Genomic DNA, 72,089 nt, shown 5'->3' on the forward strand with positions numbered 1-72,089 from the left:
AACTATCCCCTGAATATTCAAGAGAGCTGCCTTCACATAGCCTACAGTACAGTGTTATACCCACATACATTATGCTGACTCAGACTCGAGTAAGCATTTCTAACAAGAAACTTCAGCTTAACTTTTAGTTATCAGAACTTACTGTAAATTATTTATTTGCTTCCTATTTACGTGACTATTTACCCTCATTTGTTGACTAGGGTTCATGCCATTTACTCTAATCTTGAACTTTGTAAGTCACTATGTCTGTCTGCTATAATATTTAAAGTGCAGCGAGAAATTCAAAACATTGAACATAACATTTTAATTAAGTTTCAAGAAGTGCTCAGGGAGATTGTTCTAGAGCTGAAGGACCCTGACAGTAAACACACCCTATGTCACCTTTTGTCTTCAGTCTCGAACTCAGGAAATAAATCCATAATCAATATAATGACTAAATTGTAAATTGGATTCAACTCTATACAAACATGAAGCTGTAGGCAACAGCTTTTCTATACAATATTTTTTCCACTGAATAGGTACATTCTTAGCCCTGGGGCTATGCTGAGAGGTCTGTGGTCACTGACTCGTGGAATAATAATTTGTGACAAAGCACCATAAGTGAAGTTATAACCTACTGTATTTCTGGACCAATCAATAAATAGAATCAATCTATTCTACTGATCAATCTAACACATTCTGCAACTTATTATTGCCGTCAGAAACTACAATTACTAACATGGGATGGCAGTGTGGCTTAGTGGTTTGAGGAACATTGTTGATATGGTTTGGTGAAACAATAATTCAGTAAATATGAGGTACAGCTGAGGTCTGTCAGCAGTACAGTGGTGTCTAATCACAGAAATGTCCTCGAGGATATCATTTATTCATTAAGATGTATTTCCTGAAAACTGATACTGATGCCTTTACTGCCAGGGTCCTTGGGCTTTGGAACAGCCTCATGGCTTCATAACTTTTTACATAATTTATGTTTATGTAATGTTTTTATTTCACACTGCACTGTTTTATGTAAAACGCTTTAACTTTGTGCTTTGTGAATAAAGTGTATTATTATTATTGCTTGTATACAACAAACATTACGAATGCATGTTACATTACTTAAAGTAGTTTACATACTATGTACAGTATACCAAAGAACTGGTATATACTGCAAGAGTGGCTTCATTAGTAAAGGCGAAGACATCAATAAAACACAGTTACCCATACTGTAGATTATGGAAAGCATCAGAATGATCGGAACGTGTATTTGATCAATCAGAAAGCCTCACTGAAACTGGCCATTGCATAATATAGAAATGATTCATCTATTTCTGCTACTCTATAATCAGCACTGACACAAAGGAACGGGGTTCCTGATTACTTGCGCTACTGTAGAAATAGCCAATTCATTAGCTTATTTTACATGCAATTTATTTGAATCGAGTTCTTTTGCATGGAGGTTAACAATGGTTTCATGTGAGTTAGTGTGATCGGCCCTGCAGGGTTTGACCCAACAGTTGGTGACAATATTCTGAACCAATAAAGACAGCTATAGGGTGAGTACTGTACAGAGGGCATGCTGTTAAAGGCAAACAGGGATCAATTATATTGAACTTGAATTGTACAATTGACTCCGGTAGTGAAGTAACCCTTTTATTGACTGTTTGCACATTACAATGGGCTTTACTTGTGAAATGTTTGAAAGTGGGAGACATTGCTTCATGAGAAAACAGCATTTGATTGCATTTAGAGATCTAATCAAGATTCAGAAACCCACAATCCATGTGGGATTCTATTTACTGTATGATCAATCCCTGATGAAGACCTAGCATCTATCACACACACACACACACACACACACACACACACACACACACACACACACACTTGACGTCCTATAATGATAATAATATAGGCGCCATGCCTTGGGGATTTATTTGTCACAGTGTATTTGCATTTTATCCATCCTATAACAATTAGCAGCAGTGAGCAGCCATTGTGCGGCGCTCAGGGAGCAATTAGGGGTCAAGAGTCTTGCTCAGGGACACACATCGACACATTGCTGGCCTGTAATCGTACCTGGGACAACCAGGGCCTCTGGCTCCCCAGGCGGGCTCACTAACCACTCAGCTATGGCCTACTGCCAGTGTGTACAAGAAATGTGGCGCACATCTGTGTAGTGGTTTGCTACAGTAGATTAGCCGCAGACGTACGGACTACGGGAAGACATACGGACACAATTAAGGGGGAAATACATACAGTACTACATACGGATGAACACCCTAGACGGCTGGCTTGCCCCTTAGACACCATGCCGTCAAAAGACCTGCAATTCAACTGCTGCAAGCAAAAAGCCAATTAAAAAAGCCATTGACCATATTCAAATTATGGCCATTTTGCTCTTACTTTATGGTACATTTATACTCTTAGCTAAGAGCAAAATGGCCACCATGAGAATATGAAGAGGACGTTCAAACCTTATCTGCCTTCTCTACTAGTCATGCCATGGAAAACATATGTGTTCGCTGGTGAATAACTTGACTACTGAGAGTTGAGTTACGTTTAACCCTTTAAAGGTCACCCCAAGAAAAAAGCATTGGAAAAATTATTTCTTTGCATTTTTTATTTATTTGGGGCAATAGTAACAACTATCAATTATAATTTCTTTAACAGACCCAACAGTTTTCCAAATATAGGCCTCTACCAAACGGTTGAGATGTCACTTTATGGTAATGGTAAAAGTTTCATGCATATACATTGATTTATATGCATTCACTGAGAAATATGTCTCCCATTATGTTCCCCAGTCTCTTCTGCTTGTGAGAGTTGATCAGCATCATCTGTTTGATCATCAAAAGATCATCAAAATAGTCCATTTTTTATTTCAGCACCACTACCTTTACCATTAAATGACAATTCAACCATTTGGTTGAGCATGTTTTTTTAGATAGGAATAAAATCATACTAATACATAAATATAATGAAATAACATTATATGTATTATATTAACAACACTGAATTAGCAAAAGCCCTATTTATCCATAGCAAATAGTACATTTTAATTACTTTAGTTTAGCTTCACTACTTACCATAAAGTGACAAACAACCCGTTTGGTAGAGCATGTTTTCAGAAAATTATTAGACCATTATTAGATTTTGTTTTATTGTATCAAGCTACATAATCAGGTTCAGTAACACCTCTGAGATGATAATATGACAAAAATAAAATCTTACCTCTGAAATTTCAACCAAAAAAATCCCACCTTTCAGGAGTGGATTAATTGATTTTCACTTCCTAAAAAGTGGCTACCTGAGAATCCATGTGACTGGGAAACAGTGACATCTGGTGGACCTTTTTTTGCCATAACATACCTCAACCAAATGGTAGAAAGGGCTCAATCAGGTTGAGTTAAGTTCAGCAATGTTGTCAATGAGAAATAGTGACTTAAAATGTGCTCTACCAATTGGTTGAGCAGACTGTTAAAGGGTTGGTTGGACAGGCCATCAAGGGTAAATAAAGTGGTAATACGAAAGACGGAGGGGCTTGCTGTCTTTGTTAACTCCAGATGGTGTAACCCTGGTCATGTGACTATAAAGGGCTGTATCTGAGCTGTTGGATGTAGTTCTGAAGCCATAATATTTGCACTATAATTACTCTTATTGTGTACATTCTACCGAGGGCTGACATCAAACTGCAGGGCAGCCTGTGTGCTGCTAAGCAACACTGGTGCTCCCCAAGGAATCAACATTCCTGTTCATATTATACACCATATACACCTCTGACTTCCACTCCAATTCAGGTACCTACAGAACTCCTCCTTTGTCATCATGGATGACAATGAGGAGGAGTACAGAGTTCTGGTGGAGAGCTTTGCAGGGTTGCGTGACAACACCCCATCACCAACATTGGAAAGGCCAAGGAGCTGGTGTGGTGGACCACTGGCACAAAGAGGCCCCTAGTATCCATCACATGTGAATATGGTCATTGGAATCCCAGCATCGGACTTACTTGTGCGGTTGATGTCGGGGACATTGTGGTCTTGGGGGGACATGAGTCCTTCCTCCAGGTCCACATCTCTGTAGCTCTCATGCTCATGCTCGTGCCCATGGTGTCTGTGGTGAGCGTAGCGTCTGTCGCTCTCCATGTCTGACGTCTCGCGGCTGGGGCGTCTTCGTCTGCGCTTCCGTCTGTATCCACCCGGCACCGGGACACCGATGTAGACGGCCTGACGGTCTGTGGACAGAATAAACAGTAAGTGCAATTAGAACCAGGTCTGTCTGTTTGTCTGTCTGTCTGCCTGTCTCTTCTGTTTCCTTGTAGGTTGAACAGCATATTCAACTTACAAGGAGGTTCATTGGAAACCTTGAATGTGTGCCAGACCTTTTAGCTAACAAGGGAATAACATTATTTTAAGAAAACCACTGAAGTGGAAATAGTAGCACTCAAAAAGTAAATAATCCGCTAGACTAGTTTGGCTCTGTAGTGCAAATTTCTTTATTCCTCAAGCTAATGCCTTTTGGCCTCAGCCTTCATCAGAGATGAGGTTTAAAATGTGAGCAGTGGTACATGACTCTCTTTTGTATTATACACAATCAGCCCCATTCCCCACCTGTGTGTGAGGGGGGGGGGGATAATATAATTTGTCAATCTGTGTGATAGTGCAGTGTATGTGGCCTGTTCTTTTGATAGCTCTCAATACAGTAACTTTGTATCATAGCATTTTGTGCCCTTTATGTGGAATTTACTTGTGAACCTCGCAAATCATTTATCACCTGGCAAACTTTTTCATGTCAAGGACCCCCAAAATTATATGTATTTGGCCGCGGACCCCCCATCTGAATATATTTTGTTCCAGGGACCCCCCCAGAAGCAAAGATTTGAGTCAAAAATGTTCCCTTACATGATCTCTGAGATCAAGGGTCCACCATTTGAAAACAGAAGTTGAATGGGTATTTGTTGTGTTAGTAATGATAATGATTACGTAATAATGTAGTGCAATTTCCCTTTGAGAAGCATGCATGGCCTTTAAATTAATTAACCTAGTCAAGTGGAAGAAAGATTTAACCTTTTATTTAAGCCGAAATCAAATGATGTATGATATTTTGTGAAAATAACAAATATTTGAAGGCAATATTTATGAACCAAACGCTTGACTGGGATCCAATAATGAACGCAAATTGTCAGATGATATCTTTCATTAATCCCCCATACATAGGGGAGCATTTTCATGAATGTTAAATTACTTTAACAAACTATGAATTAATTATGATTTAATGTTCTCGCCCCGTTTATTAATGACAACAACATTCATCGAGCACAAGTTAACATTCATGAAGGAATGCAAACTCAATTACTGTACGTTTGAAATCAATCATTCTTTTGTCATGCGTACGTAATTGTCCTCTCTTTTACTGTATCGTTGCTGTCGGGCAGAAACCTTTTATCTCCATATTTCAACGTTTTTCCGTAAACTAATGCCCTACTTTGTCATGCTACAGTGTCCCACAAAAGTAGCAAGAATAGCAGATCTACAAGATCACAACATGTTGCCTTATTGTGAGCTTGTAGATCAGCTATTCTTGCTATTTCTAAATTTGAATCCTAATTCTAACAGTATTTTATATACCGTAGAGTAGAAATACGGTATATAAAACATTTAACGCTATTTTTATGTTTATTTCAAGCCATGGTGCCTGTAGGTGATTTGACGAAAATATCTTTGTTGGTTTTCTATTTTGCCTTATATGGTACTTTTGGGGCAGCACATTTATGTTAATTAATGTCAAACTGTGTTGATTAAAGGGCCATGGCTGCCTTCTGAACAAAATACATGGATGTGGTATTAGTTACCACTCCATTTAACACACACACACACACACACACACACACACACACACACACACACACACACACACACACACACACACACACACACACACACACACACACACACACTGACCTTCCTCCTCCTCATAGCGAAGATGAGAGATGCCATGTCCTCGGTCTCCATGGTCCATCCTGGTAAAAGGGAGATGAAGATCAAACAGTGTTATTTTAACCCATTAAGACCTGAGGCCGATTCTACAAATGCCTTCTAAATCAGTAGTTCTCAAACTGCTTCGTGCCAAGGACCCCCAAATTGATATATATTCGGACCCCCATCTGAAAATGTTTTGTTTGTACATTTCAAAATTATTCAACATTTTGCAAACACTTTCAAAAATATTCAAAAATAGCAGATGTACAAGCTTGCAGAGAGCTTGTATATCTGCTATTTTTGAATAGCCAACAGTAGTGTTTGATATCCAGAATCTTAACATTCAAACACACGGAAACAGGACTGCCTTTTAATATCTTTACTTGTGTCCTTTCCATAATCATCCAACAGCTGTGTGCATTTAGTCACATACAATTGTCTTCATCACATACACCTGTGTCTTACATCCTGGTACTCGCTCTCCAAATACAATGAGTGGCACTGGACACTACACCAACGCAATGGGTTAAAGATCCTTTATGATTACAAATACGGCTGTGTGTGGGCATCTGCAAGAGAAACACTTACTTTACACACTGTACACAAGTAAAATCCTATCCACAAGTTTCCTAGGGCATTGTGGGCATCACTTCCTGTCGATTTGATCAGGTATCAGGGATCAAATCGACAGGAAGTGATGCCCACAATGCCCTAGGAAACTTGTGGATAAGATGATCTACTGTACAAGCGCACAACGTGTTGCATCGCCACGCGTTGTTGAGCTTGTAGATTGCCATACGACACGTGTCGTACGTCAAACTATAAATCAGGCTTCGGTCAGTCGGTATCGTTGTTCTATATTTGTGCTTTGAGAGGGCAGAACCAGTTCCATCATCATCATCACCCCACGGCTCCTGTTCGCTGACCTCCTTGTTAGGTTACAGAGCAGCATGGTACCAGATCAATGGGGAAATAATTAAAAGGACGCCCACGTCAATGGAAATGCGCATAATTAAAGCGTACACGCTGGTAACTTACAGCACGTGTACCAATTTACCAATGTCCTGTTCCTATGATAGCTAACGGGGTATGCGGAGTAGCCTACAGTGGCGTTACATGTAATCAGATTACAATAACCTGGAGCAATACGATATATTTTAAATGTATTTTTGTGTTTTTTTGTGCATCACGTTGAGTTTCCATGTGTATGAAATGGGGAGTACGAATGAGTTTATCACATGAAGTGGGTTGTATTTGAAAAATGGCATCATTACTTGCTATGGTGGAAAATAAGGCAGAGTTGTCACATTTGACTTTTGAAATATGAGAACATGCCCTCCAGGATTTGGAAAATAATGTGTGTGATGGAAAATTGGACCGTGTGATTGCCAAAAAACTAATTTCAAACATAAGAAAAACTCAGCAACTTTAAATAGATATTTTGAAATAAATTCACTAGGGCATTTGGAGGAGATTTAATTAGAAACTAACTGAGTGCAATCGATTAATCTGTAATAAGATCAAGGAGACCAAACAGAAGAAAACAAAAGGAAAAAGGTCACCTGCTCACATCAGAAGCAAAGTGTCCAATGGCCTGACAAGTCCTAGAAAAAACATACATCCTTGCTCAGTAACTTGATATGTTTGATAAGCCTGATATATCCTTCATCGTACGGCAATGCTTTCTGTTGAAAATAGATCTACATGTAGATCTGCTATTTACAGCATGCACCAAATTGAGCATTATAGTGGTTATACTGCAACATCAACAATTTACGTAGGCTAGGGTATTGTATTGTATTCTGTATGGCTAGGCCTACTTGGCATTGATGAAGACAGATTATATTTCAACCTACTGTGTTTTAGTGCTGTTATATAGTACTGTTTTTGAGTATACCATTCCAAAAACTTTTCAGAGCAAAGACATTTCTCATGAGTGATATCCAACTTTTGAGCAAGGAGCCACTTAGTGTTGTCCGAGCCTTTTACAGTATGAGATCAGACCAAATTGAGCACACTGTAAAACCACTTGCAAAAGGACTTCATCCCAAACACACACGCACGCACGCACGCACGCACGCACGCACACACACACGAAAAAAGACACACAATCAAAATCTTGCTACATAAAGCACAACTTCAACAACGATCCAGATTGAGTTTCATGCCTCAGGGATCACTTTCACTGTCAGTGAAACTGTATATTTGTTGCTGTCGGGTGGAAACTTGGTATGTCCAAAAGAAAACCGTTCCTTTTTTCATATTATTCTAAAAACATTTTAAAATAGTGAAAATAGCGGATCTACAAGCTCACAGCGCATCACATCCCTTGCAGATATTCTATTTTCGCTACTTTTGTGCGTCACTCTTGTGTGATAAAGTAGGGCATTCATTATAACAAAAAGCTACAAGGTTTCTGTCTGACAGCACTGATTTGGTGCATGAGTGATATAGTATAAATGAAATACAGTATATGGGTGGTAAGGCAATTGGTACAGTCCTGTTGAGCTGCCTGCGATCTCTAAAAGACACATTTTAATTGCGTTAAAAAAAGGACTGAGCTGCCGGTTATGACAGCTGGCAGCATTTGCTTCCTGTCTGTGTAATTAATGCTGTCACATCAGTGCCCTTCACACCCACTGGGCAGCATGCAGCAGATCAATAGGCTTGACACACTTGGCCATACTGACGCATATCGTCAGTATGTGGAAACCTGATGGGCCCTATTTTCGGCCGAAGTTCCTATAGCCACTATTTGGGGATTTAGCATGGCGCAAGGGGCGTTCCCGTGCAAAAGTTGCTATCTTCGGACACCAGCCTTATCCCTAAAACACCTGCGCTATACCGTTACATTATGCATAGGTGTGGTTTGGGCGTTACAATAATAAAACAAATCAACGTGCCAGATGCCATTGCCTTTAAAAGATGACTGCGCAAGCCATTATCCCCAATGCAATCTTACGCTCTCTCCCTCTCTGCCCATGGAATAGCGAACTTTAAATTACAGCAATCTGCTTGTGTTCTGGATCAAATAAACGAAATGGTCTGGTGTGCTTATAGTAAACGCAGATCAAACGACATTGTATTAGTCTTTGATAAGCTTAACTGGCAACTGCTGATAAAAACACAACTTATTGGCACAAGGAATTAACAGTCACACTTATGTGGATCACAGCAAAATTGTAATGACAATCACTTTCACAATCACTTAAGTGAACTCTGCGGCTGCACTTAGGCGTCGATAACGTTGGACACCATACACCCTTGTGCGTAATTCACGGGTATAGCGGGTAGTGCAAACGGGTAAGGCACTGGCAAAGATAGGGCCCCATATGTCCAAAATCTGCTACTTTGATGCTTTTGTGTGACGCTGTAGTATGTTCAAGTAGGGCGTTAATTGACGAAAAAACAAAAAGTTAAAATATGGAGATAAGAGGTTTCTGCCCGCCTGCATCGATATGCATTATGCACTAACACACACACACACACACACACACACACACACACACCCCCCACAACACAACCTACAAATGCTACACACAGTGCTCATGTTCACTCCCACACACCTACACACAAATGCATTTTGCATGCAACACCTGCATTTGCACAGTAACACCGGTCAGGCACACAGTTCATGCCAGTGCATGCACACATTATCATAATAAGCCTGCGGTGCACATTCTCTTCACATCATACATGAATTTACACTTTACAAACACACACGCACGCACGCGCGCGCACGCACGCACGCACACACACACACACACACACACAGACACAGACACAGACACAGACACACAGACACACACACACACACACACACACACACACACACACACACACACACACACACACACACACAGTTTCATACATCATGCATTGAAACCCTTCTACATCAGTGGTCCAATCTCACACAATGATCTGTCACTCTCTGTGTGCATGATGGATACACATATTCGCAGAGACAAAATGAAAGACTTCAACAATAATGCATCCATCTTCAGGCAGCACCTCTTTCTTGCACTCCAAAACAGCATTTGAACCTTTCCCATACTAAACGAGGCCTCAAACCTTAAAGTGGCACTCATGTATCTCTGTGTGTGTGTGCGTGTGTGTGTGTGTGTGTGTGTGTGTGTGTGTGTGTGTGTGTGTGTGTGTGTGTGTGTGTGTGTGTGTGCGCGCGCGCGCGCGTGCGTGCGTGTGTGTGTGTGTGCGTGTGCGCGTGTGTGTGGGCATGGTCTTACAGCTATTACAATAAATTGTGCTCTTTTGTGTTTCATTAACTTTAAATAAATCTGAGAATTCACTTTCTCTGAGAAGTGCCACAGAATCACTGAAAATGTGTTTATCATGAAGGAAAAGTTATGTAACATAACATCTATTGAACAAGCGGCATCAGGTGAAGTCAGATGTTAATAGATTTTAATAATAGTTATTTAGGGTTAGGGTTAGTTAATTTCATTCATTAGTTTTTATTCTAATAGTTCGTGTTCATTAATCAGTTGTGTTTTAGTGAAATAATTCTGTTCTTACATGCCGACTAAATTCCACACAATATATTGAACTAGTATTCTTATTCCTACCACAGAAAGAAAACTTATGTTTAGCTTTTGCTGACAAACAAAACCTTCATGCATGCTCAAACAATTTAACTTGGATTTGCTTCAAAGCTAAGAACTTGCTCGTAGGGAAAAACTTTTTAAGCTGAGGCCCAGGAGTTCCAAAAATACTCATGTACTTTGACACATCTACCTGTGACACAAATCGCTGATAACACTTCTGTCATTTCTAAATCTTGAATGACTTCACCTGAGACCACCATGACAAATTTTAGAAGCATCTCAAGCACAGCAAAGCATAACAGAGTAGAAACAAAGAGCAAACAAAAACAAACAACATCATTGAAAACAAAATGTAGAGCAATAGGAACCTACCTGAATGAGTTTTCTGTTGAAATAAGTAAAAGGAGAAAGGTCCTGTGCTACTCAGTGGGCAGCATCAATGAAAACATGCCAGTGTAGTTGTAATGAACTATCGACTGAACCCACTTCAGCATATAGTAATATCTCTCTCTCTCTCTCTCTCACCCTTACTTTCTCTGCGTCTCTCTCTCTGTGTAACTGGTTCAATAATGAGCGAACTAGGACTCCAGGCAGGAAGTGGTTTGAGAATAGGTTGAGTACAGCCAATAGAGAAGCTCTCTATATGCCCACAGGTCGATATAGTTATGGAAAAAGTAATAAAGCATATAGGAAGTTTAAACATACTAGCCTAGGACGATTGCCCTGGAATACACTTGTGGATGAAAAATTGATTTTTAAATGAAACGATGAAGGGTTATGGATCTCTGAATCAACTCAGCCACAAATGCTGTTTATATTCTGTTTGTATTACAATACATGCCATAAAACACCAGGTTATCTAGCTGAATATGATAGGAGAATAACTTTTTGTTGGATATCCATAGTCCTGTAATGGAAAAACTAAATACAATCTATAAATGGTTTAGATATGAATGTAGAGCCATTTTGTAGTGAACTTACCCATTCATGCATGTAGAAGTGTGGGATTCATTTGTACACCGCAACAGTAGCACTATTGATCTTTTGTGCTGGGCAGAGTAGTTTTATTCTGTTGTAAGCTGAAGCATTCAAGTCTGTTTTTATTTCAAAAGGAGAGGTCCACAACTAAAACAGCACAATGTCAGAATCAGACCTGGAATCTGAAATGTACAGTTTACTGGTTCTAGGAATACAGTATCCTATGTCCCATTTTGGTAACACTTTAGAATACCGGTATCTATTATTACTGTTACTTACCAGTTTGAGTGATCTATTAGCTATCCTATCTATATAAGGCATAGTTATAAATCCATAATCAATTAACGAACATTTAACAAGTCATTAACTAACAGTTTGTGAATGGTCTAGTTATGGTCTAGTTATGACAGATAGTTATTCTAAAGGGTCATCATTAGGGTATGCAAAAGTAATACCTGCTAATGAAAGTGATGGAAGGATGAATGATTTAATTTCCTGTGTGTGTGTGTGTGTGTGTGTGTGTGTGTGTGTGTGTGTGTGTGTGTGTGTGTGTGTGTGTGTGTGTGTGTGTGTGTGTGTGCGTGCGTGCGTGCGTGCGTGCGTGCGTGCGTGCGTGCGTGCGTGCGTGCGTGCGTGCGTGCGTGCGTGCGTGCGTGCGTGCGTGCGCGTGTGTGTGTGTGTGTGTGTGTGTGTGCGTGTGTGCGTGTGTGTTTTCAACAGAAGGTATACTGTGTGAGATGAATAACAAAACAGTGAGCCTGGTGCGAAAATGGTTTGGACTCAATTCACACTGTACCTGTGACCTTATCTTTCATCCACAGTGGGAGGGAGGGAGGGTCGGGGCTGCCAAACGTGGAATGGATTTACAACGGCATGCAGATTTCCCACCTTCTGAAAATGCTTAATAACGATGACAAGGATGTTAGAGAGCTGGCTCGATCCTCCCTGTTCCTGGACCTGGATCTACTACACCAACATCAACAACAACAACAACAACACTGGACTGGATTAAAACTCCAGGGGAAACTCGCATGTCTTCCCTTCACTGATCACTCTGTCTCACACTCACACTTGAAGCTTTTATGACCAAGGTCATTAAATACCAATCACTTCTACCTACCATCTCAGAGCTGGACTATAGGTGCAGACTATTTGTTTTTATATTTGGCAGCCTATAGGACATACCCACAGACAGATTGTTACAGGTTTCAACAACTTGGGATGCACAAAAAGGAGGCAAAAAGGCACACGCGCAAGTGTCCATGTAAGCTTGTGTGTGTGTGTGAACAAGGGGAATTACTCACATGCTCTGAAATTGGTGCCAAGGTGTTTTTTGTGATATTTCTTACAGTTAAAAACAATATTATAAACTTACTCTCGCCCTTACTCTCGCCCACAATTATGCTGATTTCTTTTTTAAAGAATAGTAGGTGATTCATTCCTTGGTTGAAAAAGGAAAAGTGTTGAACACAAACTGGATAACAGAAATGGGAGAACTGAATAACACATTTCAGCCAAAGAAAAAAGTGGACAGTGTTTCAGTAATAACCAACTGTATGCAGCGTTTTATATACCTAATTATAGCGACAAGAAAAGTACATACAATGTTAGGAGAGGCTGACACGGGCCCTTCAAGATAACATATGGTTCATGGATATCACTGTTTTAATGAGTGTCCACTGTATTTTGCTACAGGGCCAGGATTAAAGCCAGAGCCACTGTTACCATCATTAAAAGCAACCGGCGCACACAGCAAGTACCTTTTAGTCTGGTTCCTTATGCTTAGATTTACAATGTTGTCGGATTTTTTTGAAGATTTGCAAAACTATACATTTTTGGAAAGGTTATTGTCTAAGCCTAAGGAATCAGAAAATCAATGTTTGCATTTGCCCAGATGTGTATATGGCGGCCATATTGGCAATTACAAAATGGCCACCCCAAAATGTACGTTTTTTAATATCTCGGCCTCTAAATAAGCTGGAACATTGATTTTAACTCCTAAACCTACATTTTCAGTGTTGAGGAATCCAATGGTGGTAATTATAAAGCTACAAAACTTTACAATATTAACCCTTAGATGCATGACTGAGTCCAAAATGACCAGATGTGGTTGTTTTCTTGCAATATCTTTGTAATTAAAAAACATTTATCAATTCATATTGAAGATTTGCAAAACTATACATTTTTGGAAAGGTTATTGTCTAAGAAATCATAAAATCAATGTTTGCATTTGCCCAGATGTCTGTGGCCATATTGGAATTGACAAAATGGCCGCTGTAAAATGTATGTCTTGTAATATCTTGGCTTCTAAATAAGATGGAACATTGTTTTTAATGGCTAAACCTACATTTTCAGGGTCAAGGAATCCAATGGTGCAAGTTATCATTTCATTTTTTGTATCATCCCATTGACATAATCCATCATATGGGTAAAAACAGCACAGCCCAGGCAGTCAGTCAGATACTAACTCAGTGTTCTTTTTATTTCTTTTAACTGTGAACTTTGGATGTTTGTGTAACCATCTTAAACATCATGACATGTGTAATCTTAGACAGTCTATGCATCATCATAATCATCATCATCATCATCATCATCATCATCACTTTCGTGCGTCACAGCTTGGGAATCGTCATCGTTCTGACACTGGCTGCTGCAATGACACATTTCAGTATAGGCTAAGTCCTTAGCTTTGCAGGAACATCTGCCAGAAGAACAGTCAGATTTACACTTGCATTGAACCATCTCAAGGATGGCCTTTTGGGCTGGGAGGACCTCTGTGGTCGTTGGTTTCAGCATGCCATCCAAGTGTTTGAAGTACCCATTTTGCAGGGGATGCAACTGTGGATCCTGCATATTAATGGCTGCTTGTGCCCATGCCCTTGTTTGGACATGGATTCTCAAGATGTGCTGCTTCAGAGCTCCAGGTGTTGGAGGGAGCTTGTCACTTTCTGCCCTGTGTTTGCAGAACAGATGCCATCGCAGTTCAGGGATTGTCTTGATGTTGATACCCTTGGGTGAGTAAGCTGTAAGGACTCCAGTGTTGACAGCATTCCTTCCATCACTTCTGCTTCATCCAAAAGCATCTGTAGAGCATTGATAACATCTTCATCCGTTTTGAGGTAGACCTGCAGCCAGGTTGCCTTGCCTACCATCAAACACATCCCGATGAGCAGGTTCCTCTCCCATGACAAGACGAAGGCTGATCTGACTGACTATCTTGATACCAAAACACTAGAGTACAACAGGGGATCCTCCAAGCTGATCATCACGTCTGCTTCTAGATACACCAGGAGCAACAAAGACCTGGTCTTTGAAGAAAATAACCACGAAGAAGCAGACACACTGCTGATCCACCAGGCTGTGCTGGCTTCACAGCGAAACCCACCTGATGCACCGTTGGTATTTTTCTCCCCAGATACGGACGTTTTAGTGCTAGTCACAGCAAACTATGACCTCCTGCTGATGAACACGTCCATTTCTATGGCCTCTGGTGTTGTGCAGATTGAAGATTGTGGCGAGCTCTAGGTAAAGAAAGAGCAAAGGCTTTGCCAGCCTTCCATGCATTCACTGGGGCCGACAACACAGGGAGGTTCTCCCGTATAAGCAAGGCAACCTGGCTGCAGGTCTACCTCAAAACGGATGGCGATATTATCAAAGCTCTGCAGATGCTTTTGGATGAAGCAGAAGTGACAGAAGGAATGCTGTCAACACTGGAGTCCTTTGTATGTGCAGCTTACTCACCCAAGGGTATCAGCATCAAGACAATCCCTGAACTGCGATGGCATCTGTTCTGCAAGCACAGGGCAGAAAGTGACAAGCTCCCTCCAACACCTGGAGCTCTGAAACAGCACATTTTGAGAGTCCATGTCCAAACAAGGGCATGGGCACAAGCAGCCATTGCTCTGCAGGATCCACAGCTGGATCCCCTGCAAAATGGGTACTTCAAACACTCGGGTGGCATGCTGAAACCAACGACCACAGAGGTCCTCCCAGCTCCAAAGGCCATCCTTGAGATGGTTCAATGCAAGTGCAAATCAGACTGTTCTTCTGGCAGATGTTCCTGCAAAGCTAAGGACTTAGCCTGTACTGAAATGTGTCAGTGCAGCAGCCAGTGCCAGAACGATGATGATTCCCAAGCTGTGATGCACGAAAGTGATGATGATGATGATGATGATGATGATGATGATGATGATGATGATGGATAGAGACTGTCTAAGATTACCCATGTCATGATGTTTAAGATGGTTACACAAACATCCAAAGTTCACAGTTAAAATAAATAAAAAGAACACTGAGTTAGTATCTGACTGACTGCCTGGGCTGTGCTATTTTTACCCATATGATGGATTATGTCAATGGGATGTTACAAAAAATGAAATGATAACTTGCACCATTGGATTCCTTGACCCTGAAAATGTAGGTTTAGCCATTAAAAACAATGTTCCATCTTATTTAGAAGCCAAGATATTACAAAACATACATTTTACGGCGGCCATTTTGTCAATTCCAATATGGCCACAGACATCTGGGCAAATGCAAACATTGATTTTATGATTCCTTAGACAATAACCTTTCCAAAAATGTATAGTTTTGCAAATCTTCAAAAAAATCCGACAAAATTACATAGTGAACCAGACTATTTCTTGCTTTTTGAAATGATAGCAGATCTGAGCATAGAGATTAATGTGTCACTCCTCGCCCCTCCACATGGTGTCCTTAATGACCACTGAATGACCGCTGTCATCCACTCCCTCCATTCCCTGTGCATAATGCATCTCATTAGAGGAGTCAGAACACAGGAACAGATTGCAGTAGACATGTAGGGAAATGATGATGACTTTACAGCTCATACTGTAATAGGACAGTGGTTCTCAATGTTTTCCGGATCAGGGTCCCACTTGATAATCTTGAAAGCCTTCTCAGCCCACCCGTCTCATCACTTATAATATATATATATTATATATATATTATATATAATATATTATATATAATTATAATATATTATATATAATATATTAAGTGGTCAGATGGGTGGGCCGCAGTGCATTTTAAGAGCATGTTTATTTTTAATGATCAATCAATCGATTGTGTTCCGGCTTGGATCAATGGAGCGAAAGTAGTATACTTTAAGTCCTATTTATCGGTATCACAATTAAAACTCATTTTTCAAGAAAATAAATTGTATTTTTTTTACATTATTACTTTTTTTATATTAATGTTAAATTGTCATAAAAATCTTAGTGCTTTGCCAATTATTTGGGGGCCCAGTTGCAATACCCTCGGCCCACAGGTTGAGAACCACTGTAATAGGACACTATTGTATTACTGTGTGTGCATTGACGTAAGTAACTATAACCATGCCTTTATGCATAGTATCTATCCTCCTTAAAGCCACACTCACGTCGCATTCCAGAACATACACTCTATTCATTTGCATTTTTATCGGGGAGGCCAAAACACAAAGTCAGATTAACTGTCATTCATAAAACGTGATTATGGAGGTATCATGGACAATTTAGTTATAATGCCAATTTACATTTAAAGTATTTTCCATCCCGTATAGTGTATATCCATCCATAGACATACTGAACCAACAGCCGTTCAGATATCATCCATCAGCTGTTGCTATTCAGTTTATGGCTTCTTCATTATAAAACTGTCCTGTAATCACAAAGGACAAGTGCCACAATGCAGTAAATCAGCTGGGGAGTTGTAACATAAAAATATTACATACATAACCTATATATATGCTGTACATACAAAGAATACTAAAATTAAATACAAATACATAAAGCAGTAAACAAAAAAGCAGTTAGCAGTAACTAAAGAGTAATAGTAGAGAGGTGCGCTCAGTGGAACGCATATCTCCGCCAGGCCAGGTGGAACTCCATCTCCATCCATCTATGACATATTATTGATGATGCATGAGTCCATATCTGGGTCTGATCCGTCTCACTTTGACTTCCATTATAAAATGAAAGTAAAATATACAAAATTATGTGAAAAATAAAATGTGTAAGGTACCTCCTTGGCCTACTGGCAAGCATGCACAAGAATTTGGCCGAAATCGGTCCAGCAGCGGTTTTCAAGATTAGCCCCGGACAGACAAACTTAGCATAGCACACGACAGACAAACAAACAGACTAAAAGACATTTCCCCCGGCCTGGCGGAGATAATAAACAATTAGATACTGTACATACCATGAAACAGAGTGTGTCAAAATTGTGCAAAAAGTGAATGAATAACAAACGTTCTCTGCTGTTACATTTAAAACAATTCAAGTTCCTGCTTCTTCTCACAATGCAGTCAAAATTCAAAGAGGAAGAACAAAGATAATGTAGTTGGACTATTCAAAATTAATCAGCTGAGACTGCAAATAGTAATTGTGAGGCAGAGGCGTCAAAACAATGTTTTAAATGTACTTCATCATAAAGTTACAGTAATGAGGGGCCCTTGTGCAACCACCCAGTTGTCTTGGTGCTTTGAGGCCCCTCAAGAACCCAAGAAATAGACATAGCAATGGGTAAAGAGGAGTATCTGAACTGTCCTCAACTCACCACAGCCCTGGAAGCAGTCACTGTGAAATTGACTCCAGATTGCTTGGCCAGAATTCCACCTGTAAGTCAAAACTAACTGAGATGGGTAATTTAATCAAGGGGATCCTATATAAAAATTGCCTAGAGGGTGGTTAGGCGGGTGGGTGGGTAGGCGGACGGGCGGGCGGGTGGGTGGACGGACGGACGTCACAAACATAACATGCAGACCTGCGAGGCACACCGTTGCTCCGATCCGCACCAGATTTGGCACCAAAACTGCTCAGGGGTCTGCCATCAGAATAGCCAGACCAGGGGCCCTGTGTGGCCCCCAGGGGCTCCGCCTGAAAAGGTGGGTTTTGAGGGAGGCTTTGAACAGGGCAAGGGTGGGGGCGGATTTCATGTGAGGTGGGAGTGAGTTTCAAAGGGAGGGGGCTACTTAATGAACACAAGTGTACATTTAATTGCATTTTCAGTCCACAGCATTCCACAAAAACTATGTGTTCGAGCAGCATGTGGAATTTTGGCAGATAGCCTATAGGCTACAGTATAAAAACGATCTGGATACTAGATCCATATACTGTACCAGATGTAAAGGTGGCCATAGTTTAACTGCTAAAGCAAAAAGCATTAACTCTGTATTTAGTTATGTCTTTTGATAATTGTATTATTTGTGGCTAAACTGTGTATCCTGAATCTCTCATATCTGCCGATTCCATGTGTAGCCCCCACAGTCATAGTAGCCAGAACCGGCGTGCAAAAGACCTGTCAATCGGGCTCAGCCATAATGGCATGACTGGTAACACGTCGGACTGGCGAGTGGGAGCCTCGGGTTCAATCCCAGCTCACTGCACTTCACTACAATCTGGCGTAGTCGGCAGGACGAGGAGCGTAATATCCTTGCGTGAGGAACATGAGGGACGTCGTGCACGGTGCTCCGCGGCGTGAAGTGCGAAGCGCGAGGACGCGCTCCAAAGATCAGGGGGGTGATTGTAGCCCCCACAGTCATAGTAGCCAGAATCGGCGTGCAAAAGACCTGCCAATCGGGCTCAGCCCTATTGGCATGACTGGTAACACGTCGGACTGGCGAGTGGGAGCCTCGGGTTCAATCCCAGCTCACTGCACTTCACTACACATGCATACTGGTTAGGAGACGGTAAACCACAAGGGCTTCCTCATATGGAAACTGAGACCCAATTAAATATACATTGCACCGTCCAACCTCAATCTATACACTCCTACAGCATCTGATATTGGTTGTGTGCCTCCAAATCCCTGAGCCTATACATCAAGAGATGAGTGGCTGCCTGATAATGTATACTTGGGAGAGATGACTTGGTGTGTATTGGATGTGCTGGGTGCTGGGAGACGGGGGGGTACACTGGGCTGCAGAGTGGTAGCTACAGGCTGCTGACTGCTCCTTTGATCATAATGAAAGCATTCATGTCATTATTAATATAGTCACGCCTTGTTTGGATGGATGTGTGCATACAGCACATCATGCACTCAATCCTCTGGGTGACATATTGGCGGCGGAAATCATCTGCTCGTCGTAATTATTCCACCTGACTTTTGATTAACCCCTTCAATCCGGGAACGCATATCTGTGTCATTTTTGATTTTTAGCTATAACCATTATTTTATACTTTGGCTATAAAAGAATAGCAGATATACAAGCTCATGAGCTTGTAGATCTGCTATTTTTTTGAGAAATGGTGAAAATGTGCGCAAAGCTTTGAATATATATTTTTTAAAGCGCACATTTGTAACTCAAATCTTTGCTTCTGGGGGGGATCCCTGGAACAAAATATCTTGAGGTGGGGGGTCCGCATCCAAATACATATCATTTTGGGGGGTCCTTGACATGAAAAAGTTTGAGCACCACTGATATAGCAACATGTTTTTCAGAAACCAGTTTGGATTTAGAAGACATTTGTAGATTCCGTTCCTGGATTGAATGGGTTAAGGTCATAACGTGGTTAGAGAAACATAGAGGTGAGAGAGAGAGAGAGAGAGAGAGAGAGAGATGCAATAGGGGCTCAAACTGTATGTGCATTCATGTTCGGTTTGCGGGTGTGAATTAATGCAGGTTAGTGTTTGATTGAAAGTGCTGGCAAGAAAGGCATTGTGTGTGGAAGAGAGGTCTATAAGAGCGAGGAAAATGGAGTGAAGGCCTTAATTCACAAATTAAGAACAATTTCTTGGTCACACTTCAACAAATTCAGCACTTCAACAGAATGGGGGATCAAGCACTTTCATAAAAATGAAAGTGCCATTTTAGTTAATAATAATAATCTGTTCTCACACCAATACAAGCTGAACTGTGTACTTTAACCAATAGTAAATGTCCTCTACATGGGCCTGGAAAGGACACAAAATATATTTAGTTGAGAACCAATGGTTGTCATTGGGTCTCAACTGTGGACATCATTTTCCATTTGTACGAGCAGTTAATTGTATTAATCTGCCCTACTAAATTAGTAACTAACTAGACAGCTAGAAAAAAAAACCTGGACCAGAGTTAAGAACCACTGTTTTAGATACCAAGACAGGTTGTCACACAATTAGTAGACAAAGTCAGCTTTATTTACGAGGACAGTAGTGTCAATACAAGGCGGAAGGAGCTAGGGGAAAGCTCAAACAGTGCATGAACTCACATACAAAAAAAAAGAGAGATCCCATTGTAGCGTTCCGATTCAATTGGTAGTGTTTGATTTTCCCTTTCATTCTTTAAAAGCTGTAAAGAATATAAGGTTTAATAAAAAAAAAAAAAAACGATTCATAGACAACCCCTTTCATGAGGGCTTAATTTCTTTTGTCTCCATCCTATTAATTCATATATAGTACAAAACATGCATCCCATGTTATTCCAGAAGAGCCAGTCTTACAATGTACACTGATTGTACAAAATCCAACTGGAGATCATAGTTTAAAAGAACAAAAACATTATACATACACATCCTTCACAGACGCTGCACGCTAAGACGTATTTGGCTATTCCTATTATCTCAGACATGGAAAAACCTAATTTCAAGCTACAACATGTTTTATACACCAAATATTACCGTCTGATTACAGGGCCATTTTCACAACAGCCTGAGGTAAGCTTTTAGCATGTGAGACATAGCTCAGATTCAAATGCTAAAAAATTATAATGATATCTAGAATGTGATGAAATAACAAAAATGATGATAATTCCTCAATTTAATGGTCAAAAAAAGAGACAGAATATTACAGTACTTAAAAAATATTTTTTTAAAGCCACTGTTGCTTGATCTCCACAATTGCGTTGTAAACAAGAGAAAATGACCAATAATGCCTCAATCAAAAGTGCCAGAAAATTACTTGAAATGTTTTTTTTTTTAAAGCCACTGTTGCATCATCTTCTTCACAATTGTGTTGTAAACAAGAGAGGATCACCAATAATGCCTCAATCAAAAGTGCCAATTTACTTGTGATCCCTTTAAATTAGAATGAATTCTTCTGATCCCATGATTGACAGGCTCAGTCATTATTAAGTAGTAGTGCAACATGACTCCTTCCACAAATGCAACAATTAACAACAATAAAACCAAACTAAAACCAAGGAAAATGAAAAGAACATTCAATGTTCCCTTTTCTGCTTCCGGCCAATGTCTATCTCGTCAAGACCTGTGGCTGATCTGGATTCCTGCAGCTCTCGCAGCTGGGCATGTGTTTTTGGCTTTGTCTTTTTCAGTTTCCGCAGGTGGACATCAATTGGATCCAGCTCAGGTTCTGTGACGGGGAGAGGCAGGTAGCCTCCGTCCCGGGGCAGGCACATGCACCAGCCAGCACCGGCCAGGTCCAACTCGCTGTACTCGAAGCCAGCCCTCTTGAGCAACTTGAAGTCCACCATGTCGATCGATTGGCTCATGTCCACCAGGAGGTTCCAGAAAACACAGCTCAGAATGATGCCCAGCAGCTGGAGAAGATGGGAGGTCTCATTTTAGACTTTGTAAATGTTTGTTTTTTTGATAGAGCTACCCTAAGAAATTATTATGAAAAAGGTTCAACATACTCCAGAAAAGAATCGCAGTAACCCACCGACTTTGATGTTCAAGACTTTTTCATGAATCTTAACTTTGGTTTGCATTGTCTTGAGCAAAGATTGAGGCTCCTAAATGAGGCAAATAACAACCAAGCCATTGGAGTTTCAGGCTCAAATAAACAAAAAAATATTTTCCATGCTTATGTATTAGTTTTTGAAGTTTACAGAACACATCGCTTAGCATGAATGTGAGATGACACCCACAGTAATATCCAATTAATCTAACTCAGAGCGTGTAAAGATAATATAAACACTATACCTTAATACACATCAATTTGACGCTACCAGGCTTGTGGAACAGCCTACAGATCTATGACTCAGAGATCTTGTCGTTGTAAAAGTAATTAGCTCTGATACGTCAAATGCACTAGAAATGTGCTGGTAAGGTAGAAACATTTGCTGTATAGGAATGCAAGGAAGGAAAAAGAAAAATTGTTATGCGTCTAAAATGGTTTGCATGTAAAGTGGGTGGATTCCAGTTAAAATGACCACCCTGGTGGAAAAGCTGCGATGTAGGCTCTCTTGTAATATTTTGAACACTTCAACAGACTAAGATGGAGCAGTTTGGATTGAGACATGAGGAGTGAGGAGTGCAGTCAATAACCCCTGTCGTTTATTCCAATTCTACCACCTTTTTCCCTCCAAAAAGGAGCAAAAAGAGCGCAGGGCTGACAATTCATAATGGTGCTTTCACACTGGCAACTACAAAGATACAGGCTACCATTCTTTTTCAATGGAAGCCAGCGACATGAAGTTACAAAAATACATCCAATGTTTGTAGCTGCTACAAAAGCTACAACAGTTTCAACTTCGGATACAAAAATGCTGTGTAGCTTTGTGTCTTTGTATCTGCCAGTGTGAACGCAGCATGAGATTCCAAATGGAGAAACTGTTTGCACCGCTTCTAACAACTTGACTGGCATTGGTGGATGAGTACCCTCCTGCGTTCCTAATCGTCTATTGCTGTAGGTGTTGTAGACTGGAAGAAAATAAAATGAAGTTTTCTGTAGGAGGGCTCGCTCTGAAGTCTGGCAATACTTCCATTTAACACTGGCAGACTGAGGGGTGCCGATGAATGTGTGATTAAGGCGTGTACCATATACTGTACTATATAGGTAGTAGGCTTTGATGCAGCCTAACAGCAAGTCCCAGGACCTGCATGTCTGCATGTCACTCCCCAACTCTTTCCCCGTTTCAAAATAAAGGCACAAAAGCCCCAAACATATATAAATAATTGGCAGAGAGTGGAGAGAATGAAAAAGCTGAAAAAGAAGGTGAGATACACCTTGGTAATGGGATAGACCTCTTCAAAGAGTATGGATTAAAACAAATAAGATTATTAAAAACTGGATTTAAAGAAGCATGTTTTGGAGAAATTTGAAAAGATACAACAGAGACCACATCACCCCAGTCCTCCATGACCTTCACTGGCTCCCAGTAAAACATAGAATAGATTTCAAAATACTCATCACCACCTACAAAGCCCTCAATAACCAGGCACCCCGCTACCTCTCTGACCTCCTCAAACGCCACGTCCCCTCCCCGCTCCCTCAGATCTGGCGACGCGAACCTCCTGGACTTCCCCATAAAAACAAACAAACGCACCTGGGGTGACAAGGCTTTTTCAGTTGCAGCCTCCACCCCTTGGAACCCACTCCCACCTCACATCAAAGCCGCCCTCAAAACCCACCTTTTTAGACTTGCTTTCCCTGCCTAACCCAAACCAAATCTCCCTTTCTTCCTCTTAGTCTTAGCTTGTTTTTAGCCTTTTAACGTTTTTCTTTTCTTTTGCTCCTAATAATTGTTTTTAAGCTGTTTTGTAAAGCGACTTTGGGTACTAGAAAAGCGCTATATAAGTCTAATGTATTATTATTAACTTAGATTTGATTTCCTTCCTGCTACAACATTAGAAAGGAAACTCCAGTAATGTTGCCAAAAAACCCCAGCCCAGGAGATGCCCACACATACATTTAACGAAGTGGCAGACCTATATTGTTGCTGGGAGGCTGTCAAAATGCAAATTCAATTTCAGAGAGAACTTTCTAAAGTTTAACAAGTTCAAATTATCAAGGGTGAATAATATGAAATGTGTTTGTTTGATTGGACAGACGGCTGGTGAGAGTGCATGCACGCACACTCGCACACATGCACACACGCACACGATTTCTGTTACCTGTGGCAACCCTACTGCACAGCAGAGTGCAATGGTAATTCCAATATTATCACCCATCCAGAGGTTGACAGCATGGATGCAGCCACGCACATGGATCAGTTCGTCCAGGGTCTCCCGCTGATGCTCCTGCACAGCCCAGAGCAGAGAACAAAAGGAAAAGTGTTCAATTTAATTTCATACTCGAATTCAACAATGCCCCATCATCGCCAGAAAATCTAAGTGGTTGAGGTTGAACTCTGAAAATATCAATATTACTCCAGCACGGCTGGTAACTGAAACAGACTATTCTGTCCCTTCTGATAGTTATAGTGGTTCAAGTACATGAAATGAGACTAACATGACTCATACTGTAAGTATTAAGTGTACAAAAATGGAACTGTACAGATTTCAAATAAGTAAGGCGTATCTTTTAAGCTTGTAAAAGTGATGCTGAACTTTGGTAGAACCATGTGTAGTATATACTGTGAAGCAGGGGTCTTCAAAATTTTTCAGGCCAAGGACCCCCTAGCTGAGAGACAGACGAAGCAGCCAGGGACCCCCACTACAAATTGTATAAAATTGAGTTTTTTTGCAGATTAAACCTTTTCATAGAGTTCATAGATGGCTTCATAGACTTAATTGTTTGACAGCAATGTCATTGTGTAGCATTGTGTTGGATTCATGTTAATGTGTATTTTCAGACAGTTAACCACTTAAACCCTCAATACTTAGAAAACTTGCACTTGGTCTGCTCTTTTTTCCCCTGCCGAAAATAGCCAATCTACAAGCTCACACCGCCTCGCAGCGCGAGCTTGTAGATCTACAATTTTCGGATAATGTTCCCTTCAGAATAGGGATGCTAGGGTTCAAGTGGTTAATGTAAAAAAAAAAGATCCTATCACAGAAAGATTTGGCTGGCCCCCCTGTAGTAACTCTGAGGACCCCCTGTTGAAGACCCCTGCTGTAAAGCATTCTGTGATGTTCTGTGGCATCATCTAAGATTAAATAAAATAAAAACTAATAGAGCCACCATGACAGTAGCATCACTACTACTGTACATGTTCAGGTTTGGATTTTTTTTTTTCACACATCAATGCAAGTCAATATTTTGTCCTGTATTGTACAGGAAATCCCTGTACAATGACTTCTCATCGAATCAGACTCAACTCTAGTACTAATCTAAACCTGGTTCACCAGGTAAATGCAATGAAATACCTGATAGAATAGAAAAGGCGCAGAAGATTGGGGATTCTAGAGTTTTGGGACATGCTGTAAAAAATAGCCACCAATCTATTAATCCGGGGATATTCAACTTGTGGCTTGCAGGCTAGACCCGGCCCGTAAAACCATTTCAAATGGCAATGTGCCCTCTATTCTGCAATATAATAATCTTTTTACCTGTACACCTGCCTATTAGATGTTGTCAATACCTCTGATCTCTTGCCTCAGTCGTTAGCTAGCTTAGTTTGTTAATATGTATTTGTTTTTGGTCGTTTTTGCGCAATATAGGTACTGTAGGAGAGTGTAGAGAGAGCCATGAAACTCTGGGCAGAGAGACATGTGAGAAATGGCAGGTGTCGTATGGCAGGTGTCGTAATCGGCACAACGTCATGTCTGTGATCTAAATTATGTATGTGCAAAGTGTTGATTTGGCACTGTAATAAAAATGCCATTGAACATTATTGAAAGCACAATTTTTACAATGTTTCGGTATTATCGTTTAAAATGCATTTCCTGCTGTTCCACAGTACCTAAAGCCAACCAGAAGACTAAAGTAGAAAGAGAAAAAATTACAGATTGACCTTTGCTTTTATGAAATATGAGCCCATTAGGGTTTTATGGAAGATGACAGCAGCATGTATACTAATTGCTAGTTTGACCAATTGAAATGCTCTAATGCTTGAAATTCTCCATAAATAAATTATTTCATCATGTCATGAGCAGGGGTCTGCCCTTGGCCTTGATGTAAAAGCAAATGGACTGAATCATGAAAAAGGAAAAAAAAGAAAAAAAGAAACAAGAACAAAAAGGTTGGCAGTCACTGCTTGGAGATATGCCCTTGTAAACTACAGGTAGTTTTGCAACAAATACAAACAATAATCTTGTAATTGAGTCATACTACCGTTTCATCAAGTGTCTTGTGGCCACACAGAGTGTTGATAACTTCTCCCACCTGCACAAAAGGTCAGAGAATTTAAATGTTAATGCAGGTAACATTTGCACATTTACACATACACACACATACAGAGGACCATGGGTGGGACAGTGAGATGTCCTGTGGGATCAGGTGTACCTGTCTGCTGCCACCCAGAGCATGACCTTGAACCTGTGAAACTGGCAGGAGAGCTGGCAGCTACGAACTGATAACCCAGGAAGACCTAGACAATGTTAAGTCTCTCTAACCTATTCTCATATCTCCAGGGTATGCGTTGAGGTATTGCGGGCGCGTGCGCGTGTCTTCAGCTCTCATTAATTCTCTAGCAGAGCTCCAATGCTCTCGTAACAGTGCTTTGTGAAGCGTGGAACAGCAGAGATAGCAAGCGGCAAGTATGGGTGTGCCGGTGGCAGCAAGGGACCATACATTTCATTTAGCCCTGTGATTTAAGGGGATGTGAAGAAATTCTCCAAAGCCCACGCCAATACCTGCGAATCGGGCAGTGGCATGGGCTTGTCTCACATAAGCTGGCTGGAGCTCTCCAATACAATCAATTAAATCCCTGTTGGTTGGACATAATGAAAGGTGCAGACAACACACGCAGTAGATAGCAATCTGTGTTTGGTTTTCAGATAGTAACTTGACGTCAGTAGTGAGGTCTATTGGAACAAAGCTCAATCAGATAGGTAATCAGAGATATTGGTGGTCTTACCACCCGAGTCAGAAATAAAATCCTAGATCTATTTTCCCCCTTTGTTTAGATTGCTTGTTATCAGGGTTTCCCACGGCTATCTATTGAGATGATTGAGGCATAACGCCTCACCTGAAATCCCAAGCACTTCACCGAATCAACACCAGATATGTGAGATGTATATATTACAGTTTTTCAATAAAATGGCACATTCAGAAATCCTTCTGAAAACAGGGAAATGGAGGTTGTAGCTAGCTACAGTAACCTGCAAACACTGTTTTTTCAGGCCACTTCTACTGTTGCACTTGCTGTTAAAAGGGTGATATTTTTCGGTTAAAACGAAAGGTTTTAAGGTTGTTAAAGCTCTACATTCTGATCGTAATCATGGCTATAAAGTGTTCAATCACGAGTCTCACTGTCTCTCCAGCTCTTTCATGAACAGAAAATACATTTGCAAGTTGTCCAATCAGAAGAGTACCCATGTATCAGCTTTATAATGTTCCAGTTCCAATTTTGTCTGCTCACGTCTTTGAGTCATCACTTCTAATTGCACTTGTTTATCCTGTATCCTGTATGACTTCTCTTTCCTGATTGAATAAAATTGGTATCCCTATCTGAACAAACACTATATGACAATGATTGCCATCAGAATATAGAGCTATTTAACACTTATTTTAACATAAAAATATTACTTATTGGTAAGTGATATTTACTTTAAGTTTAAAAAAAAACAGTACAAGCTAAGCAACACGATTGTAACTGTAAAATGCGTTCTGTATTCTAGTCTGTACAGCCCGACTGACTCTTATCCTGCCTTGGCCCACGTGGTTCCATTGCTGGCTAATTAACGCTTGCTAAATTAGTTACAGTGAAATGTACAGAGCTCAGTCACAGGAGGGGAATCTGGAGACACGTGTACCCAAAGAGAAAGGAAGGAAGCAGATGTAATTTGCTGACCGAGTTCACCCATTGTTTTGCTTCTCTTTCTCTCTCCATCCCTTACTGTTTGTAAATCCGTTTAAACTTGCATCAGGGAGTGTATAGCTACTGTGTGCTCTATGAATCCCTGCATATAGCCTAATGCAGTGTCTATCAACCCTGGCAAACGTCCCAATTTTGGGCCGGGGCTACTGCTGAGGTGTGCCGCGCCGTTTGAAGAAGGTTTGAAAGAATATAAAAAATAAAAGATTATTATTATTATTATTTTTTAATAATAATAATAATCTGTTGATGTCCCATCTTTTATTGTGTTATCAGCCCAACAAGTTCCACTACAATTCCATTTTCTGGGATTGCAAAAACAAATCTCACGTTTTTTGCGGTCCCTGTGACAAATCTCACGTTTTTTGCGGTCCCTGTGATTTGTGAAACAGTGTGAAAGGAGTCCTCCACACTAGTGCTTTGTTTCCTAAACAATTACCACAATATGTAGAATTATGATGTTTAGGTATTATCAGTCTAAACTTACTATGTTCTTGCTGTTCTACATACAGCCAACCAGATTGAGGCTTAACCTTTTGCTTTTATGAAATATCTGAGGCAATTTGGGTTTTATGGAAGATGTTTCTGAACATCAATTTACAATTTAAGTAACAGAACGTGTATTCTATAGCTTGCTATTTTAACCCAGTCTAATCCTCTTTAATCTTATAAAGAAGACTGAAATCAGGCATGATATTGTCCAAATATTGTCTCTCATCTCTTGCTTCTATGCTCTGTTTAGCAATTCCATTCATTCTCATTACATGGCCAAAACTATTCTCAAAATAATATTTTAGCATGAATAGAAACAAAGCTAGATCTGTCATTATATAAAGAAAATCGAATCATGTGGAACTCGGGATCAACATCGGAATGTCGTGGCTTCAATGTGGATCTCGGACATCATGTGGCCAGCCTGTGACATCAGTCATCTATGATGGCAGCTGTCTGACAAACGCATACATACTGTATGACTTTAAATTTGGTTAAGGTTTCTGCCCAACCAGAGCGCCATTGACTTCATTATAAAATTAATATAAAATATTTCCTACGTATAAAAAATATGTAAAATACATTAATGGAGGTACTTCCGTGGCCTACTGACTGTCTGATTGGTCCAGGGTTTTGAGAGATTAGCTCAGGACAGACAGACAGACTGACCCTCTTATAAAAATGAGTGCTGGTACTTTTTAAGACTCAGGAGGCCTTCTGTCTATAAGAAGGTAGGTATGTGTGTATAGTTAGGTATGTGTCCTTGTATGTGTATGTCTGCAACACATTTCTTGTGTATGCTGCCAGTATGCCTTTTTCCCCCTCAAGCTTATTTCATTATCGTCGTCACATGCGTTACATTTATATTGGTGACTTCTGTGGCACTGGTGAACCTCTGTCAAGGAAAATTCACTTTCCAAAAACGAATAACCAGGTCTCATTTTCTATAAATTAGAAACACTTAGCTTTGTTCGCATTTGTTCATGCTTAAACAATTTGATCATTGTTTGTACAGTGTGTGCATGTCATGGGTTTGGTTTAGGACTCACCTTGCGGCGAACGCAGCAGGTATATGGAACCCCACAGGCCAGAGGCCCGGTACCATTGCAGAAGTGGTACTGGTTTACCCCCCAGTCCTTATACTCATCTCCTCCACAACATGAAAACTGGGGGAGGTCAAATACAAACAAAAATACATTTGAACGTTCAAGTGTAGGCACCATCACCAAATGTACCTGGCAAAAGTGGTGACATATCTCTCAAATACCCATTAACTATATCATAATAAGTTTGTGATCATGAAAAGACATAGGCATGTTCGAAGTTTAAAAACTGAATTCCATTCTGTGTTAAAGCTTAAGAAAATTACAGATGTAATTGGTAGAACACATCTGAAGCTTGCTTAAATGGCTAACAACTTGGAGGTATAAGGAACAGTTTTGCGCCTTTTAACGCAACCATTTTACTAGTTTCTAGGCAGAAATCACATCGTATCAACACCTATCAAGGGCCATCACGATGCTCTGTTATAATTAAATATCTGGATTCCCCTGGGCACCGGAGCCCAAGCCGGCAACTACCACTGCTCACCCTTCCTCCCTCTCTATTACCTTCCAGTATTGGGAAACCCGACCTGAAAAACCCCATTACTGACCCCAATGTGATTCTATCTGCATAATAAAGTTCTTACTGACTCACTGACTGACTGAGCTGTTAGATGGTTTTTAATGCTTTAAAATGCACACTTGATAGATTGAGTCTTTTTACACTCATTACAGTCTTTTTTGCTTTCCCTTTAAGCTAGAGAACCAAAAAACCTGGGATATGCTCAAGTGCTTTAAAGAATCCTTTCAAGTGAGAAAAGTCACCACTACCGCAGCAGGTACATCTAAGCCTGAGGACACTCCTCCCTTCGGCCTCTTACACAGATTCAGGCCTGCATTCAGCGAATGCGCGTACCTCTCAATTCTGTCTGAAAATGGAGACTGAGGTTTGGTACTGCTGCTCCTGGGGAAGAGCAGCATTTAGGGCAAAGGTAAAGGACTTGGGGTCCAGGGAATGGAACAGTGGCAACACTCAATTAAACGGAATCTTCTGAAACCTAGGTGCCAAAAATCCAATCAATTGCCTACTTTGTCAAACCGACCCCAGGATAATAAGGGACAACTCTATCTCGATCACTACCACTGTGTTGCCTTGTTATTCCTCTTTGTTTTATTGGATTCCTCTTTGTGGAAAGTCTGGAAACCCTAGGCGGCATACCCCTGTGCCACTGAAAAGACAGAAACATGACTGGCTGCAACAACACATTTAAAAAGTGGTTGGATGATGTGACATGGAGAGGGAATGGGGAGACAGGGAAGCAGGGCTTGTTCATTTTAATGTAAATTAATGAAAAAAAAAAAATTGTGAGGCGTATTGAGTTTACTTTGTATAAAATGTAAATAAAATTGACTTAACTTCTGGGGAAATGTATCCAAAATATGCAATTCAAACTCAATGAAGGTCTGGTCGTGTCATGTGCACGCTAGCCTCGGAAACCCAGGCTTTTCTTTTTGTTACAAAAGAAAAAAAGCCTGGGGGAGCCATGCAGGAACGATGGTCTTGGACCTTGTTATCTCCTAACCAATCAGAGTGCAGAGGGGCGTCGCTCTAAATTTGGTGACGTCAGCGTGCTCCATGCACAGGCCGAGGGGGGGAGGGGAGGGGAGGCGGGGACATAGATTGGTGAAGCAATAGGAAGCCACGCACAAATCCGGGCGGCTGTGTTTGGGTCCGCCCTTCAAGACCATGGATTGAGCTCGTAGCCTCAGGCTATGTGCAGGCTGCTGGAATTGCATAGCCTGAAGTTGTGTGCTGTCAACTTCACATAGGAGTTTGATGTGGGATGATTTCGTCGAAGTAGATGAAATATGCAGTGTAAAATGTGTATATCACACGTCTACGTCCATGATGGTATATCACACAATGCGACGCATTGTGTGCTTAATCTGTTCTTTTCAGAGAGTGAGACAGCCATATACGAGTTAAGGCTTTATGGATTTGGTGTTAACTACTGTATGACGATGGAAAGAAATGCTGAAGTTATGACAATGTTCTTTAATGTGGTGCAATGCCACAGCTCACTGGCCAAACTTCAAAAATTGCTTTCTATTTTTGATAACAGTCACCTGCTGGTTTCCACCAAGATGTATGCAATTGAATATTATGAATGGCGCATAACAAACCTCATTAACTCAGCAAAAAAAAGAGCATGTGTATTAGGGAAGAACATCGTCATACTTTCTCTTGTACGTAATCCAAGATGTTTTTGAAGTCCAGGTCATCGTAGTAGTGCTTGATTCCCTCTCGTATGCTGTTCTGAAACAAGGCAGATGTCTACACACAGAGAGACAAGCAGGAGGCGCAGACAGACACACAGACAGACCAGGAGGATGAAAAACCAAGACAGAGATATAGAAAGACATGTAGTGAGTACTAACCATCTATCAGACTAACAGACTGTAGTGCCATTGACGCGTTAGACACGTCAACGAAACCAATGTCCTCGTGCATGAAGTGAAAGCACACAAGCTTAAAATCTATGGGAGCAGCTACAATGCATTCTAAGTGTGTAGGTCTGATAATTTGCAACTAAATGAATCATTATGCTCCGTTTCTTTTCCATCACTGCTCGTCTAACACGCATAGCAGCCTTTTTCTTATTTCCTAGTATTAATGAAGAAAAGTGCTTGAAATGCAACCTCAATTGTTGAACGTGAGCGTTGTGTTCAGAATCAGATCATATGGATTTTACTTGCAATGAATGTGTGCGTGCGCATTGTGAACCTGCCTAGGCGTCTAATCCAAACAATGTGCCCCCTAAATAACAAGGAATCACCTGCGCCTCACTTCGCCAGCAATAAGACCAGCTCAGAGCAGGTCTTAACATGAAGTGCTAAGTCTGTGGGGAAAATAGCATTGCGTCATGATCGCACCAGACCACACCTCATTCTAAGACCCATTCACCCCTGCACTGCATCAGGGGGAGGACACGGAATGTGCCCTACGATCAGCGATAAGCGGCATTGCGCCAAATTGCACCAGGCGGAAAATAGGGCCCCATGTGTCGTAGATGTATCTGTGTGTCAGAGCGTGTGTGTGTGTGTAAAAGAAGCTCAAAGTCTGTGTCTGTGCCAGTGTGTCCAAATTATCTTATAAACTGTTTTAATAATCAAATTATTACATCACAGGATAGGATACACAGGAGGATCCATTAAGCTTAATCCATCCATTCCATTAAACCGGGAAAGCATCTGTGTCATTTTAAGATTTCTTTGGCCATTCAAAAATAGCAGATCTACAAGCTCATTGCGCAGCACTTGGTGCCGCGCTATGAGCTTGCAGATCTGCCATTTAAAAAATATATAAAAAAAATATATATACATATATACATATATATTTTTAAAAAATATATATATATTTTTTTAAAGGGAACATTTGTAACTCCAATATATGCTTCTGGGGGGTCCCTGGAACAAAATATTTTGAGATGGGGGTCCGCGGCCAAATACATATAATTGTGGGGGTTCTTGCCATGAAAAGGTTGGAGCACCACTGATATATAGTAACATACGTTAGGATTAAGAAGACATTTGTATATGAAAAATATATGTATTCAAAGATTTGCACAAAAAATGTTCCACTATTTTAAAAAAAATTGCAGATCTACAAGGTCATAGTGCCGCGGCTATGAGCTTGTATATCTGCTATTTTTTGAATAGCCAAATAAATCTTAAAATGTCACAGATGCGTTCCCGGATTGAATGGGTTAATAATAATCAAATTGTCTGTGTGTCTGCATACACAGGTTAAGAAGAGACACTGACCTTCTTCTCAAAGATGAGGGCGATAATCAGCGCCACCGCCTGAAGAAGCAGCAGCACACACAGAACACACAGGAACTGTGGACAGAGATAAACTATTAGTCAACACTAATACAGGGCTTCCACTGGTTCTCCTCAGCATGCATGACGCCACCATATTTAGCAGATTTTCCTCCAAAAACACTGTCTTCTGAGTTGGGACCCAAATGAGATGAGAAATATACAGCGATTTTTTTTGCCGATAGTGAACTTAATTTGATGCTTGGACAAACATTTCGCTGCTTGTACCTGTATGAGTGAGTGACAAATCCCTCTTGAGTCTTGATTATGTCTAGGATAAAAGCGTTTAGGATTATAATTTAAGAGCTTAAAAAAGGAGTAGTTCACCCCAAAAAGTACTTATTTTCAATCAATTACACAACCCATGAAGCCTGGAATTCATGGAGATTTTTCAGTTTTTGTCGCATTCCTAAGCCAATAATTTGATGACCCGTGGAGTCTGCAGTAAGAGACTCAAATGACCTGCAATTGAGCCACAGTATAGGCGACTGTGCTGGTCAACAAATTATTGGCTTAAGAATGCGACAAAAAAAAAATATCTCCATGAATTCAAGGCTTCATGGGGTGTGCAATTATCAGAAAATAAGTATTTTTTGCGTGAACTACCCCTTTAACCTATATCTCCATTATGATGATGCAAAGTTTATTACATTTTAATACTGTCTGTTTCGCCAAAGCAGGTAATCGAAAGTAAGAATTGCTGTGACGCTACAATGACAATTCGGTTTGACGTCTACCGCTTGCCTGGAACCATATGAATGCCACAATTAGTACCAACCCTAAAATACCGTAGCCCACTAAAACCAGCAAAATGTTCCGTGTCCATGGTTTTCCTCATTTATATGTTTGTAACCACGTCTGGTTTGCAAACAGATTAAGTATACACATACACAAACACAGTAGTAGAACAACTGTTGTTGTGGCAACCGTGCAACTAGTGTTTTGGTTATTATTGTATTCATTTATTCTGCACCTGGCTTTTGTTGTATAAACAGCACCTCATGAAGGTACAGTATGTGCAAAATGTTTTAATAAATGACGTTCCACTTTAGTTGGCAGCACCCAGCCACCCCCCCCCCCCCACCCCCACTGAAAACCACTTCAAGCACACCTGCATACACAGTCCCTCCCCCCCTTCCTCCTTGTCCGTCTCTCACCATGTGTAGCAAGGTCTTGTTGTCTCTGAGGGAGCCCACCATGCCGACGAGCGACACGGTGAACATGACCAGGCCCAACAGGATCAGAACCACAGCTGGTGCCAAGAACACCCCCTCCAGGGTGCGGTTCTTCTGACGCTCCACCTCTGCATACACGCCCACACACAGCACGCACAGCCCCACCAGCTGAGAGAGGGAGAGAGAAAAGAGTTAATGCCCATGTGATATTTCAGTACATAAAATGTACATTTACATTTATTTTAACCCATTCAATCCGGGAACGTATCTACAAATGTCTTCTACATCGTAACAGTTTTCTGAAAGCCGTATGTTGCTATAATATCAGTGGTTCTCAAACTTTTTCATGTCAAGGACCACCCAAAATTATGTTTACTTGGCCGCGGACCCCCATCTCAAAATATTTCGTTCCAGGGACCCCCAGAAGCAAAGATTTGAGTTACAAATGTTAGCTTTAAAAAATATATATATTCAAAGATTTGCACAAATGTTCAGAAATACTTGGTGCCGCACTATGAGCTTGTGCCTTTGCTGTTTTTAAATAGCCAAAGTATAGTGGCTAAAGTGGTTAAAATCAAAAATGACAGATGCTTTCCCGGTCTTAATGGGTTAATCATTCAAATCGATCAAATAATCGTTTGCTTTACCAGTAGCCGCTAAAATCACAATTACTTTGACAGAATCATTGCGTATGTAAACGACATAGAAATATTGTTCAGTGTTTGACATGGCATATTATTCTAATTTAAGCGGAAGTGAGAGACGGGGGAGAAGAGACAAAAGAAGTGAGCAGATATATTTTCTAAGCCTTTCACACCTTTTCTATTTTTCTTTTGTAAAGGAGTGGGGGGGCCAATCCCTTTATCTCTCTATATTGAAACAGACAGAAGTGTACTGTGTGTGTGTGTGTGGGGGAGACACCAAGAGGATAACAGCTAAGACAAAAGAGAATGGACTCTGGCAGGAACCCTAACCCAATCCTAAAACAGCATTAAGGTTTCAAAATGTAACCAATCAACAATCTCTCTCACACACACACACACACACACACACACACACACACACACACACACACACACACACACACACACACACACACACACACACACACACACACACACACACACACACACACACACACACACACACACACACACACACACACACACACACACACACACACACACACACACACACACACACACACACACACGTTTTGATTTAGGAGGCACTCTGCTCAGGAGTGGGTGTGTTCTACTTCTCCAGCTGATACTGTAGTTTTATTCAGCCTTCAGCTGCAGTAAAGCAGCAAAGCAACTGCTCCTCCTTATTTATCAATTCTTCCATTTCCTGATGTGATATGTTATACAGCCTTGAATGCTGGATGGCATACACAGGTTTTTGTGGGACTGATTCACCAATACTACTGACCAGTACTGTACAAATATCACTCAACCTCTATGCAACTGAGGAAGAAATGATACGGCTGCTTATATCTAACCTTTATATGTTACGATCACTTATAATACTTCCTCAATACATTATGATGTTTGACAGCTTGTAAGAGCCTAAATGTCTCCACTAGGCCAAATAGCTATTGTTTTGGTACAGCTTATCTTGTTATGGTTCAGTTTGTCCTTCAGGCAGCTACAGTATAACTATGATCTCTGCCCTGTGCTCGTGGCAGAACTACCGTACCACTGACATGTGTTAATGTACTTCTGACCATGAAATCATGTACATAAAGCATAACCACCAACACATACAATATTGTCTCGATTCCTATGTGCCTTATCGATTGCTGATTGATCCAGAATTCCACGACACATCACTCTACTCAAGGACAGGTATTGGAAAGGAACCCACATTTACAGAAAATAGTATTACACAAAGTAACAGGGAGTTGCTGTCAAAAAGTGTTTTAATTTGTGCTCGTGTAAATAAGGCATACACATAAAAGGTAGGCTTTCCCCGTGGCCATCCCTACAAAGGTAAGCAATTTATTCCGATCATAGATCCTGTTAAACTGCATTAACTAAATTCAGCAGCCGACAGTAAAGATAGCCTTAATTAAATATACACAGCTGGCTCGCAGCCAAATGGACAGAGCTTCTGTCTGTTCAGCTTAACAGGGCTATCTTGTAGTAAATCACCTCACAATTAGGTATGGCGATGGAGTGGAGGATCTCAGAGAGAGAGAGAGAGAGAGAGAGAGACCCAGCTGGTATTGATAATCTTCTGATGTTCTGGAGTCATACTTGACTTCAGGGTACTACATCCCAGCCATGCTCTACGGCTTGGAAACAGTGCCACTGACGAAAAGACAGGAAGCGGAGCAGGAGGAGGCAGAATTGAAGCTGCTACAATTCTCATTAGGAGTGACAAGGAGTGACAAGATCATAAATGACTACATTAGAGCAGAGGTTCACACTTCACAGCCCCTCCCCCCCTGCATTGGAGGGCCAGCTCAGGTTAGAAGGTTTGGGGATAAAGCAAGAGAGGCGAGGTTTAGATGGTTTGGGCATGTGCAGAGGAAAGGTACATTCATTGGAGGAGGATGCTGAAGATGGAGCTGCCAGGCAAGAGGAGAAGAGGGAGGCCAAAGAGGAGGTTTTTGGATGCGGTGAGAGAGGACATGCAGGTGGACCAAGGAAGATGCAGGAAACAGAAACAGATGGAAAGAAACAGATGATTCACTCTTTCTATGGCAAAGAGTGAGAGGGAAGTTAAATCAACCCTGAAGGGAACCAACCGAAAGAAGAATACTCTTTCTATGGCAAGAGAATGAAAAGTCAAACCTGGTGGCCGCTCAGGCAGTTACTGAATAACATTTGGTCCTTGTGTGCGAGGACCCATTTTCAAATCACGCCAAAAATATTATGCTAATTTCAAGCTATTTGTAGTCTGGGACACCACAAGAGTATCTGTGCATTCACAGTTCAAAAAACTATTATTTTAACAGATAAAATAGATGGAGGAAAAAGGAGTGAGAGATTCAAAGCCAGAAGAATCATTGGGACTTGTCAGTGGGGGGATTGGAGGCTGTGGATGACTCACTCATCTCCTTCATAGCCATTGGAGGCTGTGGATGACTCACTCATCTCCTTCATAGCCAGAACCCAAGCGGCAGAAAAATGTTTTCATCCACATAGCGAGTAGTGGGTACTAAAACTAAAAGCTGCTTTTATATGACAGACCATGAATTTACCTGCCAAAGAAAATAAGATTAAAAAAGTGTTAAGGAAGGCAATTGAATGAAACGTCAGCCTCATTGAAAAACGTGATCTCAAAGTGTGTTGCTGCCTGGAGATATTATCTTTTCCAGAGCCACACAGACCTCAACTGACATTTGGCTGGCAGATGGTGTCAATTTCCCACGCTACCTGTCCTTAAGTCAACCCTTGCCTTGGGTCAACATGGCATAGATGATGCTGAGGATAAATCATGCACTTGAAAACCACCTGCAAACAGATTTGACAAATAAGCCTTAAAATTAGGCCAAGTCAGGTTGTCAGGCCACAGATAGCATCACACCACTCGCCTCCTTTCCATGTTGACATTATTCAGTGTCATTAGTCTTGCTCACTGCTGTCAAATAACATTCAATATGAGGCATCATCATGTCGTCCTATTGTGCATTTGTGTTCTGTCTCTATCTAAGCAAAGACAACAAATTGTGTCAACAATTTGTTCCACTGGATTTTATTCGCGCTAATATTGTGTAAATCAGGGGTCTTCAACAGGGGGTTCGGGACCCCTGCGGGGTCCTCAGAGCTACTAGGGGGGCCGCCCAATCTTTGTGTGATATGGATTTTTTCCCCCCACTTCAACCCTAAAATCCCAATTCTGAGGGGAACATTAGCCAAAAAACAGCAGATCTACAAGCACACAACGCCTCGCGCTGCGTGCTTGTAGATCTGCTATTTTTGGCAGGTTCGTCTCTCTCTCAGCTAAGGGGTCCTTGGCCTGAAAAACGTTGAAGACCCGTGGTGTTAATGAGAACATGTCTCGACATGAAATGCTTTGATTTTAATGTCCAACAATAGCAATATCAGGTACGGTGTTGTTTTTGGGCCGACAGAAAAAGCCTCCCCTGTGATGATGATGATCTTCCCTTTTAGATGCAACGCCCTGGCTGACTGTCTGCAGCACCATAGAGAGCCCTTTGTCAGCATGCTGCCGTTTACCGGCTTAATACACAGTGAAATAGATGCATTCATGTCTGGTGCATTTGTGTTTTCAATGAGATTCCCCACCGTCCGTTTGTCTAAAATGAGACGATATATTATTCGATAGATAAATAAATAAATAAATGACAACCACTCACTGCTATGGCAGATATTCGCTAGCACGCTCAGGCTAACGGGGAGAGGGGGGATGCTAACCACAACTGACTGACTGCAGTTCATGAAGCATGTTGAATAATAATGATACAGTGTACAAGGTAGTAGTAGTAGTAGTAGTAATAATAATAAAGGTCAAACAGACTTACCGAGAACAGCATGGAGTAAATGTTTAACGTGATTTTGATGAAATAATAGAAATGGTTGGTTTTCCTCATGTCTGAATAGGAAGGCATGTCTGCTAAGATTAGCTAGGCTGTGTACTACTACAGCTAACCTATAGGTTGCGTGCGCTACGTAGAAAAACAAATTAGACAAATTAATCCAGCTTTGTGAAGAGCCAATTGGTGGAATAAAACATGTATCAGTCCTTTTTCCCTCACATTCTATTGGGTTCTTATATCCATGTTACGTTACGAGCCCCGTCCACTTCCGTGCGGCTGGGCGATCCACGCACGCTTTGTTTTGACTACATTCTTAAAGGGACAGTCACCTCTATGGTGACACTTGACAGGTTCTATACGTGAAGAACCTGAAGCAGAGCGCCTATCTCCGCCAGGCTGGGTTGCCTAGTCCAGTGGTTCTCTACCTGTGGGTCTGGACTCCTAGGGGGGTCCCCACAGGATTTTGGGAAGGTCCTAGATGACAGTAAAATCATGACAATTTAATGACATTTTAAGACAAAAAAAATAGGGGGAAAAATAAATGAAATAGCTGATCTACAAGCTCACAACGCCTCGCAACGGGAGATGTTGTGAGCTTGTAGATCGGCTATTTTCACAATATTTATCTGTGGAACCAAGTCAAAGTCGAGTCACTAAATGTAATGCCTCAACTCCTACACACAGCCTGTATTAACAACTGTACATACTACAACATTAAATGTTGAAATGAGGATTGGAAAAAAGACATGTTTTTAATGTCATAGCATAGGAGACACAAACAATGATTTGTTCCATGAATAAGGGAGCTGTATGGTTTAGGAATCATGGACAGAGCTCACCTGTCCAGCACTACTCGGCTCACAATTCATGTGGTTTAGAACCACGGACAGAGCTCACCTGTCCACTGTACTACTCAGTGCCATGGGTTCACAGTTCATGTGGTTCAGAACCATGGACAGAGCTCACCTGTCCACTGTACTCCTCAGTGCCATGGGTTCACAGTTCATGTGGTTTAGAACCACGGACAAAGCTCACCTGTCCACTGTACTACTCAGTGCCATGGGTTCACAGTTCATGTGGTTCAGAACCATGGACAGAGCTCACCTGTCCAGCACTGCTCAGCACCACAGACAGCTCCACTCTGCTCAAACCCAGCATTACAACCCACAGCTTGCTATACTAAAAATGTATAGCCCCTTCCTGTGTGTGTGTGTGTGTGTGGGGGTGTGTGCGTGTGTGTGCGCGTGTGTGTGTGTGTGTGTGTGTGTGTGTGTGTGTGTGTGTGTGTGTGTGTGTGTGTGTGTGTGTGTGTGTGTGTGTGTGTGTGTGTGTGTGTGTGTGTGTGTGTGTGTGTGTACTTAAGCCATTGTCAGAGCAATGATAAATGAATATAATTTGAATGAATGAACCACAGTGTCTCTGAGTCTCTGAGGACACCTGTCAACCCATCCTGTCAACTGCACCCTTCCAAACATTCCACATGTTTATCTAATTTTATCTGTACTTTTATTTGATCAATGCTGATGGCATTAAACCAATCAAGCCAATATAGTGTGACGGTGCAAGTGAAGGAAATCAATTGCAAAAAGGTCGCAGCTATTAAGGTCTGGCAGGTGGGCCCAAGTGCAGAACCCCGGGATGGGTCAGGCGGGTGTTCAGGCAGGCAGACTGACAGAGAGTCTGACAGATGGGCAAGCACGGGCAGACAAGCAGGTCGATTGTAGACAGGTCAATGGATGAGTACAGATGTAGTCGATGTACTCGTTGATGACGAGTTGACAAACAGATTAATGTGCAACTGATGAACTGGGTCTTACAAGGGTCTAAGAGTCTGCAGAGTCCTTATGTAGCCTAGCCTATGAGGTCATGACAGGAACCATGACAACGGATTTTTATAGTTCACTCTGGATAAGTATATCAGCGTATATAAAGTGCCTGAAATGTAAATATAATGGGAAAAAAATATTTTAAATGGTTGGTGATTTTGTAAATAGTTTCACATCTTGTTTTGTTAACAGATTGGTTTAAAGTTCTCACTCAAAGGTGACGCACACAGCATGAGCTTTTCATGCAGGAATGACCATGTAGTATATAATGTTTAAATAAACATTTTGTGCCATAAAATGTTTAGGGATGCAGATTGAAATGTTTTTTTTTTATGGTTGTATACGTTTACACAGCCCCACATTTTATGTGATGTGTTAGAAAATCCCCAAACATAATTTTTCACTCTCCTAGTCATACGCAATGGAGATATGGCAAAGGCAAACTACAGTGTAAATGTAGAATAAATGATGAGATTATATATTAAGAGTATGTCCATTCATATGCTGTGTATAAAGCACTTCACCAGTCACCTGTCTTCTTCACAGCATTGAAAGCAGTGTTGAACCTATTATGAGATTTCAATAAACCTTTCCACTTTTCAGACAAGAGGATGAAAACTCATCAATTTCATGAAAGGGACAAAGGTCCTTAATTTCTCAGGTGCTAAGTGGAAAGTCAAAGCACAATATAGTAAAGACTTTCAGATTAGTGTGTTAAGTCACACATCATTGCTATCGAGCTGCAGCAATGGCTGAGGATTGTTGGGCAATGTGATCTGAATGCAGATGAGGAAGCAAGTCTCTATCTGTGCTTTGAATTCAATATAACCATTTTTACAACCTGGTGACCTTTTTTTTTATTTTGATAACCTGACATTTATGTATACATTTTTATGATTATTCAATGATATATTAATGTTATCTTCAGTTACAACAAGACTACAGCCAGGTTTCTCTCTTAAATTTGATTGTATAGTCTGTCACCCACCCCGATGCACTCCATTAAGCATAGGGTGATTGGCCATTGACTTATGTCAGAACTCATCTCAGCTGTCAAACAGAGCTGACACTTACTGAAACTGAAACTGCTAAATTATACACTCAGCAGACAAATACAGCTTTTATTTTACCTTGAACTATAGTTATGACGACCATGCAGACTTACCGTGGCCATTTCTCATGCTTTTGTTATAGGCTTGTTTTTCTTGACCACAAGTTAAAGATTTTGATAGCAGGTTATGTACTAGGTTCATTGTTTACCTGGAATAGTTTCAATATACAGATTATAATTTTGATAGTAATTGTTTAGACCGGATATCCTATTTATCTTTTGTGGCTTTGCATCGCTTTCAATGTACAGACATTTAGGCAGAAGCATTTAAAATTGTGTGAGAATCTCTTGGTCTTGAGAGACTACTCAAGACGTAGCATGGAACCGAAAGGTTTATATGGTTCAATCCCTGGCTTCTCCTGGCATTGTGTTGAGACACTGAACCCGTAGTCTGTTCCCAATGAGCAGATTGGTTCCTTGGATGTAGGTTGGTGCCTGGCTTTCACGACTCCGTCGTGTGACTCTGCTGTGTGAATGGGTGAATGTAATCACTGAGATAAAGGTGTATATACAGTAAATGTAGACAATTTACCATTTAAAAATGAAGAAGCCAACATGACAAATGTGCAAGGTACCTTGTATCTATATCAGAAAAAAACATAAAATATATTTTTTAAAGTGGGTTGGCACTAGAAAATGTTGTCTTCTAGAATGTGGACAGATTGTTTTTGCAATAAAATCGGATGAATGGTCAATATACTCAGAATGCCCATTTTCTCTAGCAAAGATAAAGATAGAGATGTCTTCACTCCTGTGCTACTTGCTGTCTCACTCTCATCTGCCCTCATATCTCAAAAAACACATAGCAGCCTATAGGGTGTGAACTGCTCATTCCCTTCCCCCTAAGAATTGCTAAAGAGACATGTATAGAACATGAATTAAGCCAATTAGTGAAATGCAGTTGAGTATTTCACTAATTGCAGCTCTTATACATTAGAGCTGATGGTCATTGTCTACCACAAGAGGGGAGTAGCGAGTAAAAGACTCGATATTAAATTAGATGCACTCCCCTTATTATTTCTGACAAAGTAAGATGTTTGTAAATTTACATTTGGACATTAACGTATCTCTGGGGATGATTGACATAAATCACACGTTATCCCCAATCTATCACCACCTCGTCAACAAGCACAGGAACAGCAGCATGCAGCGCCCATTTGCTGCTCTAGATTTTGTGTTTTGCAAATTATCATATATAGATTAAAGACAACTGTTTAAATGTTAAGTTGTCTGTTCAGTCAGTCAGTCAGTCAGTCAGTGTTATTTTGTCTGTCATTAAATGTTTCGATGAATTGAGTACAAAGGACCCCAATGGAAACAAGCCTTATAGGCTTTCTTGGGTTTAAAATCCTCTTAGCAGACCTTGTATTGAACTAGGCTACTTTCCTGTCCTTTTTTTTCTGTTGCAAACTGCTATTAAAGTATTCAATCAATCGATCAATCAATCGATCGATCGATCAATCAATCAATCAATCAATCAATCAATCAATCAATCAATCAATCAATCAATCAATCAATCAATCAATCAATCAATCAATTAATTAATTAATTAATTAATTAATCAATCAATCAATCAGACAGACAGACAGACAGACAGACAGACAGATAGATAGACAGCCAACCAGCCAGTCAGTCAGTCAGTCAATCTGCATGTCCTCCAACAGTGGTCCTTGAGGGGGTTCCAGGTGGTCCCCAGCTAAATCATGGAGAGTTGGTAACCATATGGACCCCTATTAGATCTTTAACTCTTGAGAGTGTAAAATGAAACCAAATGGTCCATTTTACGTGGTCTACTGCTACACAATTAGAGAATGTGGACAAAATCCTTAACCTTAACAAAATATTCTGTTTTGGGTCTGAGAATCTAAATCTCAAATGGTGGTCCGTGGCTCAAATACCCGAATAATGGACCTTTGATGTGAAAAAGGTTGAAAACCACATGGTAGCTGAAATATCTTATGAAATCCGACACCCCATTGCGCGTACGCGCGCTTGCGTCCTGCTGTGGCACGTAAGGTGGTAGAGAACAGCTCAGTGTGTAGAAGAGAGGACAGCACAGAGCTGTTAGTAGGAGAGGAGAAGAGACGAGGAGAGCACAGAGCTGTAGTTAGAGAGAAGAGAGGAGGAGATCACAGAGCTGTAGTTAGAGAGGAGAAGAGAGGAGGAGATCACAGAGCTTGTAGGAGCCTCAGAGATTTGCATGAATAGATGTGTGCGTTCTTCTGCAACCAGAATGAGGGGACTGCTTGCGCGCAAAGGACAAGCCTGATTTTACGCACACTGGAAAGTTTGATAGATCGACTTGCAATGACATTTAAAATGACAAAAGTGAATTCTTAGATTCACAATTTAAAGGAGGACATCATCACCGTCTCATGTTGGATATTCCATTTCAGTGTCAACATTATGTAGCCTAAAATTAGAAAAGCTCGCAAATAAACACTTTAATTTGTAGGATTTGTTTTCCATTTTATTTTATTTGTGATTTTATTTACTTTAATTTGTTAGATTTTCTTTATTTTATTTAATCGAACGACCGTGTTCTTACCTTGAACTCCGTGCAAAACAGCAAACATGGATCCTTTATTCAATTCCACTGATATACCACCAAGTAACTGGACCAACGGCTCTGGCACCTATCATAACGAGACTGAAGAACATTGGAACCCGTACGTGCAACCGGGCTGGAAAATCGCCCTCTGGGCAATAGCCTATAGTTCTATAGTTCTTGTGTCTGTGGTGGGGAACATCGTGGTAATTTGGATCATTATTGCGCACAAACGAATGCGAACAGTCACCAACTATTTTCTGGTGAACTTGGCGTTCGCCGAGGCGTCCATGGCTGCTTTCAACGCGGTCATCAACTTCGTCTACTCCGTGCACAACGAGTGGTACTTTGGACAAGTGTACTGTCGCTTCCACAACTTCTTTCCCATCGCTGCTGTCTTTGCCAGTATCTACTCAATGACGGCGATAGCAATGGACAGGTGCGTACAGTGCGCGCGCGCGCGCGCGCGTGCGTGCGTGCGTGTGTGTGTGTGTGTGTCCATCCTAAAACATTGACATTCTAACTTACAGGATAAGCTTATTCGTGTGTGTGTGTGTGTGTGTGTGTGTGTGTGTGTGTGTGTGTGTGTGTGTGTGTCCATCCTAAAACATTGACATTCTAACTTACAGGATAAGCTTATTCGTGTGTGTGTGTGTGTGTGTGTGTGTGTGTGTGTGTGTGTGTGTGTGTGTGTGTGTGTGTGTGTGTGTGCGCGTGCGTGTGTGTGTCTTGTTCAAAGGACCATTCAGTTGTCTTCAAATTCTTTAGCACGTTTTAATGCTGTATTTAAATGTGTTGGTTGTAAAATGGTAGTAAGCTCTGCCTGTGCCTTAGTATTCCTGTGTAACTCAATGGGTGGAGCAGCATTACCACGACTGGCATTCAGTTCCCAGTGTGCAGGCCAATAGAGCATAGGATTAAAGTTTTACTAGTAACCTTCCTTTCCCTCTGTACCTCAATGCCACACTTCTGTGTTCTGAAAGCTAGACAACGCCTACCACGGCTTGCGCTGTTGGTCATAGCTCAAGCAGTGTTACACTACAGCCAGCACAGCTGGAACCCACTGTTTTAACACCTGGATATTGCAAAGCGCTGAGGGGAATTTGTGATATGAATGAGATATGGAGGTCTTGCCCTTTGTTGTGTTTGTGAATGGGCACTATAGAGAGATTTCAGAGGTGTTTGGACCTCCTGGAAATTGGCTCATGTCTCTCACTCGCTTTCACTGCTGACAGAATGAAGCTGGGCTGAATGCGGAAACAAAACTAAAGATATCACCATGCCCATTGAAGGTCTGACCAACTTCTGCTAACTTCCGCTATTAGCCACAGCATCTCTGAGTCGTAGAAAACACGAACAAGGTTCTGAGACCGCCCTCCCAAAGCTATGAATGGTGGCATATTGTCGTCTCTAGCCAGCCAAACCAAACCAAACCTTTGCCTGTTCTGGCGCAGTGTGCATTGGGCTTAACACTGACTGGAATAGGGGTCTAAAGCAGCTCAGTGGGTGGTGCACACCAATTAGGATTATTACAGTAGGCCAATGTTTCTACAAATCTTCAATCCATGCTAAAGTCACTGAAGTGTGTCTATAGGATAAGGTTTAAGGTTAGAGAGTTATGGCATAGCAGTATCAAGGTTTATGGCTTGTGTCATCTCTTCATTGTGAAAAGTAATCTGTCAAGGCAGCTGCATTCATCATCCTGATGGCTTCATTTCACCATGCTCCTGAATTGAAAGCAGGCATATAATAAGCACTGCACTGCTGTACAGTATGTTCATCTGTAAGAATGTGTGTGTGTGTGTGTGTGTGTGTGTGTGTGCGTGTGCGTGTGCGTGTGCGTGTGCGTGTGCGTGTGCGTGTGTGTGTGTGTGTGTGTGCGTGTGCGTGTTTAGCATGCAGCTGACACCCTCTGAGTCAGTGTTAAAAGCCTGTAATTCTTCTGCCCGCCTCTCTTCCATCTTGTTTTCATATTCAATTAGGCTACCTATGAGAGCTATAGGGGTAGAGAAAAATCACAAATAATCGTGAAAGAAAAAGAAACAGGCGCCACAATGCACTAAGTCTGCTTGTTGTCGGATTCGGATTTAAATGGCAAATTGTCAGTGTAATTTGTGGCTTGGCCATGTACTCCACACAAGAAAGCCTTAAACGTCATGTTGGGAGGAGGGGGGGGACATGTCAGAAGCACTGTATCACCCTGGTGACTGTTCTCTCTGCATTTGGAGAAAATTCTTGTAACAAGACTATGTCTAAACTAGGGATGGGTATAGTTAGATTTTAATTGATTCTGATTCTGCTTATCTATTCCGGTTCTTATTGCTTCCAAATAACAAACAAACAAAAAACATTAAGAAAGACATAAAGGAAAAAAGAGGTAATTTTTTTTTATAACAAAAATATCTCTATTCTTTTAAGGGTTAAACAAGTCTCGAATTTCATCATTTTAATAGGGGCAAGGCCACTTGGACTTTGGTGTCTTTTGAGGGCACAACGTGCAAATGCTCAGGCAGGAAAGCCATCAAATAAAACAATGATTTTCACAGAAATCATTTATTTCATTTAATATATATTGTTTTTAGTATCGTTCTCAACAAATAAAATAAAAAGCTGTTTATTTCACAAAATAGTCACTGGACTCATGAATGATTAATCCAGGACTGAGTCACTGGACTCATTTGAAAATGGGGATGGGGAGGGGGCGGTTAAGAATTCAGAATCTCAACAAAAGACACTTTCAAATAAAACATTGAAAGGCAAGAGGAAGAGGAGAAAACGGTGAAATCAGCTGGTGCAATCTGTGCCGACAATGTGGCGCTTACTTACCCACGACGCTATCCATCTTGTATTGCATTCGTAATAGGCAATATGACAACGTTATTAACATTAGTTTGTTCAAAAACTGAGCCGTGTGGCAGGGTTCGTTTGAAATCGACGTCACTCTGGAGGGTTCAGTGTAGACGACTCTGCATTGTTTGCAGTACAACCACAACATTTGGAAGTCAGTCATACCGAATTGGAATGGAATCTGAAAAATATGACTGATACATCTTATGACTCTAGAGATACCGATTTGTGTGAGTTTTGGAAATGGCATGAGTAGTCAAAAAGTGTGTTTTGTGGGGTGGTGGTTCTTCCTTGGCCTATACTGGGAGTGTGCGTGCATACTGCATAGTGTCACGGTTGCATTTTGTGCATAATGTGCCCTTCCCGCAAACTTTGAAAGACAATCGCACAGACACATACAGTACATCTTGATCACATGACCACAGAGATAATGTGATTTGTGTGACTTTTGGATAAAATCTGTAGGAGTATTAGCAAGAATTTTGTTTTGAAGAAAATGCAAAATGGTGGAAAATCTTGTTGGGCGAAAATGCCCGTGGCCTATGTGGGGAGTTGTGTCATGATCCACAGAGGGATTCTTTTTTTATGTACGACCCACACTTTATTAGTGATATGCCAAAAGTTTGAAAAAAAATTGGGGAGAGTGTGTGAGAGTGTGTGTGCAAAGTTTCACGCAATCGATCCAACAGTGCTATAATAAGCTGCTCACAGACAGAGACATACACACAGACACACACATGGACACATGGACAGACAGGAGCGGGGAGCAAACATTTATTTTTGGCTTTTGGCTGTCTGGCCTGGCAGAGACAATAAAATGGAATCAAATTATTCATAACATTGTACTTGACAAGTGCCACTAGAGCAACACCCATACTCTTAATAGTATATCCTTTCAGCAAGTGCTTAATTACTTCTGTTCATTCATGGACTTATTTCCTGAAAGTATGAGAGACAAACAGATGATACTTTACAAAAACCAAATTCGAGTGTGAACTGTGGAAAAGTGTAAATATAGAGAGTGTTTATATAATATGCATTATGTACTGTAGGATGGAGATTTTCTTTAAGTACTTTGAGTACTTACTTGATTACTTAATACATTTTTGAGTAAGGTCATTCCAAAGTACTGTGTTATTTGTGCAACAATGACGGAATGATAAACAAAGCAAATGGGTGTTTTGCAATTTGCAGCTCCATTCATGAAGATTAATGCATCTTTCCATTTCGTTTGGTGGCATTAGTGAGTGTGCGTTAATGTCTTCAGAACAGAAAGGGTGATACATTGATAGTGATTCTTTCCAGTTCCAGCTAGCCTGGGCACTTCCCACTCGATGTTCTGAGCTGCCAGTGCCACTGACATCAAGCTGGGGTCCAGCTGCGTTAATCTCACTTTCAGTTTTCCCCTCATATTTGGTTATTAGCCATGGCCTCTTCCCATAGTTTGAGCTGACAAGTGTACATGTTGTACACTCAGAAAGAACCAGCATAATGCTTTTAACATGAGTTTATTACACAACTTTGTTTAATACTCAATTCCAATTGGGGCTCCTCCAGGACATAGGGCCTTCGTCCTCCCACCCAACACTCCCTGCTGACAGGTGCCGAATCAGCCTGTAGGAATACATGCAATGCCCAATATCACCCTCCCCTCCCGGCTTCCGTCGGAATACGAGCCAATTGTGTTCGCATAGACGCCCGACAAAGCCGAATGCACCATGGTGGATCCGAACCCACAACCTCCGTGGTGGTAGGCAGGGACTTTACCACTGCGCCAACCGAGTCTGTCTGTCTGTCTGTCTCTCTATGTCTCTATCTAGACTAATGAAGTGAGCTGGGATTAGGTGAGTCCTGGGGTGCAAGTTGAGTAGCAATCTCAGAAACATATTTTGGAATTATTTTTGTGGGTTATGTTTGCAGAAGATGCTTGTAAACTAATAATAAAACCATTGAATCAATATTCTTTGTCAAATTATTGATGATTGATTATATGATTTTCTTCATAAGCAGTTGTGAAATAAGTGGGTTACTCTTTGCTAACACGGAATGGTCAGGGGTGATCAACGCAGAGGCTTAAAATACCAGTGTTTAAAATAATGATGCTTTCAAGTTGCAAAGATGTCTCTAACAGTCCATTAATCTCTAAATCGAAATTGACACATTTACAGTATGAGCGACACATGAGCATTTGTTGGGATGGGGCTCAGAGCAATTTATTCCCCCAGGCCCCCCACACACTGTGACGTTCATACCCACCACCAGGGCTCACCATCTGGCCCGCTTGTTGCCGCTGCACTTTGGATCAGTCCAGTGTGACCCACTGTTGGCAGAGAATGGCTCTAGTCTCTGCAGTGCGGAGCATATTAATGAGAGCTAATGGGAGCCTCCTCCCCAACTCTCCCCAACTCTCTCACCTGCATCACTCAATTCTCACCTCCTCTCTGTACAATATCCATAGGGAATAACTGGATTTATATGCTAGCCTTCGTTGTCTCCCTTCCTTCCTCTTTGTCTTTCTGTCTCTCTGTGTCCTTCTGTCTCTGGGTCTCTCTTTATCTCTCGCTGTCCTGTTTCTGAATGTCTCACTTTCTCTCTTTTTCTCTGTGTATCTTTCAGTCTCTCTGCTGCAAGACTAGTCCATGCCCATGGCAAAAAAAAATAAGAAAAAAAGTAATGTGTGATGAAAGCACATCCTGTTCTGCTAAAGCCCAATTTTTGAAATCTCAAACACGGAACAGACTTGTCCCATGTTGCATTGATGCCTGTATACAGCCAGTATACAGTGGCTGACTTGCCACTCTCCAGGTTTTCTTCTGAATAGGTAGGACACTGATTTAATGAATGCAGAAATACCAGTTCAGTCAGATAACTCACGAATGGATTGAGACCAATAATAGAAAAAGAAAGTGTGAATATTATATTTGATCTTGGTGTTCAGGCTCTGCTAAACATTACTCCCTGCTCAGCACATTAGCAGACAACCATTTAAGAGCAGGGAGATATACATCTATTACAAACCCACCAGGGGAAAACAGAATCCTCAGGGAAAGCAGAGCCTACTGGTGGTGCTGGGGTGCTGGTGGGAGCAAACCAAGCACATACAACATCAGTGGCAGCACTGACAGCAAGAGGAAGTGCAATGAATCAGGTGAGCTTAAAGGACGACTTCACCCATTTTCAACCTACTCTATCTTCATATAATTGGTCCTCACTAATGTTCATGATAAAATGGGGGGGGGGGGGAATCTACTCGGTTTGTGTCTCATTGGAGGGCTGGACACTTCAGAAACACGCCTACCAGTGACATCATCGTTAGGTAGGTTTTTCTTTTCAAACAAGATTTCAATTTTTTTATTTCTATTAACGTGAGAACAATGGCTTCCATTATAGCATTCTAACTTTCCAGGAATTGAAAGCCTGGAATTTCTATTAGCTTGGATTCCCCATCGATGATGTCACTGGTGACTGGCGGGTTTCTGAACTGTCCACAGCACTCCTCTGAGACAAGGACCGATTAGACAAAAATGTTATAATGAGCATTAGTGAGGACCAATTAAATAAAGATAGGTTGAAAATTGGTGAAGTTGTCCTTTAAGTAGACGCCAATTTGGTCAGCTGCTGGACACGTCACATACAGTGCATCGCCCACATGGCCAACACTTACTTCAATACATTTAAAATAAGAAAAGTATACTTTTACTCCACAACATTAACATTGGACACCTCATTACTAAAATAAAATCTGAATATAATTGGCTCTCATCATCATTCATGATATTGGATTATCCAGACTGTTCACATGAGAACAACTATCACTCTCATGAAGACAAGTGGCCTACTGTCCATACTGTAGTTGTGTGCTATACTGTAGGACACAATGGTGACTTATTAGTACCTGTTCCATACTGCATTCATGCATTTTGATGTTTGACACGATACATTACTGTATGTGACTATCCTTTATATTGCACAAGCTTTGATTTTGATATTGAGAAAATAAGAAGTAGGTATTCCAGTGTGTGTTGTGTGCATGGGTCCCTGGCATAGAAATGTCTTCGTAAGAAGAGTATTGGAAGCAGGGTGGCATGTTGGAAGCGTTTCCATGTCCGTATGAATGAACGTTTTTTGTTTGTTTGAGTACCTGGCAAAAGTGCAAAGGCTCTGTTTATGTTTGTTGTTCATGAACCATTAGTCGAGAGGAAGATCATTCAGCCCTCTTTCTTTGGTGTGATGGACAAAGTCCACCCAAAACTCAAAAATATCTACAAATGGATGGATATGGAGAATTATCGCTTTGATGTGACGGATGAACTGCACTCAAAATTCTGCGTGCTATTTTATGGTGATGTGCCACTGAAAATGTAGCGATGTTGCTTTTGTCAAGCTGCCCAACTACAAAAATAGCTACTTGAAAACTATACATGATTATGAAAGTAGTAAGAGCTACTTGTAAATGTAGTTCTGGCTCATTGTTTCTTTATACTATGAAAAGCTCTTTGTACTTTTTTAAACATTTTGATGCAAGGTACTTTTACTTTTGATACTTAACTACATTTTAACACCAGATACTTTTGTTACTAGTAGTACATTTAAAACACTTTGACTCAATGATTTTCTTATGGGGGACTTTAATAACATAATTCAACTCATACGCAAGTATGGATTTCAAGTACCATTTTAAAATATGTAGCAGGTTGCCGTGACACATTAGGAGTCCACAAATATACAGTTAGGGCTAGGTCTATGTGTTTCAGCTAATATTACTCATTTTATATATCCGTGGCAAAAATAAAGTTTAACAAAAATGTCCATCACAAGCCGACATGGTGATGACCTGCTCATCCTGTATGGTGAGTATCAGCTCTTACCATCTGGAAGAAGGTGCAGTCCCTTAGTATAGTAACAACTGTATTGTGTTGTCCTGTATTATGTAGCATATCAATGCATTATTGTATTTTTCTTTGTATTGTAACTTATTATTACTATGGACAATTCTTTATTGAATGTTGCAAACAGAAGAACACATTATTATGTTATCAGAGTTTGAACTGGGGACATTTGTTTTGAGCAAGCTAGTAATGAAAAGGGGGACTTTTACAATAATTACATCAGTACTCACAGTTAAAGTATGCGTATTCTTTCCCACACATTTCTGCAATCTAGGAGTCTTAGCTCTTAGGGTTATCCTTTTAGCATCCTTTTGTATAAATCTGTACCACTGTACCTTTTTTCTAACTTTAACTGTTAATAAAGTATTCAATAAATCAATCAATCAATCTGGAATGAATGACAATGATTGAGCAGGTTGGGCGTCAATATCTTTCTCAAGGACAGTTAAACAGAACAGATGAGTTGTTAAGGGGAATGAACCTTTGACCTTCTGTGGTATGAGATGGCCACTCTAAACTAGCCTAATTGTGATCATTCAGGGCCATGGCACATTAATCACGCACATGCACACGTGTGCGCGCGCGCGCACACACACACACACACACACACACACACACACACACACACACACACACACACACACACACACACACACACACACACACACACACACACACACACAACACACACACACACACACACACACACACACACACACACACACACACACACACACACACACACACACACACACACACACACACACACACACATTAAATAAGGACAAAAGCTCACACCAGGAGTGCACAGTTGCAGACATGTATATCCATGCACTCACATACAGCACACTATAAATCCTCAGTGTTCATTTAACTGGATGCAAATGGATCCATAATTTGGGTAAATGTTTTATTGTGAAAAATCAACACTGAGGATTTGCCAGTGTGCTGTAATCACTTCCAGTACAGTACACTACACACAAACAATTTATTGAATGGTTCTTTGGGATGGTTAAGGTGCTACAGAGCACTACTTTCCTAGTGGTTCAGCCCCTGGTATGGTTCTTTATCATTTCTCTACTGGTTCTTCAGCTTAGTTTAGTCCCCTCTATTTGTACACATTCAGAATTATATTAACACTCGATCATGTGCACGTGCAAAGCCCACACACAACCTTGGGCCTGCCACAATCCTCTTCTTCTCCACTCCATGCCATCCCCTTCCATCTGTTGATGGTCAATGTTATGCATTTTCCTGCAAACACAACAGATATGGCCCCCATGAGAGACCAGTAAACCAGCGGAAACACACTGGTGATCCGATTACCCAGTCTTTGCTTTCAAACACAATTTACTTCACAGTGAGCCTTGAAGGTTGGCGCTCTCAAATGCAGTGGTACCAAGACCAGTGGTGGAAAAAGTACTCAAATGTTTTACTTAAGTAAAAGTATCAATACTGCAATGTAGAAGTACTCTGTTACAAGTAAAAGTCCGGAATAAAAAATTGACTTGAGTAAAAGTACAAAAGTATTGGTATCAAAATGTACTTAATGTACCAAAAGTAAAATGACTAAAATGTTTGAAAATAGCAGATCTACAAGCTCACAACGCGTCGTGATGCGACGCGTTGTGAGCTTGTAGATCGGCTATTTTCAAATAGCCTAGGTATAAAATAGGGCTAAAGTGGTTAATGTATGTTTTATAATGTAATAATTTATATCTGCAAAGTAACAAGTAACTAAAGTTATTGTAGTGGAGTAAAAATATAATATTTGCCACTGAGATGTGGTGGAGTAGAAGTAAAAGTATAGACAATTGGAAATACTCCAGCAAAGTAAAAGTAACTCAAAATTGTACTTAAGTACAGTACTTGAGTACATGTACTTAGTTACTTTACACCACTGACCAAGACCCCAACCTACCGCCTCCCCTCAACCCTAATCACTTATGTGTCTTTGGGGAAAGAAAATGTTTTACCCTAAACAACTCCCCCCTGCAGTGCCTGCCTTTTATGCTGTTTGTATCGAATCGTTCGTCCTTGCATTCACGGCACCAGTTACGGCGCTGTTTGCAGGATTATTGGAGCTGTACGTTACCGCCTGTCAAATCATACAGTATGTCGTGGCTGCTGACTGTCACAAAAAGAGAAGCTGCCATACTGAGAGGCATCAAGATATTGAACCATACATAACCATTTCGTACACAAAGACCCATTGGGGAGAGGGAGTGTGTGTGTGTGTGTGTGTGTGTGTGTGTGTGTGTGTGTGTGTGTGTGTGTGTGTGTGTGTGTGTGTGTGTGTGTGTGTGTGTGTGTGTGTGTGTGTGTGTGTGTGTGTGTGTGTGTGTGTGTGTGTGTGTGTGTGTGTGTGTGTGTGTACTGAACTGTACATGCATGTTAAATAAAAGAGAACACAAAACAGTGAAGCCTGTGGTAGATCTGCTATTTCCGATTAAGTGATTTAGTGTAGAGCGAAAACGGGAGGAGGGCTAGTCCTTGGGAATCTGGTCAACGTATATCGTATAGGGTTTAAGTGGTTATAAAGAAATGAGAAAAGTGTGCTCCTCGTAGCGCAGATCTCCACCTGGGTTGCCTACACAGGGCTGTGTCAGTCATGGGGTGCAGCCATCAGGTCATGAAGCTGTGAGTGTGGGGGTTAATAGAGTTTGTACGACAGACAGTGCAACCTTTCTCGTCTGTGGTGCTCCCTAAGGGCAGAACTGAAAGCACCTTTGGAGGCCTCTCTATACAGGCCCCTCAACATGTGATTCCAACAGGGATAATTGGATGCTTGATATATGGCATTTTCGTTTTTAAATAGAAATAAGCCGTCATGCTCATTTTTCTGTGAGTCTAATAACAGGCAAATGGAGTATGCAAACCCTGTTTAATGGTCATTGTCACATGACGCACGAGAGCATTACATTTTGTGCCTAATTAGGTGAAAACAAAATAACGTTTCTGCAACAGTGACATTAGTAGGCTACAGTAGCATTTAAGGCGTCCCCTATGGGTAGAGTGAAATCGCTTTTGGCGCTGCGCTGTTTAGAGGCCCCTCAATGTGTGATAAAAATGTGTGGCAGATCTGATGCTGCGTTCAGGATTTGTGGAATATTTTGTTTACATCTGTGCACTTGTATGCAGACAGAGATGGCAGTGGTTGCAGTTGTGTGCAGTTGTGTTAGCAACCTGATGAGTGCAGCAGGTGTTTCATTAGTTTGATCTTGCCAGTAAATACAGTGAGTGACTCTGACTGACCTACAGGTACTGGCAGAAAGTGAACCGGGTTGCCAGTGCTTTTCGCAAGAGAGGCGCAGCTTTGATGTTTCTCTCTGGCCAGATATGCTTTTGGCTGAGTGCTCAATTTCAAAGCCTCCCCCCTCTGACCCCATCCACCCTGGATAATTACCGTATAGAGTGAAAGTGTCAAATTAGCAAATTAATTAAGGTTATTAGAGGGATTAGGTTTTAATTTGAACAGACTTGATGAGGACAACATTTCTCCATGGGGAAATTGCTTGAAGGGACACTTCAAAAACACACAGCTGATGTACTGTCTATACAGTATTTCACATAATATCTACAAACTGGACAAAATCTTGCACAGCTGTCATCCGCATGTCGATATGCTAAACCTTGAAACTTGAAATAAATCAATGAAATGATAGAGATTAGAATAACTGCTTTAAAATAAACACCTTAAAAAACTAATAAGTAAATAAATAACCTGTACCCTATCAGTGGCATGGTACATTATTTTGCTCACTCAGTGAAATGATGTAACGTAGATGAAAAATAAGGTGTCACAGGATTGAAATTAAATCCAAAGTAATCCTGTACCTGGCCTGTAGACCCGTTCGCAACTTGGTGTGAGGGGAATTTCTCACTTGAACTGAGTCAATGGGTACCTAGACATGAAAAATCAAAGAGGTGCTTGTCCGCCATAGTGCCACGAATGGCGCAATGGCCAAATCAAATATGGCCGCCATCGGCTATGATGAAAATCGAACTTTTTTGTTTCTGAGTGTATATATACATGCAATACCTCCATTTTGACTAAATGTGGGGTGGGGAATTCATTTCTGATATTTTCATGACCATTTTGGGTGATTTTGACCTTGGAAGGTCATGGTCAAGGTCATTTTGCTATTCCGAAGACCTTGCCATAACTTGGCCATTGCTAGGACTAAAAACAGGTGCAATAAGTCTAATTCAACTAATTCTGACATGTATAATTCATTTCTGATATTATTTTGACCATGGGGAGAACTGGGTGAGAGATCACAAGAGTCTCTTCCAAATACTTGTGTATAACATTCACAGTGGAGTGATGCACACACTTGTCTCATCTACTGTGGTGCCGATAATGCGTGTTGGCTTCCTACCTGTCATACCAAGACCCATCACTGAGAGTGCTACTGTCCTCACTGCTACCGTAGACAACAAAATCAGGCATCAATGGCGATATGGTGCGATGAAGGCGTTTTTGCCCCGGCTGTAGATATTTACCTGCACGAGACAGAACAGTTCAAGGATCGCTTCCTCTGCATGGGCCCTTTCCATTGGACTTGTGTTCTGCTCAGATGCCAGGGAAAACTGCTTCGAGGTTCTGGCCCGGATGACCCACTGGTTGAGTGTGCCGTGTTTGGACCTGGTGTGATAGAGTCAATGTTAAACGGCAGCCATTATGTCCGGGCTCTCACTGGGATGCTGATTGTGGAGGATGTGATCAGGTCACTCCAGTGGGAGATGTTCTGGCACAACAAGGACAAAGCTGCATGTCCAGTGCTAGCACAGGTAGAGGCACTGAACTCTATGCTGGCTGCAAATCAACATTGCCCAGAGCAGTTTGAGGCCCTGATTGGACAAGTAGAGAAGTTGAATCAGGACTTTCTGGAGTTTGAGAAGGAGTGTAAGGCCAAGTCAAAGCTCTGCCAATTTTTTGGAGTTTGGCTGGAGTTGGTGGCCGTCATCAAGAATGCTGTAGTCTCTGAAAGAGAAGGAAACTGGAATCTACATGCTACTACTGTCGAGGACTCTATGCCGATCTTTGCAGAATGTGACTGCATAAACTACCTGCGTCATGACTCATGGTATCTTGAACAAATCAAGGTGCTAGAGTTCACACATCCTGAGCTCTACCGGCGCTTCTCTATAGGCCAGTGGGTTGTTCAGCCACACACAATGCAAATGCTGTGGCAGAGTTCGAGCTATTGTTTCACAAGATTGGGTCGATCACCAATGTCCTCAACCTTCTCACCAACAACCACACCATGAAACAGACAGAATGCCATCTCCAGCATGCACTGAGCACCACTCGTCGCCTTACATTCAACCAGAATGTGGCGAAGCTGCTGGACTTCCTGCTAGAGCGGCAGAACCCATACTCAATGACGGTCAATGTGCCTTCAGTGCCACTGCACAATCTGCTCACAAAGCAGGCTGTTGACAGAAGGGTCGCTCCACGCTTGCCAACTGTCTAAAAAATGGGGAGCGTGTCTACTGTTCATACAGGCAGGAGAGGTTAGTCGAGAGATCAAGAAAATGAGCACAACCATATCAAAGAGGAAGCTACCTCAGTTCAACGAGCAACCACAGAAGACACCAACAACCATTATGAAGGAGCAGAAGTTAGTCTCACCCAAAGACATGGCTGAGGCAATAGGAGTATGGACATTGCTAAGGAGTGGGGCATGAACATCCGGCAGGTACTTACTCATGATGTGCTCCCAGCACCTGCCCGTTTGATGGTGACCTTCCAGCTCATGTCAACAAGTCAAAACTTGTCAGTGAGATTGAGCCTGGACTTGACCTCACCCAATGGAGTCCGAAGTCTACTCTTGCCACTCACGTTGTGGTAGACTTCATGTCGAAGATGCGGCAGATGCCACTAGCACGATTCCCTACTTTAGGTGCTGTCATCAACGCCATCATCAGCTCAACATCATCCCTCTGCCAAGATCCAGAGTTCATGCATCTCGTGCTGGATTCCTACATTGAGAGGTCTCTAAAGGAAGAGGAGCACATGCAGCGTACAGACTCAACAGGCATCGACATCATTGGCATGAACAGAGACACACTCATCCCTCAGAAACTTGACAAGTTCTGGGCATCTGAGGAGAACAAGCAGAATCTCCAGCTGTTAGTTCGGGATATGGTGTGCAATCAAGCCTGTGGCAATGCTACATCATTGTCAGCTCTGTTGTCTCTGATGATGAGGTGCTCCCAGCAAAGTTGGCTGGTGGCGAAGAGATCCCTGACCTCTTGAACCTCTTGGTGGTGCATGTGGAGTGGGCTGTTTGTGTGAAACAGTGCAAGAGAGTTGTCGTAGTGTCCAATGACACAGATACCTTTGCATTACTTTTATACTACACCCCATACTTCCAAGCACTGGGGATGAAGGAGATCTGGCAGCAGTATGGCACTGGTGAGAAGCGGCGCATGTTTCCACTGCATCAAGCAGTCTCTCGTCTTGGAGCACCACTAGCCAAGACAGTGATCAAGGCACATATCCTGACTGGAGATGACTGCATGAGCAAGGTGGGGGAGGGGGCCAGGTCAAGTACAACAGCCAAGACATTTGATGACCTCAGGGTAGAAAATTATACTAGCGCTAGTAATGGAATTGATGCTCTCCCTCCCACAAGTAGTGTGATCAGAGGACACATCCAAAGAGGTGCCTTTCTGGTGCATAGGGCTTGCCACCTGCTTTCGACAGCCAAGGAACCCGAGGCAAGACTAGCACCAATGGAACATGGCTGGGAGGAGCACTTTGGCACACTCCTGCCATCAAAGTGTCTGAAGGCCTTACCACCCAGTCTGCTCACAGTATGCAAGTGTGCAGGCAAGTGTGACACTCGCCGATGTGAGTGCTGTACTGCTGGAGTTCCGTGCATCATATTCTGCCATGGAAAAAATTGAAAATCCTTCCTGTAAAAATCCATCACACTAACCTGCATGCACACATATGGTGCACTTTGAGAGAATTTGTTATCTGATTTTGTGTTAGGACTTTATTTGTATATCATTTTGTAGGTCTATATCACTTTTATTTGCTCATTTCAACACCCATGTAGGTCAAATTAGGTCAATTAAGGTCAAAATCACCCAAATTGGTCATAGCAATATGAGAAATGAATTCCCCACCCCACAATTAGTAAAAGTGGAGGTATTGCATGTATATATACACTCAGAAACAAAAAAGTTGGATTTTCATCATAGCCGATGGCGGCCATATTTGATTTGGCCATTGCGCCATTCGTGGCACTATGGCGGACGAGCACCTCTTTGATTTTTCATGTCTAGGTACCCATTGACTCAGTTCAAGTGAGAAATTCCCCTCACACCAAGTTGCGAACGGGTCTACAGGCCAGGTACAGGATTAAAGTACTTGATTCAAGTTTAAGATATGATCATAGAAAAAATAATTTCCTAATATACTCAGAAAGTACAGATTAGTATTTAGTCAAAAAACTGGTGAAATAATTCCCACCTTGATATATTAGATTTTAACTGATGGCCTGTCAAACCTCATGGTAGACATATTTAGCAACCACATTGTCAGTGGAAAGCCTGTCTGGGTGATGGATGAGGTTTCTTAATGATATGCAGTGATATATGCAGCAATGCCATCCTGATTATGTGCATGAATATGACCATATAAATTGATTACTGGAAAACACTGACGGCAACTTGATATACTGGCCTCATAACTTGATATTGTAGCTTTTCTTTTTCTTCTTTCTTTTCTTCTTTTTAATAGAGCCCACATTTAAAATTCTCCTCACCTATTAGCTGTGGAGATTAGAGCAATGTTTTGCTCCAGCTGTCAAGGACAGAGTACAACTTGAAAGAAATGAGGGTGGATCATTATTCAAAAGCCTACGTTATCTTTTGTGTTCACCCCCTTTATGAAAACAAACAGTTTGCCTCGCAGGCCTCTTTATGGAGTGTACGTTAAAGGCACAATAAGTGATATGTTGTCGTTTAATGTTGTTTCTTCTGATAGTATTCATGGATATGGACTGTTTGTTTGTCACAGGGTCTCTCCAGCTCTAAACAAATACATGTTCTGGCCAGGATACCAGTTTATCCAATCAGGAGAAAGAACTCATACAGGATACAGGATAAACAAGTGCAAATGGGAGTGATGACATAAAGAAATGAGCCGACAACATTGGCACACTATAAAATTGAAGTTGATAAATGGGTGCTCTCTCCTGATTGGATGAAATTGGCAACGCCCTTGAAAATGTGTTTTCTGTTTAAGAAATAGCTGGTGAGATGGAGAGACTCCATGTTAATGAACAAACACTATACAGTAGCAGTGATTACAATCAGAATATATAGCTTTTACCTTTTAACGCAAAAGCCTTTGTCTTAACCATATAATATCACATACTACCTTTAAGTCAAATGTAATTACATAGCACATTTCATACAGCAGGTGTAGACTCAACGGGCCTCTTTCACAAAGCTGCTTAAATTGCAACTAGGGTAGCCCTAAAGTTGTGTACAGCCTTGATTTGTGCACATCACAGGTGTATGCGATGATGAATCCCACCTGTTTGTAAATCAGATGTGCTTTATGTGTGAATCATTTGCATTGTTCCACGCAACAACAATAAAAAGGAATGATAACCACACACGTTAAGCGTAGCTTCCAGAGGGAGCCATATTAACCTCATTTACAATTGATTCTAGGTTTAATGAGACCTTTATCTGATGATCTATGGCTCTGTTCGGTGCATAATCAGCGAGCATGTCAACAACCTAGGAAGGAGCTAAGCCATTCATATATCTAAAAACAATAATAATAAGTCATTAATAATAAAGTAATTTCTTTTTTTCAATGGGAGCCAGTGAATAGAATCTAAAATTGGAGCAATGTCTTCTGACTTTTTGGGTTTAGTTAATATGCAGGCCACCTCAACAGCCTATTCACAAATAAATGAAGATTAATTGAGGCAGAGGTGTGACTTATTATCTTGATAGACAGCCCCTGCTTCGATCTGCCTCCTGACCAACACTCGATCCCAATCACATCCATATCAAACAGAAAGTGCTGTAGTAATGAGGGTGAATTATTCAAGAAATAATCCTCCAACTAATCCTCCAACTATCCCCTAACAGACCAAAATGTTGGATTTTAATGACAGGAGGTGAAATCTGCTGGCATACATTTTACAGCACCTGAAAGACTGTCTGATTGATTGGAGAGGTTATATATATATAATCTTTATTCCAGACTCGTGGGTCCATATAAAAAGAAAAGACAAGACATGTGTGACATATGTTCTCCATAGTTGCTGATAGTGTGCATTGTTATGAATGTGGAGAAATGCTTAACCTCAAATGCAGAAGACAGATATAGTACACACACATCCCGTTTATGGCATGGCACCGAAGAAGGGGGGCTAATGATGGATGTGTCAGTTGGTTGGTTCCGTACGTACGTACGTACGTACGTACGTACGTACGTCCATCCACCATTTTGGTCCCAAACAACATCTTGAAAACTATAGTGTCTTTTTTTTATTTTGCACTCTGTGCAACTTCATCAACCCCAGAGGAATGATTAAAGTTAAAAAAGTTATGAATATTGCCTGGAATAATCTCTGCATGTATGCTAGAAGCAATGAAAGTTTACCATATTAAAGTTTTGGTTCATTAGCATAATATCTCATTTGTTGAGCAATTTGCACTAAACGTGATATATAGCATCGTAGTATAAACCAGCTATATCAGACAATAACCATGTGAGCTGTGCACCAATTAATTTGAGACTGGGTATGTCCCAGCCCTTTAATGGTCATATTCCAATGACCATTTATCACTTTCAAAATGCTCAAAAATATTCATCAATTCCCCTTTTACCTTAATGCTTAACATAAACACCAATGTTTATGTTTGTTTTTAGTATCTGTCCAAAGAACACAAGACCGTTATCTCCACCTAAAAAGATACAGTACACTCAATACAATATTTTTTGTTTGACCTAACCATCAGAGGCAGGACTATGAGCTGAGTTAACTCAGAGTATTTGCAAAAGCATGCATAGTTTGACCCCAAAGCTCAAAATAAAAAGAACGGATTCCTCAAATAACTGATGCTTGTGTGTGCGTGTGCGCGCGCACGTGTGTGTGTGTGTGTGTGTGTGTGTGTGTGTGTGTGTGTGTGTGTGTGTGTGTGTGTGTGTGTGTGTGTGTGCGTGTGTGTGTGTGTGTGTGTGTGTGTGTGTGTGTGTGTGTGTGTGTGTGTGTGTGTGTGTGTGTGTGTGTGTGTGTGTGTGTGTGTGTGTGTGTGTGTGTGTGCGTGCATGAGTGTGTGTCTGAATCAACTTAAATGTAACTTACATTATTACAGGTGTAAAATAGTGGGTAAATGTATTTATGTGTGTACGCCTCAACATTGCATGTACAGGAAGAGGTACTGTATAGTGAAAGAGACTAGAAGAAAGAAACACAGAAAACAGAACGTCAAATAACAGAAAGGCACAGTCAAATCAAATATACAAAGTCCAGTATGCAAGTTTCAGGCTAATCCAACAAATATTTACTCGTTTGTCAAACATGTTTTGTAATATGTTTTCACAGTAACTAAATGATCTGTTCTGTTCATGTAAACAAATTCCTCAAAACTCTTTCCTAATCCTTTATTTCTGACACAAGCTAGCTCCCTGGACAAAAGCACCAGCCAAATGAATAATGCATATAGGCAGGGAAAGAGAATAGAAAAGAAAAGAAAGGAACATAGAACAAGTCAAATAACCTGAAGGCATGCAGTCAATTCAAATATACAAAGTCCAGTACACAAGTTTCAGGCTAATCCCGCAAATATTTACTCGTTTGTAAAAAATGTTTTGTAATATTATGTAATGTGATGTATTCACACTAACTAGGTTATCTGTTTATGTACATATATTCCTGAGAACTCTTTCCTAATCCTTTACTTTCTGACACAAGCACTTCCTGCTTGCTGGACAGAAGCACCAGCTACATGAATAATGCATCGCATAATCTCCCCTCTGCGTGTGCCCTGCAGGTACATGGCGATCATCCACCCGCTGCAGCAGCGCATGTCGTCCACCGAGACCAAGGTGGTAGTGGGGGTTATCTGGGTGCTGGCACTGCTCCTGGCTTTCCCTCAGTACTACTACTCCACCGTCGAAATGTTCCCCCGGGAGCTCTGCTACATCGACTGGCCCAACGAGGTCTTCAAAAAAATGTGAGTTCCTTCATCTGCCTTGACTCTCTGTCCCTCTGATTCTCTTCTCTGTCAAAGAGAGGTGCTGAGTTCCTACACAGTAAAATCCTCAGTGTGAATTAATCAGTTTGTAACTCTGAGAGGTAAAAAGTGGAACCAAATGGACCATCTCAATACAGTATGTGGTGCCGTGCTATCCAACTGACCTGACCTCTCTCTCCTTCCCCCTTCCTCTCTGCCTCTCCCATCTCTCACGTCTCTCTTTCTCTCCATCTTTCTTCCATTCAGATGTGAGATCTCCCTGTGAATGTGTATTTTTGGTTGAGAATTCAACAGCTATTTAGGGGTTGAATTCTTCAACAAGCGCTGTTAATTACTGCTAAATTGAGAGTAAATGCTGGTGGGGGAAACTGGAATTCAGCGTAAATGAGAGGCACGCTGTGAAAAGGAGGGAGGATGTTTTGCTTTGTTTGTTGAATAAATTGAAATATTGTGGGGTTATTTTTCCACTGGTTCAGGGATGAGCCCCAGGAAGTAGGGCTGTGAATCTTCTGCTATCTCACGATTCGATTCCGATTCTTGGGGTCACGATTCCGATTTTTTCAAAACAAAAATTCTCGATTCAAACGCGTTTTTTTCCGATTCTCGATTCAAAACATAGGATTTCAGGATCTACTCCAATCTTCTGGCATGAGAACAGAGTACATTTATGTAGCTTTTATAATTGTAAAGGTTTTATCAACTGATAATAATGTAAACACACAAAGGTAAATCCAAGATCCTCCTTTTTTTAAATGAGAATCGATTCTGAATCGTCCAACTCCTCTATGTGCTGTACACCACCAATCCCCACTGTTTTCATTTTATGTTAGTGGTTTCTCCAATGCAGTCATTAATCTGCTATTAAGGGGCTATTAAGGGTTAAGGATAGGTTAAGTTTTTGTTTTTCAACAGGCAGGCGGAAGAAGAATGTGGCATTATCTGTTTCCTCCACACAGCGGAAATTAATAGCATTACTGTGAGCACATTAATCAATGTAATGATAATTAACTGGAGCCCATTCATTACCAGCAAACACTGTGCTTCCTTAATGGTTAACTAGGTAACTTTGAGCCTAAATGTAAAAAATGATAATAATTATATATCTTATCTTAATTGATCCCTTTGAACTTCAAAGGGGTTATGCACTGAGTTGGTAGCCTGGTAAACCCTCCCTCCGGAAATCTCATTTCCATTTGATTTCAGGAGTGAGTCTGGCCTGATCGCCCATTCTGCAATATTGGCTGTGGGCTGGAGTTGGGCGGGAGTAATACCGTTGACTGACAACCCCTTCAGCCAATGATCGTTTTTTCCCTTCAGCCAATTGCAGTGCATTTTTACCACCTCCACAAATAATGTGACGCAACGGGACTTTTGAGATGGCCATGCCCAAAATAGGTTGCCTTATTCGGATACATGCGTGTCACTGCCCGCCCCTGCCGGTTCTCTGAATTTTTATTTTTAAATAGGTTCTGTCATGATTAATTGACCACATATATGAAGTTAAACAACTAAATTCTAAAGTAAATTCCGTGCCTCAAAAAAGAAGTTTGAGAGCGTTATAAAACTGAAAGTAAGAAGTGAAGGCACTCACAAGCCTTCAGGCCAGACTCACTCCTGAAATCAAATGGAAATGAGATTTCCGGAGGGAGGGTTTACCAGGCTACTGAGTTGGTTCATTGGGCCATAAAAGTGTCACACTCGGTATGTGCTCGTTAGTGCTCTCTCTAATCAATGAATGCATCAAAGACAGCAATCACTTTGATACCTGTCAGAGAGGGGAGAGGGGAATGTGTGTGTACACACACAGATCTGCGATCTTACCTAGTATACCTTAAATCTTTAATTTAGTGGTGCACAAAAAGTTTTTTTTACTTTTGTGTAGGCCTACATCAGTTTTTTCTGACCACTTCTTCAAATCTGTAAATGCAAAAAAGTCTTGATGGTTCCACTGCACATTCAGAAGATAGTTCTTGCACATCCAGTTTGTATCCGGGTCCAGCGCAAATAGAAGATCAACATTTAGCATATGTCTACCTACAGTATAAATTCACAGAATCTCTGTGGATCCGTGTGTCCCTCTTATATCTCGAGAACTGTCTGACCCATCGACTTCAAACTTGGGGTGTGTATCATAGAGGACCCGAGGCAGTCATATAGGCTACTGATTGAGAAGTCAGTCAGATCAGCAGTTGTCCAGACATATCTATATAGCCGCAAATCTCTGCATCTGTCTGTCTGTCTGTCTGTCTGTCTGTCTGTGTTCATTTATGCCCATATATCGAGACCTCTGTATCTGTCTGGGTGCTGCACTATACTTTGACTGTACTCCTCTGATAATAAGTATTGCATAACCAGAGGGGCATGCGTTCCCAACGGTTATTGTCCTAGTAAAGAAAACAATGAAGTCTGTACCAAGGTTATCATAGTTTTGCATTTTTCATTACTTTTTATTTTTATTGATATGTTTTAAGATGTTTTGAAGACTAAAACTAAGGACATTTTCTCTATGATTTTAGTTAGTTTTGTAAACACAATATAGTTTCAGTTAGTTAACTTTTTTTTTGTAAAGCCTGGTTATAATCTTTATTTCAGTTAGCTGAAATCTTTATCCGATTCTAGTTTTAGTTAACTATAATAACCCTGGTCTGCACACTGTTATGCTCCCACTCTTTACTGCAAAGTTTCGATCACGTCTGGATCATCCACTGGATCTTCAGAGCCAGACATGATTGAAAGGATTTGCAATAAACAGTGGGAATACATTACGACTGTGCAGACTTTATTGTTAATGTTTTCTGTAGCTGCATGTGTCCCATTGTCTCATTACTTGCTTAACTGCTTCTCTGCTTCTCTCTCTCTCTCTCTCTCTCTCTCTCTCTCTCTCTCTCTCTCTCTCTCTCTCTCTCTCTCTCTCTCTCTTTCTGTGTGTGTGTGTTTGTGTGTGCGTGCGTGCGTGCGTGCGTGCGTGTGCGTTGGTCTCATTGGTGAAGTTTAAAAAGATCGGTATGCAGGGCCGGTTAGAGCCTGCAGCTGCTATATTTGGGTTGCCAGGTAGAAATAATAGGTGGGTAACGTAGGCAGTATGTAGCACCGCCAGTTACAATCCCATGCAAGATGGCACAAAGATCTGGCAAAAGGACAGTAGCATTCTATTATAATTTATGAAGTAGTATTTCTATTATAATTTATAAATTAATATTCTATTAAAATGTTTACAGTAATAATCTATTATATTTTTCGCTATTCAAAACGTATTTTTTTAAATTCCTGTTCCGGTTCAGTTTCCCATTAGCCTGGCTCCACCCCCTGAATCGCTTGCCTTGCATTCAGGGTTTGGTGACTGTGTCGAAGGCGGGGGTTTCTCGGTTGAAAATCTGTACGACGAATCGGGATCGGGATAATCCAGTATGAACCAATCGCCAAAGAGTCCAACTTTGGCCACGCCCCCACCTCAGAAATCGGCTGCACTGAGAGGGCTTTCAGAATGAATAATGGAGTGAAACGAAATGAAAATTCAGGCTGAGTGTCAGGCTAGTTTCCCATAGCTTTGTTTGATTGGCTTGCTCTGACCAAAAAATACAACTTTTCTTTTTCATTATGATGTTCTTATTTTGTTCATGTAATGTGTGAGGAAAGCACAAACTGTGCTTACTGTGTATATGAAACCCAATCCTTCTATTAGAACCCATGGCAAGGGCCATGGGGTGCCACTCAGTGTATGCCGGCTCTCACAGCACACCAGTAATCCAACCGGGTTCACACTTGGTACAAATATTGCTCAGTGCTCTGGCTAGGACCTAAGCTTCTTTCAACACCTTGAATGCAGTTACACGTTGTACAATTTGTATGAAAGTTCATTATTGTGTCACATTTTGGGCCGGTATGACTTGTGTTATCCTTTTAGCATAACCTTTGACTGTACTACCTGTACTGTTAATAACCTTGTAAATATCCACTTTATGGAGTATTCAATCAATCAATCAAAAACAGCCTGGGCCATCTAACCCACCTTTTTCACCGGCCCAATGCATGAACTTCAATTGAAGGGATTAAAGGTAGAGAATTGTGCTTTGAGTTAGTGTTGGTGTAAATCTTCTCTGGGGCCACACGCTGAGGACTCCATGCTATGGCAGATGTGCCTCTGGAGCAGTTATGCCTTAGGGTTAGAAAAACACACATTAAATGCACTGTGACTACGGGTCATATTAACATAATCACAAGAGTGCAGGCCACCCCTAGCCTGGTAAACACCCCCTCCCTCCGGAAATCTCATGCATTGCATTGCATTTGGTTTCAGGAAGGAGGGTCTGGGATTGCTCACAGAGTAAAGCTGCCCGAACCGCTGCGCATACGAACCAATCAGCGGCTGCTAGGGGCGGGATCATCCAATCACCTGCCTAGTAGCTTGAAAAAATGAAACTCCGTCTGTCATCGATTCTGCGCCCGAAGTCTCAGATGCAAGTACGCTGTGAAACAAAATGTGTGTCGCAAGCTTCTTCCATTTGACGGAGTGAGGTTAGGCCACCCCAGCACACTGTAATGTTTCTGTTTATCTGTTTTTGTAATAGCTCGAGCATGGCAGATAAACAAGGACATGCACCCACAGATGGCTCAGAGTACATGAAACAAATACTACATTCCTACACACACACACACACACACACACACACACACACACACACACACACACACACACACACACACACACACACACACACACACACACACACACACACCTTGACGCACATACAGTATTTAATTTAATTTTGAATACTGATGAGCCTGCAGAGGATATTCAGTTTCAGCTTTATCCTGCTGATGGCTATTGGCTACTCAGATTGTTATGAACACGCAAGAGCAGGCAGTTAGGGGTAAAGTGTCTTTCTCAGGGACGGCCAGGAGGTGAACCGGTGGCCTTCTGATTACCAGACACCCTCTCTACCACTAACCTACAGCCGTCCGATAGGCGGCTGTAGGTTAGTTACCGGCAACCTCCACGGTGGGGGGAAACTACTTTACCACTGTGCCACCCAAACACCTTGTACAGCTTACTTTAAGTGCATTACACTACTACCACCCTGTTACTCTTGTTCCTCCGGCTTATGGGATGTACCAATACTAGTCAATCGCAGGCATGCAATACGCCTGCACAACCAGCTCCACACCACCAGAAGTTGATGTAATGCATCTAATGTACAGAATAAATGTACAGAATATTTTTTGTCACACCAAGTAGTTATTATTGATTAAGATTATAAAAATGGCTATATCCTTTTAGAGACTGTCAGTGCGCATGGCACTTGCACACAGTTGCATACAGTATCTTGTTTGTGCTAAACCAGGGAATGACAACTTGAGAAAGTTGTATTGTAGCCGTTAATCTCTGCATGTAAAGAAAAATCCATTCACACCAACATTGTTAATGTGAAGAAGTAGTTTTTATTTCCATTGTGGCCCTCTGTACATAGACACCATAAAACATAAACATAAAAGTACAACAACAATAAGCATAAAATCAGAACAATAAAAGAGAAAAAACATAAATAAGAGCTACTCTATGTACATTAGACATGAATCTCTTTTTAAATACATACCGGTAAACCTGAATATCAGGGTAATAGCAGCAGCAAGGCAGTAGAACTAAACTGAACCAAAATTAGTCCTAAAAATGTATAAAATATTACTAAAATGAGATATGGTTAAGTAGCCAATTTTACAGGTGAAAATAAATTCATAAGATACTTTGGACATTGTTTGATATGATTTTAAAAGTAAGCAGGATTTTAATATTGATTGTGCGTTTCTCTACCGTTAACCAGTTTAGTTTTGTAAAGTGCTCAGAATCCAAATGTGCACGCAGACTAACTTTGAGATAGATAAGCCTTTGAGATACAGATACTCATGGGGAAATTCAGAAAAATAAGAACAATTTAAAAAGAAATAAAACATTAAAATTGGATCCTATATCAAAATTGGCTAGCGGGTGGGTGGACGTGGACCGCGGTCACAAACATAACATCCGGACCTGCGAGGCGCACCGTTGCTCCGATCTGCACCAAACTTGGCACAAACACTGTTCAGGGGTCTGCCATCAGGATTACCACAAAAAGCATAATAGTGGCACGCTGGAGGTGAGCAGCAGCACGGCTGTGATTCAGTACAGGTTGGCACTGCTGTCATTCACACATCTCCATGAATACTGACCCCATGTCACCTTGCATTCTGTAACTAGCCTTTTCGCACTGCTGTGACATTCCACTGTTGTGCCTGCACCTTCCATCTCTGTCTGTCTGTCTGTCTTTCTGTCTGTCTGTCTTGTCTGTCTGTTTGTCTGTCGTCCACATATCTGCCTGTTAGACAGGCATACACTCGCAAACAAGCACAAGTGTCCCCTTTATTCAACACGCGTGCATGCGTGCACTTGCAGGAATGCACAAACAAACACACACACACACACACACACACACACACACACACACACACACACACACACACACACACACACACACACACACACACACACACACACACACACACACACACACACACACACACACACACACACACACACACACTCGTATTTTGGAAAATCACAGCCAGGGTAGACAAGTGAGCACACCCTGTCCATTTTGATCCTTGTACTCTAAATTGAGCTCCATGTGAGCAGTCAGTGCCAGTAACACAGTGTGTGGCAGGGTGTCATGTTACCTCCTGCATTCACCTACTGTGGTGCTGACTGACCAGCTGCAAAGGGAATAAAACAAAACAGGTCCACCTTACAAACAGATACCTATGTACTGCACATTCATGCACACACTGACATAGATAGATATACCATTATTGAACAATATGGAATACACCAAATCAGAACCAGCTTTATTGTCACAGGTTTACAGGTGGACAGAAGTGGGTGAATTAATATTTTTTGGTGCGTGCGCCATCATTTCCATGAGAAGAGAGGATATATACGCAGGTGTGACATGTTCTTTTACACATACACATACATACCGTATACATATGGAATCAAGAATTAGAATCTAGAGATTCAAGATGGTTTTATTTGTCACTCACTCATAACAAGCAGCAAAATGTTGGTGCAGCATGTCCGCAAGACTGTACAACAACAGCAGTACAATATACAGAGGACAAAACTGGATTGTAATTATTATTATTATTTTTAAAGAAAAAAATATATGCATATGGTTAAAAAGTACAAACAAGAACCACAATAAAATGTTCTGTAAAAGGAAAATGCACACAATTGTGTACACACACACACACACACCAACAGTCACACATGCACAGAAACTCTTATGACAGAGTGAGAAATGTAAGGTGACACTGTCAGGCGAAGAGGCAAACATTTTTTTTAATTTTCACATGCCCAAAATAGGGACGTCAGATTGAATAGATTTTATGCATTTTGTATTTGTATTTTTTATTGGTTTTCATTTTTCATTTTACATTTGGCCCCTTCTGGTATCCCATGGCGGGCACTTGTGTACTAACCCGATATTTCTTGTATTTTTTCTTTCTATTTTTAAGAAGCTTTCCTGATCTCCATCCTCTCCACCAGGTCAGGCCCTGCTAGTGGTGACCCTGGGGATGCCTGGAGAGCAGTGGTTTAGTTTTTATTGTTTATTATGGATCCCCATTAGTCACCACCGTAGTGAAGACTATTCTTCCTAGGGTCCTCACAAAAGAAGACATTCACACCAATGTACAATATTATACAAAGGAACAAAGAGATGATTAGTGATAAAAGGTCACAATAAGTGGTTAAAACGAAGGAAAAATAAAGAATAAAGATTAAATCAAATGGAAATATAGCTGCAAGCAGCAATAACGGGGGCCAAGCAATATGCCATATTATGCAATATGCGCTATAAGCCACAGAAACAGAAAAGACTGAATTTGAGAGAAATAAGCCCATGGATTTACAAAATTAGCATTGGAAGCAGTTGAGCAGTGTGCTGAGGGATCGTGGATATTGTATTCTATCTCTTCAAAATTTCAAGACAAACCTTTGCCAGGACAGGACCACGGACAGGGGGCGAAAATATAGACTTCAAAGCAAGCGCTCCTTTTTCAATTTCCCTGGAATGCCAATTTCCCTGTAACATATACATTAGAATTCACACACACACACACACACACACACACACACACACACACACACACACACACACACACACACACACACACACACACACACACACACACACACACACACACACACACACACACACTGCTTCTGTGGAAGCTGGAAGCTGCGCATAAACTGAGTTTCCTCTTCCCCTTCAGTCAGTCTGTGTAATTTCATCAGTTTATATTAGGATATGCCTGTAGATAGCTCTGCCAGTTCACATCACAGACAGCACTGTCTCGCTCTGTCTGGACCCTGACAAAAATGTTACCCAAAGCCTCATCCCTGTACACACAAAAC

General features: G+C 41.2%; 2 protein-coding genes across 2 annotated transcripts in view; one reads left to right on the plus strand and one right to left on the minus strand.

The window, feature by feature from the left end:
* Positions 1-20,597: 20,597 nt before the first annotated feature.
* On the minus strand, positions 20,598-39,462 carry LOC308087987 (tetraspanin-15). The gene is made up of 8 exons (XM_080432268.1): positions 39,164-39,462; positions 34,654-34,839; positions 33,440-33,514; positions 31,854-31,949; positions 29,621-29,737; positions 26,375-26,425; positions 24,274-24,399; positions 20,598-21,974 (listed from the first exon to the last, which is right to left on the minus strand). Exons 1-8 carry the CDS (start codon positions 39,248-39,250, stop codon positions 21,636-21,638), a joined length of 1,077 nt encoding a protein of 358 aa, XP_080288394.1. The 5' UTR covers positions 39,251-39,462; the 3' UTR covers positions 20,598-21,635.
* A 5,170-nt stretch (positions 39,463-44,632) lies between these two features.
* Positions 44,633-72,089, plus strand: part of tacr1a (tachykinin receptor 1a) — a gene marked incomplete at its 3' end in the record, with an annotated part of 33,620 nt that continues 6,163 nt past the window's right edge. The window contains 2 exon segments of the mRNA XM_080433925.1: positions 44,633-45,102; positions 63,440-63,622. Of these exon segments, the coding sequence (XP_080290051.1) occupies positions 44,690-45,102; positions 63,440-63,622 (596 nt within the window). The 5' untranslated portion in view covers positions 44,633-44,689.

This window comes from Gymnoscopelus braueri (assembly GCF_963280865.1).
Source record: "Gymnoscopelus braueri genome assembly, chromosome: 7".
Classification (NCBI taxonomy): domain Eukaryota; kingdom Metazoa; phylum Chordata; class Actinopteri; order Myctophiformes; family Myctophidae; genus Gymnoscopelus; species Gymnoscopelus braueri.

Coding starts and splice junctions, on each gene's coding strand:
- LOC308087987 (XM_080432268.1), bottom strand. CDS start 39,250: ATGCCTTCCTATTCAGACATGAGGAAAACCAACCATTTCTATTATTTC. Junction 33,515..34,653: donor ACAAGACCTTGCTACACATG/GTGAGAGACGGA, acceptor CTCTGTCCACAG/TTCCTGTGTGTTCTGTGTGT. Junction 26,426..29,620: donor CCTGCTGCGTTCGCCGCAAG/GTGAGTCCTAAA, acceptor CCTTTTGTGCAG/GTGGGAGAAGTTATCAACAC.